At 31.0% G+C, this 61968-nt stretch overlaps 2 protein-coding genes, 1 long non-coding RNA gene and 3 pseudogenes across 3 annotated transcripts; 3 read left to right on the top strand and 3 right to left on the bottom strand.

The window, feature by feature from the left end:
* Positions 1–1489: 1489 nt before the first annotated feature.
* LOC132934245 (uncharacterized) lies at positions 1490–2544 on the bottom strand (annotated as a pseudogene).
* A 1294-nt stretch (positions 2545–3838) lies between these two features.
* On the top strand, positions 3839–12278 carry LOC132949938 (uncharacterized; annotated as a pseudogene).
* Positions 12279–19928: 7650 nt separating this feature from the next.
* LOC132949947 (E3 SUMO-protein ligase ZBED1-like) lies at positions 19929–21601 on the bottom strand. Its single transcript, XM_061021078.1, has 3 exons — positions 21448–21601; positions 21115–21280; positions 19929–20580 (listed from the first exon to the last, which is right to left on the bottom strand). The coding sequence occupies exons 1-3, from the start codon at positions 21599–21601 to the stop codon at positions 19929–19931; spliced, it is 972 nt and encodes a 323-aa protein (XP_060877061.1).
* Positions 21602–22040: 439 nt separating this feature from the next.
* LOC132949955 (zinc finger MYM-type protein 1-like) lies at positions 22041–23510 on the bottom strand. Its single transcript, XM_061021091.1, has one exon. The coding sequence runs from the start codon at positions 23508–23510 to the stop codon at positions 22041–22043; it is 1470 nt and encodes a 489-aa protein (XP_060877074.1).
* Positions 23511–33429: 9919 nt separating this feature from the next.
* Positions 33430–34309, top strand: LOC132937552 (uncharacterized; annotated as a pseudogene).
* A 14944-nt stretch (positions 34310–49253) lies between these two features.
* Positions 49254–50679, top strand: LOC132937506 (uncharacterized). The gene is made up of 3 exons (XR_009663685.1): positions 49254–49697; positions 49790–49928; positions 50048–50679. It is a non-coding gene; the product is annotated as an uncharacterized LOC132937506 (long non-coding RNA).
* The last annotated feature ends 11289 nt before the right edge of the window (positions 50680–61968 follow it).

Consider the following 61968-nt stretch of genomic DNA (forward strand, 5'->3'; position numbering starts at 1 on the left):
TCTTCATTATTGCACCAAAACGTTGACTGAAGACATGTGCAGCATGTGCCACTTTCATTTTCTTCATATTCTCTGGATATACATGCCCATCAGTAACTTTATGTACTAAACGATCTCCTTCTGTGCTATGTTCTTTATCAAACTCATAAAACTGAGTGATATGTTTCCAAGAAGCTTTTTTATGGCTTTTATCATAAAGTTTGTTTTTGAGTTTTTACAGATGTTTTTACAGAAAATATTGTGCGATCCACAAATAATATACCTATAATTCTATGATAAAAACAAAGTACAAACACATTTTAGTATTATAATTATATCATGTAAAATAAAAAAAAAATATATCTCTTTACCTGGTAAATTTAAAGTTGGCACAGCATTGCTATTCAGTCTCTGTAATCCAAAGCTATTATGACAAGAATCAAAATGTTTGTCACACATTACAAATGATTTATAAACAGCATCAACAGTTTTGTTCAATAATTTGTTGTTGCCAGACCTCTGTACCCAAATGTTAAACCGGAGTGGATCCTTTTGGAAACGATGTCGTCGTGTTACTTTATCAATATACGTGGAGTCACAATTTGTAACAACACAAGCGATAGAAGGCATTTTAATTGTAACAAATATTTATTATTAATTTATACAAACAAATAATCAATAAATACACAGAATACAAACACTATACACAAGATATTTCAATATGTTCAAATAACAAAAGAATTAAATGAGTTTATACTCATAAGAATGTAAAAAATGTCAGACTTTATGTTTATACCACAGACCAAAAAAGCAAAGTGAAAAATTTCGCACCGTTAAAAAAAATTTAAAAGCCTATGATATTTTAATTTGAGATTATGTTTACTATGATCAGTAATACCTACGTCTGGGAAATTTAGTATTTTGGTATGTTGGCAATGCGCTTGACTAATCGCCGTCACTAGCACTCGCAACGATTGTCCTACACACTACGTATCTGAGTATATCCGTTCCGTCCTATAGAGTTACTTACCCCTGGTTAGTTCACTAGTCAAATTATGGGAGTTCGAAACGCAACCTGTATATCTTAAATCGTGGTCAAGAATAATGGAATATGGACTATTACCTATAGCTTTTTTCAGTTCATTCAAATATACTGGAGCAATTACATTCATAATAAACATGGGACATTTTGTACGTTGTAGTTCTAAATTCTGGAACTGACTACCACTAATATTTTTTAATAATTCTCCAAGATGGTCTATGGAACAAATATTGCTGAATGATTAGCAATAAACATTGATAATATCAAATCACGTATTTTTTGTTCATCAGATTTAAACCTATAAATATTCAAAAACCAAGTGTTAATTGATTAATTAAATATAATATTATGTACCGAATGAAGCTAAAACGGGATGTCTTCGAACATTAAAAAGACTGGCTTTATTGTTGAGGCCGTACGTCACTGTGTTTAGTTCATATTCTACGAGCTGATCGTAAGGTGACGCGCGCCACAAAATGTGCTGGAGCGGACGATACTCGAGCAAATGTCGGTGGTGCACACGAACTTGTGCACCCGGAAGTTAACTGACTATTTTTCTGTGATATTCCAATCCTTGAACATTTAAGTTTAATTTAAAATAACTAATACATGTATTAATTATATTATATTATATTATATTATTTATTGTATTTATTATATTTATATCTATTAGAAACACTTTATAGTGCAATAGTATACATGTAACATTATTTTGTAATATAAAACTATAAAAATCTATAATTATCATTTATTAAATCAAAACAACTTTTGACTGTACAAAATATTTCTTTCACTTTTTAGGAGGTACAGGTACTTAATCAGTCCATAAGTTTGTTTCTTTGGATTAAGATACATAAGTATTTAAAGTGTTATTGCCAATAGGTATATTTATGGAATTTTACTTAGTTCTTCAATACCCATAACTATAATTTTTCCCTCTAGTCTTATTTTTTGTTGTCTTGGTACATCCAACATAATACGAGTTAAATATAAGCTGAATTGTTGATCTTCAGCAGTGGTGAGTTCAAGAGCCAAAAACACTGGTTCAGTTGGAGCAATGGGTCTACTTTGTTGTAGTTCGTCAATAAGAGAGCCCATGTAATTTTCAATCAAAGTTTCTGTGAAAGTCACAATTTTACAAATTATTACAAAGTTTTTTTTAATAAAAACACCTTACTTTCAGAGCGTTTAAGCGGGGGAGTTTAAACGGGGATCTGTTGTGCTATAAAAAAATAATATTTAAAATGTTAATATAAGCAGATTTTTTTTTTAATACAACATAAGATAATATATACTATTTTTAAACCAATAACACATCATCCAAAAATTGTAAACTTTTAAAATGTTCCCAACATTTTTTATTGCCACCTGCATAACCACTTGCACTTGAATTTTTTTTCCCTTGTGTACCTTTCTCTTATATACTTCCAGGTTCTCTTTAATTAAGTAAAGAATATTTACCTATTTTCTGATCTTTCAATAAGTGATATTCTATGGTCCCAAAGTGGTTTACAGGTTTTTATGATAGATTAGTTTGACAAAATCTTCTTTACTAACTCATTTTTATTTTTAGTGTCTTTTGAAGTTATAGGTTTATCTATAGTAATAAATAATATATGAATAATAAATAGGCAAATTACACTAAGTGAATTACTAATAAGTTCAAATTCAAATAATATTTTAAGAACAATAATCAATTATTTATATAACAACCAGACCGAATAGGTGTTTCTACTTCTTCATCTAAAATGTCAAATAAACTATTGCGGGGTGCAATTTTTCTTGGTATTTCTGTAACTATAGACTTATTTGTAAGAAAAATAAATTTATGAAATCAGTGAACTAAAGAATATTTAGATAATATGTGTTTCATACTTTCCACACAAATATGTTCTTTTCCATTATTCACCACAAACATTTTACAATAATTGCAAAATCGTCCCGTTTAATATAATAGAATGAAATAAAATAATTTATAATATTAATATAATATTATAGAATGTTCTGTTTGTAAATTTTTTGGTTAAAAGTAAAAGTTGTGAAATGGTTAAAGCTATAGCAATAGTAAATGTGTATTTTAAGATTGTAAACTGTTTGTACATTTTAAAATACCCATAACTCACTTTAAAATCAAAATATAATAAAAAGCCTGTCATTATCTATATAATAATTTTACCTTTAAATTTTATAAGAGGTCAATTCGCACTAATTATTTAACTAACGGAGATAAACGTGTTCCGCTGAGCGTAAAATTTGCCATGTTACGCACTTGTAAGACGGAGACAACAAATGTCACTGTAACTGTATTAAATATAATGTTTAAAAAGTAGGTATTATATTATACATTGTACACCGAATTCCATCGAAATAGATAAAACAATTTTGGTATGTTGCTGAAATAAAATTGAATTTTATAATAAAGCGCTGGGTTATGCTAAGTCTTTATTCTATATAGTCATTGGTAGGTCTTTACATAAAAAAGGTGTGCATGTACAAATACGGGCAGGTAAATTGAAACGTCTTTTGGAAACATCAAATTTGATAATTAAAATAATCGTGATTTTTGAAATTTGAATAAATAAATAATAATTTAATAATAAAAATAAATGAGGGGAGACGAAGTTGTAAGTCATATCTTATGAGTCGTGGGTAGGGCTATAAATGTTTAGAAAAATAATTTTTTTTAGCTTACTTACTGTAAAAGTGTAAAACATAATATCTTCTTTATCACAAGGTTTGAATTAAATGCTAATGAATTCAATTTTGAAACTTTTATTTTGCTATCTTTTGAATTTTTTTTTATTGAGTAGAGTATAGATGGATTTAGTAAGCTATATTTTCCTAACACTGTTAGCCCGGACCTCTCGCCTCTCTCATATCAGTCATATCAGTAATATAATATGTCTATACTCTATAGTGTTATATTACTATAGTTAATAAAACAAAATTGTTAAAATATTAATTTTTTTACAGGTGTTTGTATGTGTGTCACAAGTCGATTCTTTCAAGCACGATAAAAACAAAGATGTGGTATATTGTTCAGGATTGAGGACAAGTACGAAATGTCGTTGCAAACCATTTGCGCCCATCACACCTTTTTTATAAGGCACTTGCGCCCGAAATATTTTGAATGAAAATGTGTTAAACCTGTGCGATGTTGCCAAACTGTGTTCTGAAATATAAGAAATACTACTTATTACCTTATAAAGTTAAAACTATTCTACATATTATTTTTCCCGTTTTAACTATTTTTAATTTTTACGTTACACTCTTATCGATATTATCGAATATCAGTCCATTTTATCTTAATTGGACTTCATGACGACCCTCACTTCTCTCTGTGTATGCGTTGTGCAATCTTACACAATCTACAAATTTTTACCAGAGTATTATACGTGAGTATCGAGTGTTTAAAAATGGAATTTAAAATAAAAATTACTACTAAAAATCGTGAGTGTTTAATTTTTTGTAACTTTAAATTCCACTTTAGTAGAAATTTGGTTTCGGGAAGTATAAGTTGGCGTTGCGTTAAAAAAGATTGTACTGCGTATGTAAAAACGAATTGTTCAAAATCAACACTAATCGAGATTAAAGACTTCCATAACCATGAACCGAGTACTATTGAAGATTTAAACTTGCTGGAAGTTAGAGGTAAGTGCAAAAGAAAAGCATGTGAGGATTTAAATTTACGGCCAAATTATATAATACGCACGCAGCTATCTTCATGTAGTACATCTAAATTATCTGATATGAATAGTATTAGAAAATCTATATACCGTGAACGACAAAAAGTGCTGCCCCCTATTCCTAAATCACTTAATGAGGCAATCGCACAAATTTCCGATTTACAAGTTTTGATATTTAAAAACGAGCAATTTAAAATTGTTGATAGTGAAAACAATATTATATTGATAACGTGCAAATCGAATTTAAACTTTTTATGCAATTATAATACACACATATTTGAAGATGGTACATTTACATATAGACCTTCTTATTTTTATCAAATGTACCATACATGGTTACAAAAATGAATTTTATATACCTTTAATTATTGCATTTTTGCCCTCAAAATCATTTGATTGCTACTTAGCAATGTGGAATTTTATAAGTGAAATATGTATGAAGGAAATTCAACAACCGTTTAATCCAATATCAATGCATCTAGATTTTTAAATTGCTGCTCACCAAGCTTTCAGAACCGTATTTAACAATAGTACCATAAAGGCATGTAGATTTCACTTGGGTCAGTCTTGGTATCGGAAGATAAATTCTATTACAGATCTGAAAAAGTTTTATAATGATCAGTCTTCCGATATAGCCAAATGGTTAACAATGTTCTCCGGATTACCATTTTTACCGTCGAATGATGATCGAAGATGCTTATTTCGATGTTTAAAATTTAACGCCCGATTTTAATTTATCATGCTTATCAGAATTTTCGGACTATATATTGTATAATTATATTATTATTGGGTGTACATTTCCACCATAAATTTGGTGATCCTTCTTCTAAAGCACCACGAACAACAAATTGTACAGAGTCTTTCCACAAACATTTTAATGCACAATTTTATTCACCTCATCCTCCAATTACATTATGTTATCGAAAATTTAAAACTAATTCAAGTGGAAACTTATTTAAAAATAAAAGAAGTTAATAAAGGCACAGTGAAACCTAAACGAAATGAGGAAAAGGAACGTATAGAATTTGCATGTACAACTTGGACCGAATATTAAATAAAAAATATAACCAGAGTACAATATTTAAAAAAAATTTCTTATAAATTTAGAGGGATTGACTTATCATAAAAATATTTTTTATATACTTTTTTTTATTATATATGTGTGAAAAAAATCAACATTATTAATTTTTATTTAAATTTTTTTTCAACATTTTTTTAATATAAATATTGACTTATTATTATATTAACTTATCATGAAATATTTTTTATATACTTTTTTTTTACTATATATCACCTAATATATCAACCTAACCTATCACAACAGCAACGTTGCATACGAAATGGGCGCATATGGGCTATAAATCGGCAGGTAGTACCTTATCTTTCGGGCGCATTTGTCTATATCCCTCGGGGCGCAAATGTACTACTCTGGGGCGTAAATAGGCTGTAGCCCGAAATGGGATGATACCGTATCGGCTCCCGCTGGACGTTAATGAGTCCGTATCGGCTCCGGGTCGTTATTTCTTGCCGTCTGTTGAATAATAATAATAATAATAATAATAATAATAATAATTTATTTACGGAAATAAATTCCAATTACAAAAATATTGTAGTGACAGTTTGTGTTAAGTGCACATAATATGGGTTACAACTTAAAAGTAATGTGAATACAAATAACATAAAACAGAACAAAATAGAGAAAAGAACAAAGGAAAAAAGAAGAAAAAAAAAAAAGTATATGTATACAAATCTTAAATATTAAATAACGATTTAAACTTAAAGATATTATATAAAAACAGCATAGTATGAATAAATAATTATATTGAGAGTATAGTGGTTATAAATGTAGGTAAAAAAAAAATAAAAAGGGGGAAAATATGATATAGAAAGCAGAGAAATAGAAGAGGATAAGAGATGATTAGATCAAATATTAGACAAATTAAATAAGGTAGTGTTAAATAAATCTAAGTCTTTAGTTGAATTAGCTGCTGACATAAGTATATTTGCAGGGGTATATAGCATATAGTTTGAAGAGAAAGAGGAAAGATAAAAAGTGGAATTATTTCTGGAATTAGATTGGTTTACTCTAAAATTTAAACGTTCGATTATTTCGGGACAATCTATAATATTATGTAATAATTTATATAAAAATTTACAGTTTAAGATAATAAATCTTTTATTTAATGGCATTATATTAAAGAGATTACAAACGGTTTCATATCCAGAATGAGGAGTTCTTATATAATGATATTTATATGATAGGTATCTTAAAAAGTTATTCTGTACAGTAGATAGACTATGGTTTTGGATAATATTATTAGTACGCCAAATTATAGAGGCATAGTCAAAGTTAGAACGAACTAGCGTAAAGTACAAGATTTTTAGGGCTGATTCATCGTAAAAATCTTTACACATACGTTTTACTAAGCCAAGTTTCTTGTAGGATTTGTTTCTTATATAATTAACATGGAAATTGAATGAAAGTTTTGTATCGAAAAAAACACCTAAGTCTTTAATTACATAATTACGAGTTAAGATTGAATTATTTAATGTGTAATCAAAAAGTAAAGTATTCTTTTTTAAAGAAAATGAGACTATAGCACATTTATCAATATTCAAAGACATATCATTTTCAATACACCATTGATAAAGGCTGTTTAAGTCACATTGTAGTTCTAACGCATCATTAGTGCATTTAATATTCTTATATATTTTTGTGTCATCCGCAAGTAAAAGACAACTTGAATGTTTTAAAATTTTATTAATGTCGTTTATGAATATCAAGAATAGTAAGGGTGATAAGTGATCACCCTGAGGAACGCCGGATAAAATATTAATTCGATCTGAAATATAATTTTCATATTTTACGGCTTGAGTGCGATTGGTTAAGAAGGAATGAATCCATGAAAGAAGTGGGTCATAAAATCCATAAGCTTTAAGTTTTGTTATTAGAAGAGAATGATTAACTCTATCGAAGGCTTTTTCAAAGTCCGTATAAATAACGTCAAATTGAGATTTGTTATTGAAAGATTCCAGAATTAATTGCTTAAATATACTAAGATTAGTTATTGTTGAACGCCCTGGGCGAAAACCATGTTGTTCATTTGAAAGAATGTTTTCACATAATGGAAAAATTTTATTATTTACTAATTTAGAAAATATTTTTGGTAAGATTGAAATTTTAGAGATAGGTCGATAATTAGTAACTAATGATTTATTACCTTTTTTAAAAATTGGTGTAATAAATGAAAATTTCCACTTGTCAGGAAAGATACTAGTCGTTAGAGATTTGTTAAATAAGTAAGTTATAATAGGTGATAATATAAATGACGATTCCTTTAAAAATTTTGCAGAGATACCATCAGGACCAAGTGATTGATTTTGGTTAGTACACCAAAATTCATTAAAAACATCCATTATTGAAATATTTATAGAGTTAACACAGAATAAAGAGTTATCTAATTTACTGATATTGGAAATATTATAACTATTTAATGTGTTTGGCTTATATACGTTTGAAAAGTGTGATTTAAAAAAATTGACTATCTCGGACCCAGAGGAAGTTTCTTCATCCAGATATGACATTACTGCAGGTAACTGTAACGATGATTTTTGTGATTTATAAAATTTCCAAAAATGTTTTGGGTTAATTTTAACTGAGTTTTGAGTGTTATTAATATATACATTATAATCACGGTATCTGATATTTTTACATTGGGTTCGAAGATTAGAAAAAGTGATATATGACTCGGGTAAATTTAATGTTTTATAAGCAAGATGAGCAATTTGTTTTTGTTTGATTAAGATTTTTAATTCCTTACTAAACCATATAGGATAAATTAGTTTATGTCTACGTTGTTTTGGGATAACATGATTAATTGCAATATTAATATGTAAATATAAAAAGGAAATATCATCATTAATATTTGAATCAGAATTAAAATAATTGAACCAATTAATAGAACCTAGATAATTTATAATACCTAAGTAATTGCCTAAATTCCAGTTAAAAACATAATTATTGAATTTTAATTCACTAGAAAATAAATAATTATAAGTTATAGTTATTGGAGGATGGAGGGGGTCAACAGGAATAATAGGAAAATTATTTTTTTCAACGTTTATGGATATTGAATTAGATATAACATAATCAAGTATTACATTATTTAAGTTAAAAATCTGATAAGATAATTAAAATAAGATAATTTATCATTAAAGTGTAACTCAATGTTAGAATAATTGGCTGAGGGAAGATTATAATCACCCAATAATAAAATATCATGATTAGGATGTTTGTTATATACAAATTCTACATAATTGAAATAGTCATTAAAAATATTAATATTAGAACGAATTGGAATATAAACTGAGCTTATAATGAGAGAGCGATATGGTAATCGAATAATAACAAATAGTAATTCAATTTTATTTTCATGTAACAAGATAGGTTTTGAGACTAATGTATTACGGACAGCAATTAGAACGCCACCACCTCTTGATAGAGAACTGGTTTGTGAGTTTCTGTCATATCTGTAAACTTCATATCCATGAAAACCCAGTTCAGATGTAGAAATGTTATCAGTAAGCCAAGTTTCAGTGAAAATAAATATGTCATATATTGAATTTGGTATAAGTCGTTTTAAACTAGAGAGTTTGTTGTTTAGACTTCGTGCATTCTGATATTAAATATTAAGATCTGACTGGGATTTATTTAAAAAATTTTATTTTTGTTAATTATACTTGGAATGCCTTTATTGTATTTAATAATTAGATCGTTCTCGCCATTATCTCTTCGTTTCTGTAATTGTTCACGTAAATTTCTCATATGATCACGTTGCATTGTTGTGCGATCGGAAGCCAGGCGAATATTAGACCAATTTGGAGAATTACGTAATTTTGCTTGCGAACGAAGTAATGTGAACACTTCAATGGTATTGGATAATACAACTTTTAAAGGACGTGACTTATTTTCAGTATTTGAATTTGGTTTTCCGAGACGATGACAGGTAAATTTTGTTGGATTTGTTTCCATTGTGTTAAATATGGTTACGAGTTGATCATAATCAGTTATTTTAGTTTGGGAATCTTCCTTAGATTCAGGTAAATTAAAAATAATTAAATTACATGAGCGTGATTGTCTCTCCATTACTTCAGATAATAAGTTTTCATTAGTAGAAATTTGAGAGGTAGAGATTTTTTTTTCTAAAAGATCATATTTATTTTCCAGAACAGACATTTTTTCTTTGAGCATCTTATTTTCCTCGGATAAAATAGATATAGTTTTAATTATATCGTCAAACTTTTTATTCAAGGCTTTAATGTTATTATTTGAAATATTAACTGATGAGATTATCTTACCTTGAGAGGCTTTAAGTTCATCTAATGAAGATTTGATATCATCTAATGCGGTTGAATCCATAGTGTGCGTAATAATTGTTAGTAATATATAGTAGATAAGAAGTAGACACAACCGGTGAGCACGACTGTCTAGATTGTAATGCCGTATTGCGTCCGGTTTCGATAACGAATTTTTTGATAGCTAGTTAATCGCATATATAATATAGTTATATGACATTACAAAATATTATTTAATGTTAGTTCTCGTTTTATTGCGAAGTGTACTGCGTCTAAGCATATTATTGTCAATTATATAAAATTATAAAAATTTGTCAGGAGATATTGAGCGGTGGAAGTGTACGAAACGTGGGTGTACCGCTTTTATAAAATTCTTGAATGAAGTGATAGTGGATAGTGATCTTGATCATAGCCATGAAGCAGATACTACTTTAGCACGCCAAAAAATAAGTAATTCGTTGAAACGAAAAGCAAGTGATGCTCTATGTGAACGCAGGAAAATGTTGACAAACGGGAGCCGATGCGGATACTTCCCCGAAATGTGCAGAAAAACCGACGTGCAGCTGGTCGTTACAACGGCAGACGTGCATGAACACGATGTGGAGGCTGGAACTGTTGGTGGTGAACATCCGCGCGCACTGTCCACAGTTTACCATCGTCGACAGTTTCGTCTACAAAATACACCTGCCCTCCACGTATAAAGTGAAGGTATCGAACAACATGATCGGTTTCGTGAAGTATCTCGGCAAGAGCAACATCACGTGCTTGCCGAGGGGCGTGACGTCCAACGATACGGTGAGCGAGTCGATAAGTAACGACAATCTGGAGTTTGACAAGCAGAGGCTGATGATCTACCATTACAGCATTCACATTCGACGGCGTGCCACTGCGGATCGACGATGGCGTCAACAACTACTTCACCGTGTACAATAGCTATTATTGCGACATCTCCAACAAGACCAAAGACTGCGTCGCATGTTCCTGGGACTCAGAATTCAACACGTTCTACTACAAACGGTGTTCGACCGCTAACATGTGCACGGGCCTGTTCGAGTACTACGACCGCCATCGCGGACACTACAGCAAATGATCGGTACAACGAGGACACCGCTGCACTGCTCCCCAGATCCGAAGCGCCCTCAGAAGCTAGTCCGGACATGATTGGAACCTCTGACGGCGCCGTGGTCGGGTGGCGTAACGCTGGTGATAACTATCAAGAACCACGACGTGCTGTCCGAATCGCGGAAGGTGGCCGAACGCGATTGCGTCTACCGTGAGACCATCACATGCACGGTCGGACCATCGAAGCCCGACTTGGCCACGGGCTCGGTACACGTCGCGTACGGCCCGCTGCGGCTGACATCGACCCAGACGTTCAAATTTGTCTACCCCAACCCGACCGCTCTGGGGCCGACGTGCGGTCCCGTCTCCGCGGGCCCTGCTAACGTGCCGTGTGAGCTGGTCGCTAGGTACGAGGACTGCGGTGCAGTTCGTGTAAGCGGATGACCCAGTTCTGGACGCGAAACAGCCGTTCTCGGGCATCTACATCGTGTGCGCGGCCGCCATCTGGCTTGCGTGAGCGACGCCATGCTGTACCTACGTGGACGACCCGGACGGCGTAAGACACTACGCCGGTTGCGCAAAACGCAACACGTTTATGGAGTGCCGGTCGCCCGCGCTCGACCCGTCCCGATCGTTGACCCCCGGCGCTCTTGCCCCATTATTGCACTTCGGTTTCCGCGTGCGCTTTGCAGACCACACGATGGACTTGTCCCCGCAGCCCGACTTTCCCGGTTGTACGCCGACCCGGCTTTCACGGATTTTGAGACCGACGGCCACAACGTGACAATCAACGACCGCCACCTGGATCGGGGCTACCGGCCGTCCGTCGGCCTAGCCATCTGACTGCGTAACGCCAAGGGCACTCCTTGCATCATCATCAACACGCAGCGACGACGTTTGTGTACTTGCGACCACCATCGTCTCCCGCTGACGGAGACGTGCGTGAAATTTATGTCGTCATCGACCGCGAATTAGGCCGCACCGTCAAGAATAAGAGCAACACCGACAAGCGTTTCGTGGACGGACCGTTGGGCGTGTTCGAAGTGTTCCTGCTGATCGTCGGTATCCTCACCGGCGTTTGCTTCATGTCGTTGCTAGCCACCGACGTTTACGTGGTGTGGAACAACAAATGTGACATCCGCCGATATCTGTAATCTGCCTCAGCGAATCGAAGCATAAAAGTATATAACGATCGGTGGAGCAATTCGGCGCGACAATTCAAAAACTTACTTTAAAATTTTTTTATTTTACACTGAATAGATTGATAATATAACTATTTAATAATATAACTTAACTATTTTAATAAAGTCAGTAAACCGATCACTTTGATCCATTCAGGTTATGGATTGTGACGTAATTCAACGATAATTTATAATACTTTGACGTTTTCAGTTTTCACATTAGATTTAAGCACTTTATATCAGTTATGGCAGTTCCTTCGTTCTGTATAGACGTGCGTGTATATTGTAATATGTGCGTCGCTTATCTTAATTAATAATTGCGTAATTCAATTATTTACTGTATAATGTTGTGCAATGTATGTATATTCACGAGGAAGATGAGCTGAAGTGTTCTATATGCAATGCATTTTTTCATTTTGGATGTGCGGTGTTAAGAGAAACGGCTTTTTGGAAAATGTCAAAAACAGCTAGACAAAAATGGGGCGGGCTGTGCTAAGTGCAAATTCTCTATTGATGCTAAAACAAATTCACCTACTTTGAACGTTAAGAAAGGAAATGAAGATAGTGTGTAAAGATAGTAGTGGATCCTATTGTTTAAGTATTGAACAAAGTATTTTTCCTGATACCTTAAAAGTAGCTGATGTAAACCTTTGTTTAAAAGTGGTTATAAATCGATTATGAGCAACTATAGGCCAATATGCATGTTGAGCAATTTCTCTAAAATATTTGAAAAATTATCAAAGCTAGACTGATTGAGTTCTTAAAAAAAAATAACTTATTATCATAAAATCAGTATGGCTTTGGACCGGGGTTAAGTACTGAGAATGCACTTCATAAAGTCACTCAATTTCTATACAGTTATCTAGATAATAGCAATAAATCATTGGCAATATTTTTAGACATAGCCAAGGCTTTTGATACAGTGAATCATGAAATCTTATTAAACATACTACTTAGCATTGGAATTAATAATTTGAGCCTAAACTGGTTTAAAAGCTATTTGCATAATAGAAAACAGTCAGTTAAAATTAATGAAGTAAATGGTAGCACATATGGAATTAAAAATGGTGTACCTCAATGGTGTTCTTGGACCCATTCTATTTTTAATATATATTAACAAAATTTGTAATAGGTATTAATTTTGATGGGTCAATAGTTACTTATGCTAATGACACTTATCTTCTATTCTCACATAAATCATGGGATGGGGTATATGAGACAGCCTGCAGAGGTTTCAATCAGATAATACAAATTTTAAACAATAGAAATCTATCTCTAAATGTTGATAAAATTGTGTTTATGCCATTTTCAATTGATAAAACAGATTGTAACTTCAATACTATAGCAGTACATGGCTGCGTCAATAACAAAATATGTAATCAGGAAAACTGCAAAATAATTAAAAATTCGATATTTGGGTGTTATTTTTGATAACAACTTAAAATGGAATTTTCATATTAATAATTTATTAGGAAAACTACGTTTTATTACATTTAAATTGATCAAACTCAAAAACATGGTACCTAAACAAACAATGAAAATAGTATATTTTGCACTATATCAATCGAATTTCCAATATGGTCTATTGGTATGGGGTAGCCTTCGGGATAACATATTAAATTCACTAGTAGTTAATCAAAATAATATAGTCAGAATTTGCCTAAATAAATTCACAATAGAAGGATCTACGAATGCTAACTATAAAGAACTTGGTGTATTACCAATAAGGTTTTTGTATAAAAAATTGCTATAATGTACTTGGTTAAGAAATTTAACTTAGATAATTATCATAAAGAGTTAAGCAATAAAAGAGAATTGAGGAAATATGATTTGACTGTTAATTATACAAATAAATTTTTTGGTCAATGTTTTGTAGATTATCTTGGACCAACGCTTTTCAATTCTATGCCTTTTGAATTTAAAAAAAAAAATACTTGGGGATGAAAGGATTAATATTAAAGGCTTGGTATATAAATACTTATTTCTGGAGTTGAATAATGAGTTGCTGTAATTTTATTTTATATTCTAAGCTTTGTAAGTATTAATCTATGAGGTTTTATTCGTGTATCTTAGACTAATATGTTTATTTTATATTTCTTTCTTTAACATGTACAATTTCTTAATAATATTTCTAAACTATATTTGTTTGTTTAGCTTTGAATGTACTTAGAACCTATACTCTGTATTTTGTAAATTTTATAATTATAATAATTGTATCATATATATAATACCTAACTCTCTTTCTCCAACACATGGTTTGCTTCAAGGAGAAAGATAATCGAAAATGTTACTTTCAATAATAATGTATGTATAATAATATGTGTCTTTTTCGATTTAAAATATTTAAAAAAAATATATTATACTGATTACAATAATTTTCAAAATATATCTGGTTTTGAACACAAACTTTTGATATTATAATATTTTAATTTTAGTTTGTTTAACTATTCATTATAAATTGAATTTCAATTCACCACACCTATATAATTAAACATATCAACTAAACTAACGTATACTTTCTTATTTTATGTAGGTACCAATATACAATTTATAGTACCTAGATATTAAGTGTGAGATTCGTAACATACCGTCTGTGTTTTGTACTAAAATATACTTTTCTTACTATAACTGTACTTGAATCAACACCAAAAAAACAATGTTAACAATATTTTCTTTTTCAATAATATTTATATATATTAATTATGAATGTTAAGTTAGGTTTATTCGTTTTGTAAAGAATAAACAAATGTGAAAACTGAAACGGGTAAACATTTACAATTGAAACTTTTGACAAAATAAGCCACAATTGAACATTTATTACATATTTTGGATTAGTGTTATAAGTTGTAATATTATTTCATGTGAATGAAATGAAATGGAAAAATACGATAATTTTTTAATAAGATGATTTTTTAATAGTGGGTTGTTGTTAATATTATGAAATATTTTATAGAAAAGTTGGTACTTATCGGTTATCGCGACTCCCGTAAAAATTATAAAAAAAACTATTATAAAAACTTTATAATAACTTACTTTATTTTTAACTTACTTATATAATATTTAAATAAGTATCTTTGTTTAGCGTGTAAAGCTGGTTGTTGAGTCCCTTTGATTTTATGTGTTGATTAGGTGAAAATTTAAAATAAGTCCTAGGTATACTTAGCTAAGTATCTAGAAGGAAGGTGATTTCGTAAAGAGTGACATTCGGAAAGCATTGAAGAATTTTTAGTGTGGTAGGATTTGTCATTTGACTTAGTTGACTTTGAATCTCCAATATTGTTCTTCCGTATTGTACATGTGGTTTTGGAAGCTAAAAGAGGAAAATATAGCTTTGTCATCTTCAAATTCAGCTACTAACGTGCAGCTAGGTTGAGTAGGTTGATCTGAGTCAAATATTTAAATATGTTGAACAAAATGTAACCTTATTTGATAATAATATTAAATATACACCATAATACTATTGATTATAAAAACTATTGGGAAAACAAATTAACACTGGGCTCGCTGTCGACGCCTACCATACTGATGGTTAGGCGGTTACCCTACCAGTCCGGAGTAGGATAAACATTATCAGCTTGTATGTAATTCCCCGATATTCAGTATATGTTTTGCTTCAAGTGAAGTGTATTTGAATGTATTTGATGATAATATCAGTAGAAGAAATTGTACTTACCAACGTATACAGTTAGCTATATCAGAGTATAACGTTTTGAGAACAATATTAATTTACTAGAAAAAGTAAAATAACCGATATAAAACTATATCTATATATCCCGAATAAGAAGGTACAATTTACTTCCACCAGAGCGCGTTTTGTTATTTTGTTTCCCCAATGAACGGCTTACTGGGCTGTTTTTCGAGGGCATGGTATTTGTCGGGTGACGCTATAAGGCTGTAGTCGAGTGGTTAGTGTTGGCGGGTGACGTTATAATCGCTAGTAGTCACGTCTGGCCGGTGTTGGCCATAACGATTTCTGGAGAGTCACTTCATTCCATTATTGACTACCCATGTATACTGAATATTAATTTTACACTATCTCTATCATTATGGCAATACAGTATAATATCCGGCACGCAGAGCGTACGGTATATATTTTCTATGCGTACAATCCGAGAAACGATGCGTGTTCGCGGATTTACTGGATACGGGATAATCAAAATCGACTGTATCCTGTATATAATTTAACGTGATTAGGTACTTTAATAAATGTTCATTTTGAACACTTATAAAAAACAAAAATATTAAAATATTCACTGCTTATGTCTTAAACAATAAACAAATATAATAAATTAATTATTGTAATGAATACTAATTATGACAATTATTAATAATCTTAATAAATTAAACTAGCAGTAGCTAGGTTTAAAAAAAACCATAAAACACGACTTGAATAAATAGTTGATAAAATTTTATAAAATTATACACTAAAATGATTAAAATAAGTTACTTATTTTTTGGAAAAACACGTAATTTTTCTACGTTCTGTATTTATAATCAATGCTAGTATGCAAATAAGTTTGAATAGACAAAAGGAAATGACATGACTTACTGAGCAATGAGCATGTTACATTGTACAAGAAATACAAATACGCATGTATATAATCATTTACTATGTTAAATATTATGATATGATTTATTATTAATTTATTTAATAAACATGGTATATTTATTATATAAATTATAAATTAGCTGTATACTCTTCAGCACGCATCACATTAAAATATTAAATATTTTATTAATACAATATAAATAGGTACCAACTTTATATTGATCAATAAAGGGAATATGGATATACCTCGTAATTTTACTGCTAAATTTTGTGTATAGTTTCCTCATGCCACTCTCGACCACCAAAATCATTATCATTATCATTTTTGAACGAATTAGAATATTTTGTATAGTATTTAAGTAATCAAAATACAAACTAGTGTTTGTTTTGGTACAAAATTAATGACTAATACAGTCAACACTCGACAGACATCGGCTACTGGTAAAATTTGTGTCTGCTTAAATCGAATATTGTCTTATGTTTTTTTATTTTATTGATTTAAAATAAATTGTTTTTGATTACTCGATATATATTTGATTACCTCTTAGTATCTTAATAAATATGTCAGGAGATAAATGTGAATATTTTGACTGTAATTTGACTAGAATGTCATCGAAAGATGTTTTTCACCCATTTCCAACCAATATTAGGAACAAATGTAGTTAACCAACTCCCTCACGATTTTCAAACGACATATAAATTACAGGTTAGGTCACTTTTTGTACATAACGAACATTTTCAAACTGTTTGAGCTTTTTAAAGACATTTGTCTTTTTCGATATTTTTTTTCTTTAAATGTCGAAAAAAAGACTGGTTACAAAAAAAAAACTAAAAATTAAAATATAATATGATTTTGTTTCCATATGCATAGCGAATTATACCTAAAAGGAGTTAATCAACATTTTTTCCCGGGCAACGCCGGGTTATTCAGATTGTAACCAATTATATAATAATATCAAATAAAAACCTCTTAAATAGAAAACAATAAACGTTTATTTGTGTAAATCATAAATGGATTTGCAGTAGGCATAACAATATTATATTCTAGGTATAACTTTTGTTTCAACAAGAGTTCGAACATTATCATAATGGTTATTACAGAACATACCAAATTCAAGCGCAACACAATAAGCGTCGGAAGAAATGCTTTGTCCGCTTCCACGTCGAGCGGTGCTTGAGTTTGGCCTCCGCAGTAATCTACCGGTTCTGTTCTATCACGCCGTTGGACTTCGGTTCGGTTCTGCAATAAATCTGTCAGCACGTGAACTATCATTCGGGCAAAGTCAGACGTTTTGATAGGATCTCGCGATGTTCGGCATCGAATTACAACGCCGTCTCTGCGGATCCGTGAGATCGCTACTTGACTAGAGATGTTAAGTTCGTGAACGAATAGTTCATTTGATCTATTCACTTTGATGAACTATTCTGAACTGTTTCAGTACCTGTAACTTAACAGTTCACAGTTAAAAAAAAAATTGGTATCATTGTTTTAATGATATAGTTTGTGATTTGTAAACGTCTTTTGAACTTTAGCTGTGATCGGATCGGAATGGTCATGAACTAGATAGTAAGGTACCTTGTCCAGTAAAAGTAAATAGGTTTTATCACTGGTATCTGTTCGTAACACGGTCTAGATTAGAACGAAAATTCGAAATCCTGAAAACAGCTGTTCATAATCAGATACAATAATATATTAGAAATAAAATATAATATAGATATTAGATATTACTGATATTAGATTTCTGATTGGAATTGAACATTGAAGTATTGAACCACGGATTTATAAAATATTATAATTATATATTATTTTTATTATTATAATATATTATATAATATTATTATAATTGTTATTATATATATATCGGTGGAATGTGGATTGAACTTAATTAATAGTTACTAGTTAGTCCACACTCCACACCCCGTTACTACTCTAAAAACTAACACACTAAGAAAAATTAAATTGTGGATACTGGATAGTGGATACCGATCAAGTACATTTTGTAAATACCTATTACTTTCATAATAATAATAATAATGATTTTCTGTTGATTTATTTCTAATGATTTATTCCTTTTTTCTACCAAGAAAAGATTTTTAACTTATTATTATTACCTATTTAATTAATAAAACATCTCATATTAAATACTAATAGAATGCTAAAGACAAATTTAGTTATCTATAAAAGTAGATTATAAAGTTTATAATTTTAAGTTTAAGATTATATATAAGTGTCTTATAAATTATTATGCAGGAAAATAAGTTGTGATGCTTTTTTTGTATCCAAGCGGTTTCTCTTCAAAGTTATAATCTGCCCAGCTTCTGAAAATATCCTTTCACAAGGAACACTAGTTGCAGTCACACAGAGTCGCTTAATGACAAATTTGTGTAGATGAGGATATATATGTTTTCGTTCATGCCACCATTTCAAAGGATCCTCATGCCGATCTAATAATGGCTCTTGCATATATCTATCCAATTCTATTATTCTGGATGCTGTTGATGTCTGAGTGGCTTTGAATTGTTCTACTTTTTCTTCATAGACTTTCCACAACAGAGATACTGGAGGAGATGGAGATGGAGTTGATGTAGATGTGGAAGGTGTTTGTTCAGCATTGTCTATTTGATTTGATGGTAAGCGAATATTTCCTAAACGTGATCTCAAAAGAGAAAAAGCATTTTTAAATTTGTTATCACTCATAAAGCCATATTTTTTAAACCTCGGATCTAAAATCGAGGCTTGTGCCATTATTTCATTTTCCTCACTGTCATTAGTGTTAGTAAACCTTTTCTATAATTGATTTTTTAGAGAAATGGCCATTTGGTTTACTTCATACGGCAAAGAAATGTCATGTACATAAGTTTCTATAGTCTGGAACATAGAACTAACTAAAAAAATTACCTTTGACACAGGCACTGTTTTTTCTGAACTGACTTCGATGGTGACTTCATTAAAAATTTACAGTACATCAATGGCCTTTTCAACTATATCCCATTCAGCTGGAGTTAAAACTGCAATTTCGGTTTGTAACACAGCTAAGTTGAAATTACAGCATCTTTGATGGAAACAATTCTCTTCAACATATCATATGTCGAATTCCATCTGGGGTCACACAGTCTTGCTTTAATTTTAATGTAGGTAGACCCATTTGAGTTTGTATTGAATTAAGTTTTACTAATGCATTACTACTACGTTTAAAAAACTCAACAATTTTTTTTACTTTAGATACTATTACCGAAATATTCTCTAGAGAGTGTTGAACAACAAGATTAATGGAATGGGCGAAACATCCTATATGTCGATAATGTAATTGACCTACAGCTTTAGAAATATTTGAAGCATTGTCGGTAACAATGGCTACAACTTTATTATTCACTTTCCATTCAATTGCTATTTTTTTTAAAAAGGCAGCTAAATTATCTGACGTGTGACATTGGTCAAAATATTCACAACCAAGACAAACGGAACACATTTTACCGTCACCATCAATAAAATGAGCTGTGACTGCAATATAGCTCCTATTATTTATACAAGTCCATCCATCTGTTGTTAATGAAACTGCAAGTGCAGTTTCAACTTTTTTTTTTAAATCTTCTAATGTGGAATTGTATAATCTTGGAACTAGATTTTTAGATACTGTCTGGCGACAAGGAAGCTCGTATCCAGGGTTCAACATTTTTACAAATTTTCTAAATTCCTTATCGTCCACTATAGAAAACGCATAGTATCTAGATCATAAAACAAAAAAAAAATTGAAATAGTGGAATTAAAATGTAGGTATTAAGCTAATATAATCTTATTTATACTATAGTCGGGCTCACGAAAAGTGAACGCTGAATACAGCGATCTCCAACGGCCGTTTTACATCAGTGATAACCAAAACAATTTGGCGCGTTTTTTTAAATATTTGATATACGTATTTTATTATATCATCATTCTACATACAATACTAGAAAATCTGAGAACCCCTGGCCCATTTATAATTTGAGCACCACCCATCGGCCGCCAGCGCTCACTTTTCGTGAGCCCGACTATAGTAAAAAACTTTCAGAAAATGCGTACGTGTATAAATATATAGATTTTAAATGTATTTAAGAGTATTTACAATTGTTAAAGCCAGTAAACATCTAATTGAATTATTTTAGTTATATGTAATTCAAAATATAATATTAAACTAAAATATAATTATTAATTTTCTTTTTGTTTCTAGACAAATTGTATTAATAATTTTAATATAACTAAAAATAAAAATATGTAGTTACCCTTTAACAATCATTTTTGTAACCTGCTCATCAATTTGTTTTGATTTACTAACTGCCATAGGTTTCTTATTTTGCATAAAATGCATAATGCTACTTTGTGTTTGAGTAGGTTGGCTTGATTTAACACTGCTAGTACCAGGAACAATCATTGTTTCTACTGGTGGACCTGCTGAGTTATTCATTTAAAATGACATAAAGGGTTTTAATAATAGTAAATTTAAAATTAATAAAAAAAAAAAAATTGTACAAAACGATTTATTAAAAAATACCATGATCTGCAGGATCATCTACATGACTTTCATCACTAGTCACTACTGCTTTTGATATTATTACAGCGGGATGTAGGTACAGTTTTTAAGTGGCGTCTCAAATTGCCAAAAGATCCACTAGCAACACTGTACTTGTTACTGCAATACCCACATTTGGCTTTACTATCTTCCAATTCAGTAAAGTGATTCCATATATCACTCCTTTTACGTGGGGCCATTATTAACAATTTATAAAATGTACTTTTAAATGAGATGTTTTTAATTAAACTATTTAAATCTGTAAAATTCACTACGCTCAGTAAAAAAAACACTGTTCACTGTTAAATGCAAATGCAGATACTGTAATAATTATTAGTATATTAATGCATACAGTCATAAAAAATACTATAGTTATACAGGCAGGGCCGTAGCAACCGAATATTGCGCCCGGGGCGAAACTTCAAAATGCGCCCTTAAGTATTTTAATTTATAAAAAAACTAAACACTGTCTATTATTTATAAATGCAATATAAATAATGATTTTGCCTTATAATTATGTAAGCGTATGTTAACTTTATTTAAATCAATAACTTATTAAAATATAAATATACATAATTATTATAAGAACATTGATGTAACATAATAAATAATAATATTATTTTTACTTATAAGTAACATTTAAATTGCAATTTTTCTAGCTTTTTTCCCAGCAAAGTCTTCAATAAGTTTGTTTATATCTAAAGTATTTACCACTGTATGTTCAATAGATAAAATAGCCATATCAGATATTCGATCTTGTCCCATAGTCGACCTCAAATAGTTTTTTATGAGCTTTAACTTACTGAATGATCTTTCACACTTCGCCACAGTTATTGGCAAAGTCAAAAATATGCGTAAAGCTATTTCGACATTTGGATATTCAGCACGCAAAGAATATGTTGTAATTAATTGTAGTAGGGCTAAAGGTGTTGCGGCTCTTAAGTCAGGTAAAAGAGAAAATGCTTGAGACTTAAAATCTTTTATTTCAGAGATAAAATCGGAAGAATTTAGATCGGTTTCATACTTCAGAGATAAGTCAGCTGCACATTTTTGTATATAGTCCATAGAGTGGTCCGTCAAGCTACTACCATACAAAAATCCAAAATTTTCATTAATTTCTGACATATTTTCGAATCGATTGCTTAACTCTGTAAGAATTCGATCATAAACTTCAAAAATATCTTTTTTAAATTCATTCTGTTGAGATAAAACTTGCACATTATCTTGAATTATCTCGAAATCTAATTTTTTCACTTTCCTCTTTCGCTTATCAGAAAAATTTGCTTTAATACCGAGATAATTTGCAATCACTTTACCGAATTCAATTGTTTTTTCAATTCCTTCATTTCGCATTGTTTGTACTGATAAGATTAAACCTTTAACCATTTTGGTTGCGCTATCAATCGTTAAACTTTTCTTTTGTAAAGCTAAATTAACGCGATTAATGGTTGTTAATATTTCATTCCATAAATCCAGTAGGCAAAAAAAATTAAAATCAAGATGTTTCAAAAGATTTGTTGCTCCAAGAATTACCTCTTTAGGTAACTTTGGGTTTTCTGACATTTCTTTTAGAACATTATATACATTTTTTAAATTACGTTTAAGTGCTGATACAGAATCTTGTTTTGCAGACCACCGCGTGGCACTAGTACATTTTAATGAAATATTAATACATTTCATTAAAGTTGTCCATCTGCTTGTTGAGGATGAAAAAAAGTTAAAAATTTGTTGGACTGTGTCAAAGAACGTTATCATACGTACACATACTTTAGCGGCATCATTGCCAACTAAATTCAAGCTATGAGCATTACATGGTACATATACAGCTAAATTATTAATTTGCATAATACGTGTTTTTACACCTTTATACTTTCCAGACATGTTGGCAGCATTGTCATAACTCTGTCCTCTACAATTGCTTAGTTTTAAATCATCTTTATTTAATTTTTCTATGATTTCTAAAGATAATCCTTCGCCAGTTTTTTCGTGACTTTCCATAAAGTCTATAAAAGTTTCTTCAACTGAAACAGTGCCGTTAGAAATGTACACGTATCTTAAAACCTGGGACATTTGCTCTTTGTGAGACACATCAGGTGTACAATCAAACATAATTGAATAATATTTTGATTCTTTAACACGATTTAACAGTTTTTCCCTAGTTGATTTTCCAAGAAGTGAAATTATTTCGTTTTGAATTTGAGGAGAAAAATAGCTGATAACATTATTCTTAGCGTTTACTTCTTCAATATGCTTTGCCAAAATTGGATTATAAAATTGTGTGTCTATTATAATTAAGTACTTATATCCGGTATCCACTATCTTATATATTATTATGTTCAAAAAGAATAATTATGAACTTAAAATAAATGGTGCTAAATGCCATGTATTATAATTTTGAAATACTTTATTATTTGGTAATTACTAGTTAAACAGTTGTTAATAAAATCATAAATTATTTTAAATATTTTACTAGGTAAGAAATTATTAATCTAAGATGTGTAGGTATTCAATTTTCAAATTTGGTTTTAATTGATTTACAAGTGTACTGGATTCCTATAGAATATAGACTATACAGGTCTCAGAAGTCAGTATATTATTAGTAATAATAAATTTCATAGACAAAGACGTTAATTAATTAATAATTAATGTTGAATTCCCACCACGGACTACTACCTAGATAGTAGATAGCCAATTTACGATTGAAACTTGAAAGTGATGAGATGTAACGGGGACGCTGTGTATAATTTATGTTATTTTACATGTTTCCCGTTACAGATCCACCCCCCGACGTTCTGATAAGCTTTCAATCGCCATATAGTTGATTTTAAACTTTAATTTACTCATTTTACTATTTTAGTACCTATTACGTAATACATATGATAACAGAGATAATTGTAATACATATTTTTGATAATGATACTGATATTTGTGTAATCTGCACAATATAATCGTGGTAATCTGGTAATCGTATCATATTTATTATGGTTGTGAAGTGTGAACAGCTGTTTTCAGGATTTTACTAGGAGACGAATAGTTCATTACTTCATAGTTCATTGCCAAACCTGAAACCATATCAGTTTCAGTATGATCCATAGTCCATACAACTAGTGAACTATGTGAACTGAAGAATAGTTCATTTGAACTATTCACATTAATGAACTGTGAACTAATGAACTATTCACAAAAATGAACTAAACTTTCCATCTCTATACTCGACTGCTGAGCGTCCGCTTCGGCAGGTCGAACATGCCGCGGCGACGAGATGAACGGTGATGAGCTAGGCGGCGAAGAGACAGACGTCGTGTGTTGGACGGCAAAGAGACGGACTGCGTCTTCATCATGAGCTCGGCGGAAACTGACGTCATTCTTGCCATATTGACCTGAGAAATTTTAGATTTGCACAGTTGTTAATTTCGGTTGGATCACTTGACCGCTCGACCTGATCCTAACCTAACCTAACCCATTTGCGTCTATCGATACCGGCTTCTACGTCTTGATGGCATACGAAAGTCTTACATCGAACGCATCGTCCGCAAGAGCAGTCTGCACCGCGATGTTCGGCATTGAGCTATTCCTGAACGCCGGGCCATGACCGCGACCTGCCAAAAGTGATCTCGAAAGTTGACCCTTTCCTTAGCTCACTAAAAACTCTGTGCATTAACTCGGTATGATGGTGATCGGTTCTCAACTTCGGACGACATATCGATGGCTTAAAGTCCAAATATGATATGTCACAAATACCAAAATGTTCAGGAGCGTCATTCAAAGTTTTATTACTTTTTAAATAGCTATAGATTTTCTTAAATTTAAGTCTTAACTTATGTGTGAACTTGATATGGCGTTTAATTTACTGTATAACATTAATTAGCTAGTTTAATTATACTAAAACTCTATTTATATTTTTTAGTAATTTTTTTGTGGAACTAGAATGGATTTATTACAAATGTCAATTGTTATTATATCTTGTTACGGACATTATCTGAATTAATTACAACTGCAGCATAATATGGACTCCCTTCTGTAGTAACATTTACTACTGATCCTTTATCAAAAATTTGATCATCAAAATTATCTATCTTTGAGCTTTCCCCTTTGGTCTGCTTTGCTTCTTGTTCAACAACGGGTATATCATAATCTATCTTTGAGCTGCTCTCCCCCCGTTTGGATGTTGATGACGAGTGTTCTGCTTCCTGTTCAACATGAGGAATAATTTTGCGAATTCTTTTTTTTTTTTAACAACAGGTTTGACATTATCTATCATTGAGCTCTCCCCTTGGGTTGATGACAACTGCTCGGCTTTTTGTTCAACAACGGGTATGTCATAATCTATCTTTGAGCTCTCCCCATGGGTTGATGACAACTGCTCTGCTTCTGGTTCAACGGGTATGACATTATCTATCATTGAGCTCTCCCTTTGGGTTGATGACAACTGCTCTGCTTCTTATTCAACAACGGGTATGTCATAATCTATCTTTGAGCTCTCCCCATGGGTTGATGACAACTGCTCTGCTTCTGGTTCAACGGGTATGACATTATCTATCTTTGAGCTGCTCTCCCCCCGTTTGGATGTTGATGACGAGTGTTCTGCTTCCTGTTCAACATGAGGGACATTATCTATCATTGAGCTCTCCCCTTGGGTTGATGACAACTGCTCTGCTTCTGGTTTAACGGGTATATTGTTTATATGTGCCATTTCATATGTTCAATTACTACTACTATTACTAATTATAACTGTTTTTCTTTAATTTTTGTATTTGATTGTTTGATTTTATTTTTAAAATGTTTTAATTTTGTTGTAAACATTGACTTTTAGTTACTTAGGTACTACTATTTACAAGTATTATACAAGTATTCTATTATACAATAGAATTATGTAGTATTTAATTATATATATTAATACGTTTATAATTTAAATAAAGTATATTATAATAAACAATGCAATGAACGTTACCTTAATGTGATTAATATCCGTTCCTCTGGACTCACACATTCTCTCAGGTGAGTGTTCTGATAAATGGCAGGAGAAATAATTATTACAAGTTCTTTATAGGACTCTCTAGAGACGTCTAGACATCCTATAAAATGCCAAAAATTTTGCATCGGTTTCTTGTAGTTCCCTGGCCGCTACAAAAGTTCGGCAGTTGATATTTTTCTCAATATAAGGATGAACCCAATATTTCCTTTTCTTTTTTGTTTGCATCCTTTTGTACCAATAGTACATAACAATATCTTCTTCATCACTCAAACTAGACATTTTTTTTTTTGAAAATTGAAAAAAAATTGAAAACAGATCAAAACAAGTCACGCGATTGACACTGTATGATCGACTGAATATCGTTTCGTGTTGGTAGACCTCAAATCGCACAAATCGCATAAATCGCACTTATCGTTGGTCAATCGTAGTATGCGAAAGGCCTTATTCTCGTGTTGTACAGCGTTAGATAAAGGTTTAACACTTTTATCAGATAAAAATAAGTGTGCTTTCTCAAGAAACGGACAAATAGTCTGTACATGTGAGCGACAAGGAAAACAATTTAAATAAGAGTTCAAAGTCACTACGCTCGATAAAGAAGAACCACAGGCAAACATTATTATCAAGGACACATTACAATAATTATGGCATGAAAGGTTGAGTCACCAAAATATAAAGTATGCTAATAATATATTAGAAAAACATAACATAAAAGTGTCAGATAACAAAAATCATTTTTTATGCACGCATAATTGGTAAACAACAAAATCAAACGTTTAAATCTAGTACTACGTACACAACAACTGTAGGGGAAATAATACACGCACACTTATGTGGACCTATGCAAACAAACTCTATTGGGGGTTCAAAATAGTTTTTGTTAATTAAATACGATTATACAAACTACAGAGTCGTACATTTTATAAAACATAAAAGTGAAGTGAAAGATTTAATTGAAAATGTGATACATAAAATAATAACTGATACTGGTCACAGAAATATGGGATAAGTCATCAAACAACAGTTGCATACACACTGGAACAAAACGGGAAGATTGAACGAGATAACCGGACGATAGTAGAAACCGCAAGGACTATATTACATACGAAAAATTTAAATAAAACACTCAGGGCTGAAAGTGTTAATACGACTGTCTATACAATTAACCAAACAGGTACAAGTTCAATTAAAGACAAAACCCCGTTTGAAATTTATTTTAGAAAATAACCGGAAATAAAACATTTAAGGGTTTTTGGTACAAATGTCTTTACACATATACCAAAACAAAAACGACAAAAATGGGACCCTAAAAGCGTAAAGGGAATATTTGTCAGGTATGTAGAAAATGTAAAAGGATACAGAATATGGTACCTACCCGGAAACAAGATAAGTAGAGAAGTTATTTTTAAAAATGAAATAATTGATAACGAGGTTTCAATAAATGAAAATGAACTTGAAGAAATACAACTTGGTATAAGTGAAATTACTAATGAAACCAGTGACGTAATTTGGGCAAAACATCAGGGGTTGCAAAAATTACTTAGGATGCACTAACCCGTGGGGGCTTTGCCCCCACACCCCCAACATTATAGAATAATCAATGTTTTTACATAAGTAGCTATATAATTATATTTATTAGTAGGCTAAGTTAGCTTCAAACGACGTGGTACTGTAGATGAGTCAAATTGTTTTATGACTTCATCATTATTAATAGTTGACGATCTTCCACGTTCTATTTGCAAAATTCCTAGGTGATTTAATCTGGATTGTATTAGTACTTCTCAAGTAGTTTTTTAAACGACGAAGGCAAGAGAAGCTTCTTTCACATGATGCTGAATTTGATGTTGGAAACCCAACTGCATTATCACCTGATCTCATATATTTAATTTTAGATTGAATAATATTTTCTGTATTCAAGCTTTTATACATCCTGTTGAATATTTTCGTTTCAGACTTAGAGTTTACTTTTATTAAAAACATACATTTTACTAACATCTTCAAATGAAGTGAAGTTTATTGATTCATTTACATATTATATTTATATATTAAACAGTTTAAAATATGTATGTCATTTTCTTTAAATCTTTCTTTCATATCATTTATTATAGTATCAAGAACTTGAAAGTTTATATTTATTTTATAATGATCTTTAACATTAATATTTTCATTTTGTTTTATCACTCCACCAAGTTTTATTGGAACTTTTTTTTTTCTAGCTAGTATTGTGGAACCTATGTCATTATTTTTTCTCAGCATATTAGCTTTTATTCATATAATTTCAAATTTATCTTCACTTCGCATATTAGAGAGTTCTTGAATAGTTGCTTTAGTCATACGTTGAACACTAGAATAATCAATACTAGTGCTCTGTAGGTATTTAGACAAAATATTGGTGATAGCCATAATGTCTGAAAAAATATACGCAGAATATAAATTCCAAAGTTTTCATTGATTTTAATAGTGCATTTGCATCTGGTCCATGTATAGAATCTGTTTCTGAAATATTTTCTAATGAGTCAATCACAATTTGGTAATTATATTTAACAGACTCTAAAGCATCTATACGGAAACTCCAACGTGTATCACTAAGACTTTTTATAGTAGATGGCCCTATCACCCATTTTCATATTTAACTTTAAACGCATATTATCAAATACAGCTTGTCTTTTAGATGAAGCATTAATAAAATTGTTTAAAGTACCTACTTAAAGTACTAAACCCATTTTTTACGTGAGATACTTGTTTAGATAGATCAACAAGAAAACTTAATAAATTAAGTATGTGTGCATTGCAGTGAACATATAAAGTCAAAGGATTTTCCTCCTTAACTCTTTATTGGACTCCCTTATAAGCTCCTCGCATGGATTCTGCTAAATCATAGCATTGTCCTCTTAAACTCTTAAGTTTTAGTCCATTAGAAACAAGAACATCTTTTATTAATAAAGAAAGTGTCAGTACTCTCTACTTTATAAAAGCCTAAAAAAGCTTCAATTGCACAAAAATCATCATTAACATATCTTAAAATAATTGCTACTTGTTCGTGCCTAGATAAATCTTGTGTTTCATCCACAATTATACTAAACATATAAGCAATTACCACATTATTAACAATATTGGCCAAAGATTATATCCAAGACAATTATTTAAATATTCACCACTCACATATCCAAAGTTCTTTTTTTTTTCAGTACAATAACGTTTTATAATATTATTATCTCTAGACCGAAGATTTAATAATTCTTGAAAATTTTCTTTATTTAAAGACTTCATTTTTTCCATGTCCTCTTATGGCAATACCTTGACGAGCGCAAAAAAGCAAGGTTTCTAAAACATACTTTAAATATTCCTTATTATCGGCAACTTCTTGATTATACTGTGTATTAACTTTACTGATGATACTACCAGATTGTTTAGCTTCGTTAGGTTAGGTTAGTTATAAGCTATTATTTATTCGCTCTTAAATATAAATTTAAATTTATAAATTAATAGTTTTAATTAACATTTTTTTTCTCAATGCAAGATGCAGTTTCCAAATTATTATTAATATATTGATTTTATATATTATTATTATTTAGTTATTAATATTGTATCAGTTTGAAATATTTTATGTTATGGTATTTATTTTATATTTTATAATTAAATACTTAAATTAAATATTTGTTCTTTTATATTTTTTATTCCTAGATACATTTTACAGATAGTTCACTAAAAAAGTAGTTGGGTAGGTTAGTAAATATGGGTTATATGTATATGGTTGGCACTTGGTACTACTAATTTAGACTTAAGTATTATACTATTATTATTATTCGATTATTTTATTATAAATTATTTAGAATAATAATATACCTACCACTAAATCAGTAGCACTAACTTATTGAACTATTAGTAACTATAATCATTCGAATAATAAAATAATCTTATAGACTTTCTGTCCAAATTAAGGAATTTATAATTTATTTTTATAGGTAAATATACTTCAACTGAGTATTACCTAATTGTATTATTATTTATTGATAGGTATTAGCCATTAGGTACACTAAATACTATACCAATGAGTAATGACTATTGACAATATTTATAAAACCAATTACTATAAAGTAGTCAGTAGTATACGGGTAGTGACTAGTGAGATAAAAAAGCATTCGATTATTGTATCATTCGAGTGAAAAATTCATTCGAATGATTCATTCGATTATAAAATTTATCGATTACTAATCATTTGATTATTCCCATAACTAATACAAAGGTACATAAATATAAACTCATATATTTGTAGTAAGTCGTTGGTAATGATAAAAACCAGTTATCCCCGTATTGCGCTCCAACATAGTTACGCTGGCTGGAATAAAATACGAATTTATTAGCATTGTTGGTTATTATCGCCATCTACCGAGAGTTTTATTGTATGCCGCCGAAAAACCGCCTAGTGAGCTTAAGTACAGAGTGCGGCATAATAGACTCCCACATTTCCGAGGTGAATTAAAATTATGAATAGGTATTTAGTTCCCCTAGTATAACATTTACAACAAGTAGGTACACAGGTCAGTACAGAAGATAACATATTATGTATTAGAGATTAAACTCCACAACTAATTTGTATGAAGTGAAAACAAATAACAAGTACTGAAAATAATAAGCTTATTCTATGAATAATAATATTATATAGATAATAATTTATTATATAATAAATTAAAGAACAACAGACTGGTTTTAACAAATAATTCCTTTATTGTTTAAAATTTTAAATCATACATTCAAAGAATTATAACTACATAAATATTTATTGTGACAATCAATGACAAAATGAATTACATTTCAAATATTTTAAACAAGAATTCAAATTTTGGTGGGATTTCGGCATGCATTTGACCTACTCACAATGGTGGATAATAACTTCAGATTATATCACTAGTTAGAAATCTAGTTAATTATCTTTATCTGTGGTTCAATATAAAATTTATTTTGCGATACGACTCATCCAATGATAAGTCAAACTTGTTTGCGCCGACTATCCTTTGTGGATTAGGGCAAATATTCAATAATTACAATAAAAAGATTCAAATATAAGTTCATTATTATGTGACATGAACAAATACAATTTTTAGTACACATGGTACGGTGGGGGGAGGGGGCGTTGATCACTGATTGGCCGCATAACTGCTGCTACGAAGAAGTCTTGAGCTGAAGAACCTGAAAGTTAGGTTATGAAGGTAGGCTGCCAAGACATTTACTGACTTTGTATTTAAAACAATTCATGAAAAGGAGCTTCGTGATATTGAAATAGAAGAAAAATTTTCGAAGAAACGCAAACGCACTGTTGTGCGTATGGACAGTGAATTAACTCGAGATGAAGAAGTTCACACGGAAGAAATTGATCAATTTCGTATAAAAATATTTAATTATACAATGGACACTATTATAAATAGTTTAGATGTACGATTTTTATCTAATCAGATTTTATATAAGGATTTAGAATGTTTCGATCCTCAAAAGTTTGATGATATAAGAATAAATGATTTATCATCTAATATTCTAATGCGTTGGTTGAAATATGTGAACTTTTAGTTGTGTTTAACATCTTCAGGCGGTACTTTGTAAATAAAACAAATATGGGTAGACACCAATTTTTTAATTTGAAGTGGATAAGTTGAACCTAAAAGTATAGTTGGCGCCCTATAAATATGTTTTTCCCGCGCCCCTTAGAGGTAACCAGTACATTTTAGCTGAACATATATGGATACAAATTTACCTTGCTGTATTGCTTTTAGAAGAGCTAAAGTTACAGATGAAGGAAACCATTTTATTGCAATAGATGGAAGATGTTCAATATGCTATTCTTATTTTAAAGGAGTTATATTTGAAAGACCATCAGAAAATTCTAGGTACCTATGTATTTTAATGAATTAATTAAAGACTAATAAATCTATAGTTATAATATAAATTTAATAACTATTATAAAACTTGAAATATTATTAGTACCTATATAATAGTTTAATATAGATTTATAATTTAATTATTTAGGTATCTTGAGATTTTTATTTTTAATTTATTTTTGGATAAATCCTTAAACTTTTATTCATAATGATGGAAATACAACAAAATAATAATAACTGCAATTGACTGTAACTTAATTTGTTATAAAAGAGTTCTTATGGAATGCACGTACACTGGACAGTTTGATGATCCACATAATATAATTAAAAAAAGACGATTAACTGGAAAAGCTAAAATCAATGTGGTGTTGGCTATTGTAAATTGTGAAAAATCTAGTGAAACATATAGAGAATTTGAAGCAGTACGGGTCATGAAATCAGGTACCTACCTTAGAATTATTTAATGGGTTCATAATAAATTAATATTTAATTTAATAGAAAGGTTACTTAATTTTCCTCTAATTATGATTCCCTAAATAGTTTGAAAAATGTAATAAGTACAATTTTAGTTCTGTGGTACACCCGTACTGGCGTATAATATAGTTGTCTGCTACAACAACATATAATACTTTTAAAAAATAATATTTTTAGTGCATGGAAAAAAACAAAGTAGGACTGACCTAGGTACATGATTTTTATAAAAATGAATTCATTATAATTAATTTAATATTTAAAATTTTTAACTACCGTAAAATGGGGTTACTTTGACTTTACGGGGCTACTTTGATAATTGGCGTTTTATTATCAAAATATTGATAATAATGGTTGATTATGTATACCAAATGTAGTTTTTAGTATTAAGTACAACTGGCCAAGAACCCAAAAATGATTATTGATAAGATGTTCTAATCATTATACGTTTGTTATTCGAAATTATTTCAAACAGTTACGAAGTACTTAACTAAATCTTCATAAGTTAAGTTCTGCGCAAAGTAAGTACACTTTTATATACAATCATTTTAATAATGTAAGTAACATGGTGATATAACGGTATCTGAAATACATTGTTCAAAATAAAATTCCGTTTTGAATGTAATGTGATACATGTGTTATTTTAGCATGGGGCTACTTTGATATTACATATTTTCGATCATAATATAATAAATATTTCTTTTAGTGGCTCGCAAATATAAAAAAAAGATTGGTAGTCGGACCTACAAAAATTATACCGACGAAATATTGAATGAGGCATTGAATACAATTGCTAATGGCGAAATTTCTATTCTGGCTGCAAGTAAAAAATTCAAAATTTCATATGGTACATTACATAACCGTTTTACTGGTAAACATGCCAAGAAGTCTGGACATCCAACAGTGTTTAGTGAAAAGGATGAAATGCACTTCCTTACAGCTGCCATGAAATGTGGACAATGGGGTTTCCCTCTCACATTAATGGACCTTAGGTTAATATTTACATTTTATATGTTTATGAGATTTAGTTAACTAATAACACATATTTATAGGGTCATTGCCAAATCTTTTTTAGACAGAAAAGGCATTATTGTGGAGCAGTTTTAAAAAAACTTACCAGGCAGTGATTGGGCACGTAGTATGCTAAAAAGACATAACAACATTGTTTGTCAACGTATTGCTTCTAATATTGCAAAATGTCGTGCAGAAGTCTCTCCACAATGTGTTTCAGAGTATTTTGCAAACCTAAAAGAAGTACTTGAAGGTGTACCACCTCAAAATATTTACAATTACGATGAAACCAACTTGCAAGATAACCCAGGAAAAAAAACTTATTTTTCAACGTGGAACAAAATATCCTGAGCGCGTGCAAAATCATTCAAAATCAGCTACTTCTATTATGGTTTGTGGTTCTGCATCTGGGGTTCTCTTGCCACCATACATAATATATAAGGCTGGTGAAATGTGGAAACCATGGACTGAAGGAGGTCCAAAAGGAAAACCCTGTTGTACTGAACCCTGTTGCTCTAAAGGATCTAGGTACAATCGTACTACTCACGGATGGATTGATAGCATAACATTCAAAGATTGGTTTGAAACAAGTTTTTTACCTCATGCTAAACGTCAACCAGGAAGAAAGGTTCTAATAGGAGATAACCTATCATCTCATATTCAACCTGAAATAATTTTTGAATGTGAACTAAATGATATTGACTTTGTTTGCCTTCCAAAAAATTCTACTCACCTAACCCAGCCCTTAGATGTTGGATTTTTCAGACCACTGAAACAAGCATGGCGAAAAGAACTGAATGAGTGGAAAAATCAAAATACTCGGTTGAAAGCAATTCCCAAATCTTCATTTCCTACACTTGTAAGTAAACTACTTGATGCTATGGATAATTATAACGGCGGTGGTTCAATTGCCAAAGATTTGCAAGCTTCCTTTAAAGCAACGGGTATCTTTCCTTTCAATAGTCTAAAGGTGATAGACAAATTGCCAAATGCAGATAATTCCAACCTAATTAATGATACTGTAACAGATTATTTAAAAAGTCAAAGATACCCTAACATTGATGATAATGCAAGAAAAAAAAGAAAAAAAATCACTGTAACTGCAGGAGCGAGCATTACATCAACTACACTTGGTTACAATAATGATATTTCTGATGAAGAGGTAGAAGTGAACAATCTACCAATTATCACTAATGACTCTGAGTCTGATCATGAAATGGTAGAAAATTCTATTCCAGAGTATCAACCACCAAGTGAAAATAATGTTAAAATTGGCACATTTATATTAGTAAATGTAAAATTTGGAAAGCGTGGAAAGTCAATATTTGTTTATCTTGCTGTTATAAAAAATATAAAAGATAGTATAATCACAGTAAATGGATTAAAGTCAATGGACACAAGTAAACATACTTTTTCATTAATACAAAATGATGTGTTTGAAGTAAATTTAAACCAAATTCAAGCAGTCTTGAAATATCCAAAAGTTGAAGGAGCGGGTAAATGTATAAAGTACATATTTCCTCACTCATTAGATGTAAGAGAAGCTTGAAATATTTTTTTTAATTATGTTGTACCTAAGTCTGCTAAAAAAAAAAACTGTATGCCTGACTCAAGTCTTTGTTGTTTGTTGAATTTTTAACTTGTGATAAACTAATGTATCTAAGTCTGATAAAAAGATAGAACTGTAATACCTAACGTAGGTCTTTACTGAAATTTGTTATACTTTTTAATATTTTTTTTAATTATGTTTTACCTAAAAGTCTGCTAGAAAAAAAGACTGTATATTTGACTTAAGTCTTTGTTGAAATTTGTTATACTTTTTAATATTTTTTAAATTATGTTATACCTAAGTCTGCTAGAAAAAAAGACTGTATATCTGACTTAAGTCTGTTGAAATTTGTATTTTTTAACCTGTGATAAACTTATGTAATTAAGCCTGTTAAAAAAAATAGAACTGTAATACCTACTTAGGTCTTTGTTGAAGTTTGTTATACTTTTTAATATTTTGGTTAAATCTAAAATTATATGTTGATTTTATGATGTTGAAATAAATGTGTGCATTTTAATGAGTAAATTTATTAAAAAAAACCATGTATCAATGTAACCCCAATTCAGTTATATTCATATATTTTGTTAAGAACCCCTGGCTATATTAGTTAGTATATATATATAATAGTGTATAATATAATATTGTACGACGGCGACTGTCTGGAATTGCTGCGACAGCAATTCCAGGCAAGCGCTGGCTACAGGCACGGCTCGTATAGCAAGCCGTGCCAGTGGCATTTCAGAGCAGTAGACGGAACATTGTGATTCGCACCAGAACATTATATTTGTCAGACCATTTTTTATAAAACATTAAATAATTCATTAAGTGCATTGTAAGTTTTTCTTTTCAAGTTAAATATAGAGAGTAGTAATTAGTTCGAAAGTGTTCGTTGTTTTTATTTGTGCACGGACCTCCAGGGAGATCCGTAACATTTTTGGTGGCAGCGGTGGGATCACGACAAATATCAGTATCCCGTTACCACGAGCAATAGCCGAACTAGACTTTCAACAATATATTAGAAGAAAAGGAAACGAACAAAAGCGTATCCATCCGAAACAGAACATTGTACACAAGTTGCGTAAGGTAACACTAATAGTATAAGATATTATTATTTTATAATATTTTATATATTTTATATACATCTATATAGTGTGTATATATACATGCAAACGGTTGCGTGTGAACGTGTCTCTATAAACGCGCGATCAGCAAATTCCCGGCGTGGTGTAATACATACATACGCCGTCGAGAAAAAAAAAAATTGACGACAGACAGCCGCTGTGTGTGTGTGGGCCTTGCGTACGTGTTGCCGCCGCCGTCGTGGTTGTGACAACATCCGTGTCGCCGCCGCCGACGTTTGAAAACTGACGACAACACAGCTGTTACGATAATACGATATCAGAGCCGCCGCGCGCCGCCCTCGTTGTTTATAAACACGATAGCGCCGCCGTAACGAATTTATATCTAAATATAACGATATATTTACGTTATTTAATCATCAAAGCGAAACCCAATAATTAATAATTGGTCCCCGCGCCAGCAGTTTCGGGGCGTAGAACATCGTTCCGAAGTGGTTAAGGTGTCGAAGAGGAAATTCGACGTGTTATTGTTCCGAGATCAATTCGACGTCATATACCAGAGCATTCAGCATCAATCACAACGACCAGATTCAGACGAACACTGAACATTTCAATCCATTATAGTCGAACAATTGTGGTGGTCATGAGTATTTAGCATTAAGTTTTCAGCTCTGTTTATAGTTAAATATTTTTTTTTACAAACATAGGATAATAAATTATTATACATCGTATATTAACATAAACCTATGGTAGAAAAAAGGTATTTCTTTGTAAACACATGTTCTCAGTGTTTCTTATTCCGAATTCTTTTTTTTTATATCTCTTTACGATTAGAGAATAAACATTTTAGGAAACTCTTAGGCAAACTTTAATGAACGCAAATTCGGGGGAGGATTCAACCACCAAAGGGGCTAACACGTCCGTTATTGATACCCCTACCCCTACACCAAGAGTAAGTTTACCTGTAAGGTGCTCCAATCCCGACAATCCAAATTCCGAGCGTCAAATACACGAACTTTCCGTCGACCATTTACTTATTAAGGAGGCGGATTTGTCTGTAGCAACAAATAGTCTTTTAACCGAAGTTAACGAAGAACTTAGGGAAATAGACAAAAGTTTAATTCACGTCGCCTTCTAAACCACTTCAACAGAAAATTCAGAAAATTCCCAAAACACAAAAAATTCTACAGACCAATCAAGAAAAACTATTAGACTGGTCTTCAAGCGACACAGTTGAATCGACAAACCAAGGAATTAAGCTTTTTGTAAATCAAAAACCATTGGAAATAATGGGAGATAAAAATCAACCAACAGAGAGTGGTGCACTAGGACCACAGTTGAACACAGACATTTCAAATAATCCAGATTTAAGCCAATTAATTGATCTAAAGATTCAGGAAATCATGAAGACAAGATCAATGGACAAGTACCAGTTCGAGACATGGAGAATCGATATCAAATAATCAAATAGGACTTCAAGATGCGATTAGGCTACTACCAAAGTCATTTGATGGAAAAGACACCGAAAATTTAGAGATTTTCCTTGAAAAATGCGAATTTGTTGTGTCATGTGTAGTGGAACCGGCAATTCCTCGACTGCTTCAGGCAATCCAAACCAGGTTAACCGGGAAAGCGAGGCAGGTAACAAAGTTTAAAACATTCGACACATGGGAAGAATTACGAGAAACACTTAAAACAAGTCTAGAACCCCAGCGAACCACACAACATCTATTTTTAGAATTGTACGCCATCAAACAAAAAAATGGTGAAGATATTCTGACCTACTCAATGAGAGTAGAAGCTTTACAAAATCTTATCATTGAACAGGAAACTGCAGACTTTTCACCAGAAATTGCTCAAGCGATGGAAATTTCTATTAAGAGACAGGTAATTCAAGTCTTTATGGAAGGCTTGGGGAACCTAAAGGACTACATTAAGGCAAGAAACCCGCTTACTTTAGATAAGGCAATACAAGCCGCCCGAGAGGAAGAACGGATTAGGATGTCATCCGAAGAATCCAAGAAACTGTACAAAGGAAACTCGGTGGCAACGAAAAAGCCAAATGGTTCTTGCAACATTTGCAATAAACCAGGACATTGGGCCCGCGATTGTAGATCCAACCGAGGTAACAACACAAATCAATCAAAAAATTCCAGTACGCCACACGGAACCTCTAAAGCTACAGTGAACACTATCACGTGCCAGTACTGCAAAAAACCGGGGCACACAAAAGATGTATGCCGGAAATTAAAATATGTTACCGGGAAAAGGAATGAAGGAGCTCAAGCAGAGACTTCGGAAAACCAAAATCAACCGGGCGCTTCCGGCGGACGTCCGGTAGGGAGCATAAAAAGCGCCGCCATATCATTTCCAGAATCTTCACATTAAAGTCAAATTTAACAGATAATACTTTTACATGCAGAACCTCTCAGACAATTAACCCCAATGCTAAATTTTTACTGGTTTCAGGAAGTGATCTCAATCTAATTAAAATTTGTTCACTTTTGGATCAGGTAATGGTATACGAAGATACCATTTACTATTTAAAGGGCATCAACGAACAGTTAGTCCCAACATTAGGACGGAAAACTATAAGTATTCAAATTGGCGAGCGTATGATGCAAGTAGAATTTCAATTAGTACATTCCAACTTTCCCATTACACAAGATGGAATTTTAGGGAAACCCTTTATAATAGGAAACCATACGATTATTAATTATCAAACTAACGAATTAATAGTACCAGATACCGATAACATGAAAATCCAAGCTCGAACAGAAACTTTAATCGCAATACCTATCACAGAATATCAAGAGGGTGAAACACTTTTAATCCCAGCTCAAAAGGTTTCAGAGAATATCCTATGTAGCAATACGGTTAACCAAGTGCACCAGAATCAGATACTCATAGCGGTGATTAATCCCACGGAATCTTCAGTGGAACTTACCCAAGCACAAACGAAATCAATTACTATCTATAAGTTTGATGAAGCTAATGTTTATGCAACTCAGAACATACCAGAAAAGATCAGCGGACAAGGCCGTTTAGAAACCCTAAGGGAAAAATTAAATTTGGATCATCTAAACCAAGAAGAAAGAGAATCTCTTATGCCAATATGTGAGGAATACTCAAATATCTTCCATCTAGAAGGAGATAAACTATCTTGCACTGACCAGATTTATCATGAGATCAAAACAAGTGAGGCCGCACAACCGATTAATGTACGTCCATATCGGTTGCCTTTTAAGCATAAACAAGAAATTGACAGACAAATTCAGAAGCTTGAGGAGGACAACATTATCGCCCCGAGCAAAAGCCCTTGGAATGCGCCATTACTCGTAGTTCCCAAGAAGCCTGATGAAAACGGAGTCGTGAAGTATCGCGTGTGCGTGGACTTCAGAAAGTTAAACCAGATATCAACAGGAGACGCGTATCCTCTACCGAACATTACAGAAATTCTGGACCAATTGGGAAAATCCAAGTACTACACTACGTTGGATTTGGCCCAAGGGTACCATCAAGTCAAAATGCACCCAGATCATTGCAATAAAACCGCCTTTTCTACGGACAAAGGTCATTTCGAATTTTTAAGAGTTCCATTCGGGTTGAAGGGAGCTCCAGCCACTTTCCAACGTCTGAAGAATTCCGTATTAACGGGATTGAATGGGATCAAAGCATTTGTGTATTTGGACGACATCATTATTTATGCCCTAGACCTTGAAGATCATTCAAGGAAATTAAAAGAAGTATTCGCCAGATTACGAGAAGCAAACCTCTCCAACCGTCAAAATGTTCATTCATGCGAAAAGAAGTGAACTATTTAGGACATGTTATAACCGACAAAGGAGTAAGGCCTAACCCACAAAAGATTGATTGCGTAGTAAAATTTCCAACGCCAACAAGTGCTAAGGAAATCAAATCATTCTTGGGTCTGTCAGGCTATTACCGACGTTTCGTTCCGAATTATGGACAAATTGCAAAACCGCTCACGTCGTTATTAAAGAAGGATGTTCCATTTTATTGGTCGGATCTTTGCCAAGAATCGTTTGACAAATTAAAAGCTATTCTCACCAAAGAACCTCTCCTACAATACCCTGATTTTGAACAACCATTCAATCTCACATGTGACGCCAGCAATTTTGCAATTGGCTGCATATTATCTCAAGAACCAATTGGGAAAGATCTACCAATTGCATATGCATCGCGCACTCTAAACAAAGCAGAGCAAAATTATAATACAACGGAGAAGGAACTTTGTGCAATAGTATGGGGAGTCAAACAATACCGACCGTATCTATATGGTCAGAAATTCAAAATTATTACAGATCATCGAGCGTTAAGCTGGCTTTTCAACGTAAAGGACCCGGGGTCCCGATTAATCCGATGGAGGTTGAAACTAGAAGAATATGAGTATGAAATCCACTATAAGCCAGGTGTTGCTAACATCAACGCTGATGCATTAAGTCGAATTAGAACTGTCACGACTAGATCCAAAATCAAGTCAGAACCTTCAAGACTAGAAGATAGGGTAACGTCTACAAATGGTTCCGACAGAATAAACATTGTAGATTTACCGGAAGTCTCGAACACTTCAGAACCTCTATACAATACAGAGCCTTCTGATGAATACCAATTTTTTTTAAATACCGAAGCTAAACCTACTACCAATGTAATTGAGTTACCAGGTAATATTTTCGACTCAGAACCTACTACATCAATAGCACATTGCGTTTCCGCTGATTTTAATATGTCTCGAGGTATCGCCCTTCAAATGAGACGGAAATTCGGGCAGGTGGACCAATTGCGAAAAGAACAAAAATCAGTTACTGATGTAGCCGTTATTCAGTCAGAACAACGAACAATATTTTATTTATTAACAAAAGAGCATCACTGGCAAAAGTCGACGTATCAAGCAATCTATAGTTGTTTACAGAAACTTAAAGAATTGTGTTTGCAATTAAAAATAACCAGTCTAGCTTGTCCAAGGATTGGAAGTGAAACAGATGGACTACAATGAGAAATCATCCGAAACATGTTTCGAAACACCTTTGGAAATTCGAACATCAAAGTCTGTATCTACACCAGAGATGAATTAACAGATCAGAAAATACAGAAAATAAAAGAATTGCATGAAAACCTGCTAGGAGGACATCATGGATTAACTAGAACGTTCAATAAGATGTATGAAGAACATAACTGGAAGGGCATGAGAAAACAAATCAAACAATTCATAAAAAAATGTCCAGATTGTCAAAAGAATAAAACAGCGACAAGAACACCAAAATAGCCTATGGTGATTACCAGCACAGCTACCAGAGCCTTCGAAAAGATATTCCTAGATGTCGTAGGACCACTACCTCGTTCACATAGTGGAAATTCTTTCATCTTAACTTTACAAGATGACCTCACTAAATTCGCATGGGCTTCCCCCATGGAGAATCATAAAGCGAATACGGTAGCACAACATTTTGTGACCAAATTCGTGTGCTTACACGGAATATCACAAAGTCTGGTGACAGACTGTGGTACGGAATTTTAAGCAACGTTTTTAAAGAGGTGTGTAAACTCCTTAAAATTCGACAGACGTCGACCACACCTTATCACCCTCAAAGCAATGGCAGTCTCGAAAGAAGTCACCGTTCTTTAGCAGAATATTTACGAAATTTTATCGGAAAAGATGAACTAAACTGGGATACTAAAATTCCATATGCGATGTTTTGCCATAACTCCACTGTTCATTCAGCCACGAAATTCCAGCCATATCATTTGGTTTATGGAAATTCTGTAAAAATCCCCACATCTTTCACTAACAAACCAGAACCTCTACAATTATAATGACTACCAATTCGAAGTCAAAAGACAAATGCAAGAAGCTCAGACTTTTGCAAGAAGCAATTTGCTGGAAGCAAAGAGTAAGTCAAAGGAACAGTACGACAAAACAGCAAAACATCAAATTTTTGAAGTTGGTCAGAAGGTTTTACTACAAGAAAAAGCCGCGAAAAACAAACTGGCCCCGAAGTGGTTGGGTCCGTATGAAATTTTAGATGTAAATCAGACAAATAAAAATATAACCTTAAAAAAAAGTAACAAGAAGAATCAGACCATACACCAAAATTTACTAAAGTTATTTCACGAAAAATGAAACAAGAAAAATTAATTTGTTCCAGGAAACTCATCATGGCATTCTTTGGAATTTCCAAGAAAAATCCGTCATTCCCGAAAATGGTAATCCTGATAATGTGGATATTGGAAAGTACAGCAGAAGCTCAAGAGAATTATAACATTACTACCTTCCCGGATCACAAAGGATTCTATTATGAATCTCACGGAGTGATCAAAACTTCTCACACTAAATGGAACTTGGTAACGTATGTGGATATTGGAATCTTGACCACAAAATATGAAAAGTTGATGACCCAGTATAGCGAAATGGAGACAATTTGTAAGCAAATGATAGCAAACTTTGGTAATGCAGAAATAGAAAACATTTGTAATCAATTCGTAAACCAATTTTCTACTACAACCCGTCCATATTTATATGAAATTCAGTTAAATCGTCGTAACGCGATGTTATCGATAGAGCATAACTCAAATAATGAAATTCGAAATCGCCGAGGATTGGGAGGTACCTTCAAGTGCCTGATCAACGTTTTGTATGGTGCATACTCGAAAATCGACACCGAATTCATATTTAAACAGATCGTAGAATTAACCAAAAACAAAATTCAGAATATTAATTTAGTCAAAGAAAAAACAAGATTTGTACAAGCAGAAATATTGGATGCAAATCATACTTCACAGGAAGTCACAGAACATCATCAGAAACTCGAAAAAAACTTGCAGTATTTACAAAGACTGACCAAAGAAAGTATCGTTAAAATCAACAAATTAGAATTTAAAAATAAACTGTTAGAGCAAGCCTTTTTATTCGAGGTAACTCTCAATCAGTATGCTTACGAAACACAAAACCTTGTTGCCATTATAAATGCAGCACTGGATGGTCAGATCCACACCAGCGTAATCACCCCCAGAAAATTATTACGGGAGTTAAAAGAAATTAAAATCAACTTACCCATGGGAAACGACCTCCCTATAGAAGTAATACCCGAGTCCATGCCAAACCTTTTCAAAATCTCTGAAATAACGATTTTCGTGCAAAACGAGTACTTAATATTTTCTATTGAAATACCCTTGATTTCAAGTAAAGTATTAAATGTGTATCGAGTTGTTTCATTACCAATGATATATTCTACCAATACATTAATTTTAATTGAACCCGAAGTCGAATATTTGGTTATTAACAATGATAATGAGGAATTTTTCACTATGACAGGGAAACAGTGGGAATCATGTGTAAATTTAGGAACTTACAAATTATGTAAAGGTGGTCAAACATTTCACCGCCGCTCGAGATCGAACGTTTGCGAAGTAGTACTTCTAACATATCAACCTATCCCAGAAACTTGCAAAATAAAACTGGTAACATTAACAACATCCATTTGGGATAAGTTATTGGATTCCAATGCATGGTTATTTTACACACAACCAACTTTAGTGACCATCAAATGTGCGGAACCTCCACAAATAGTAACATTTCAGATCTCAGGCGTAGGAAGGTTGACCACCTCCCAAGATTGTGAAATCCATACAGAAAATTCCATTATATTTCCGACAAGTAGATCTAATAGAGGTATCTCTACCGATTTAATTCCAGAAAGCAAAAAACATGAATCAGTATTATCAGAGAGTCTTAAAAATATAATTCCCCAGAACCTAAAAGACATAAGTATCGTACACGATTTTAATTCTTTATCCAAAAGGCTAATGGAAATAAATAAGTTACCAAAGGTAACAACAGATTCTCTAATAATATTTCAAATGGAATTTCATATGGTACTTGTGTATATCTTAATGTTAACTGTAATATCCGTAGTTAGTGGATTAGCTATTAAGTTTAGAAATAGTATAATTAGAATGTACTCTCCGGATTTACCGGATATTTTATCACTAAATAATCGATAAGTAAACATTATAATCATAAATTTAGTTGTGAAAACATATTGTACGGAACATTAGGGAACCATTAGGTCCCTAAGTTCCATTTAAGTTGGGGGGTGTTAAGAACCCCTGGCTATATTAGTTAGTATATATATATAATAGTGTATAATATAATATTGTACGACGGCGACTGTCTGGAATTGCTGCGACAGCAATTCCAGGCAAGCGCTGGCTACAGGCACGGCTCGTATAGCAAGCCGTGCCAGTGGCATTTCAGAGCAGTAGACGGAACATTGTGATTCGCACCAGAACATTATATTTGTCAGACCATTTTTTATAAAACATTAAATAATTCATTAAGTGCATTGTACGTTTTTCTTTTCAAGTTAAATATAGAGAGTAGTAATTAGTTCGAAAGTGTTCGTTGTTTTTATTTGTGCACGGACCTCCAGGGAGATCCGTAACAATTTCAAAAAATAATAATCAGAAAAAATTTTTTTTGGCAACATTGATACTTTAGCTGGCATACCATTTGATTTAATGAATAAAAATAGTGGGTATCAAAGTAACCCCATATGCAGTCTAACATTGATAGCTACATTTAACTTAAAAAATATATGTGTTAAAACTAAAAAAACACAATATTTTTCATTGATTATTTTAGAAAAATATATATTTGAGGTAAGGGGATCAAAATAATAAATATTTTTCTACCATAACACAAGTTAAATTTAAATCAAACTAAAAAAATAAAAATAAATTATCAAAGTAACCCCATTTTACGGTAATTGATAATATTATAATTGTAGTTATCTATTTAGTCAATAAATTTATTTATTTTTGAAATATACAGTTGATTATTCTTACTTTTTATCCTCACATCGAAAAATAAATAAATAAATAAAAGCAATAATGACATAGTTTTTCATTGCACAATTTTATATTAACTAAATGTGAAATTAGAATTATATTAATACAATAGATCATTAGTATCAATAACATTTGACTTAAATAGAAATAAATACTTTAACATCACAGCACTCATGTCTAAACTTTTAAATGACACACACAACAAATAACTCAGTCACCCAAAACTGTATCATGATCCTTTCATGGATCGCAAACGGACTAAAAAACCATAAAGATGAATTCCTCATTACACTCCAAGAAAAAAGAATTGATATCGCTTTAATATCCGAGACTCATTTCACTAATAGTTACTCTCTCAATATACCAGGCTTTCGTCTGCATCATACCAACTATCTGGACGAAACTGCTCATGCAGGTTCCGCTATCTATGTTAGGTCTTCTCTCACATCTCATCCACTCCAAAAATTCCAAACCGACTATACAGTGTGTTCAACGACAAAGGTAACACGGAATATTTTGAACGCATGACCTTGTATGCAATTCGGGTTTTTTGTAATGCGTAAAGGACATAAAATTACATTTATTTTTGATAAATCTTAATTTTTTTTTAAAAAATTCTGCGCATGCGCAACAAAATAATTTTTTTTTAATGGCACCTCCCATTTTTGAGTTCAGATTTGAATTATGTGCATTTTTTCAAGCAACTTTGACTTTTAAAGTTTTGCTCTATCTTCAAAATTGACTGATTGAGAATGAGTCGATTTATAACATTTGTGTTTATCGTATTTTTCAATAGTTTATTTAGAGTTTTAAAATTTATAAGTGATTTCGTATAAATTTTTCTTAAAAATTCAGTGTACTGTCATAAGTGCAAGTAATTTACATTACTTCTACAGAAATTTTAACTGAAATTTCTTGTAAATGGTATAATTTTGGTTAATTAATTAAACAAACTAACACATATCCTATTATTTTAATTCAGTTTTAAAACAAATCCTTATCACTATTGCGTTTTTGCTATCGCTCACCCGAACAAGCATGGTATTAAAAACAAATAATACTGGTTTCATATTTCTACAAAATAAATCTTTTCTCGTTCTATCTTTTATCGACTTTTATTGCATGCTTTAGATTATTTTATCTTAATGTCCTAGGCAATCTAACAAACGATAATTTTGGTTAGGTACAATTTCTAAATTTGTTGTTAAATGTGGTTTGTCAATTCGTTTGGGTCACATTAATTTTGTAGTACTAAATAGTGAAACAGATGAAATTATGTTGAGCTGGGCTTGAAACAGCTTGTGAGTGCCATAAAAAAGGCTGATAGAAGCACATCATCAAGATTTAAGAATTTATTCATTTAAAGCATTTGGATATAAATAACTCAAAAAATATATTATCATTACTAGGGAGCGGATGTTTATGCTCCAAAAAATTTAAAAATATGCTAAGAATTTATTTATATATGCTTCAATAAAATTTTAATTTAGAACTATTTTTAGATTCTGAGTGAAACGATGAATGTATTGATTTTACAATGATGTGTGTTTTTTTTTTTTTTTTTATTTTTTTTTTTTATTTTTTTATTTTTGTGTCTGTGTACACGATAAGTTGTCGAAATAATGCTTCGATTTTCGACTTCAGTATCTTGTTCGATGGGAAAGTGAATATCGTTGGTGCATTGGGGAGGTCAAAATTTTAATTTCCCAGTAGTTTTCAAAAGCGATGTGAAAAACAAAAGAAAAATTAAGGAAAAACGGGAATTTTTACGCAAAATCGATTTTTAACAATGTAATTTTATTGATTTATTTTTATTGAATATTATTGATTTTTAACAAAATCGATTTTGGTTATTGGTGTAACTCTAAAACAAATGACCGTAGATGCATGAAATTTTCACTGGTTGTTTATATTTGCATTTTCTATACACAATACAATTTTGAAAATAATTTGACTTTTTTTGAACTGTTTACGGACATTGTCAGTTTTCAGTTTTTTTAAATTTTTTTTCTATAAATATCAATAAAATTTTATTTGTTGGGTAAAAAAGCTTGAAAATTTAATAGAAGGCTCCTAGGTTATTGTTTCAAAGGCAGATGAAAAAAATTAAAAATCCTTAGTCACAGTTTTTTTTTATACACGTTTAAAGTTCAAATCTTGAAAAAATACGGAAAAATCACGAAAATTTGCAAATTATTTTGAGTTAGAAATTCATAAAAAATTTTCTTTTTAAATCTAAGATTTTAAAATCTAATACAAGATTCCTCATAAGTTTGTCTAACTTTATCAAAAAAAAAATTTCTACAAGAAAGTCAAATTAAATTTTTATGAGCGTTTTAAATTCATATTTTTACAACATTAGATATTCACTCGATTTCTCATGTACCGATTTCCTTATTTTCTTGTAATTCAAAAACGAATAACTGTAGATACATGAAAATTTCACTGAATGTTTATATTAGCATTTCCTATACACCATACAATTTTGAAAATATTTTGACACTTTTTGAGCTGTTTACGGGCATTTTCAGTTTTCAATTTTTTTAGTTTTTTTTTCTATAAATATCAATAAAGTTTTATCTGTTGGGCCAAAAAGTGTAAAAATTTAATACAAGACTCCTGATATATTTTTACAATAGCAGTTGAAAAATATTGAAAATACATAGGCACAGTTTTTTTTTATAAGCATTTAAAGATCAAATTTGGACAGAATTTATCAAAATCTCGAAAATTATCAACCATTGTAATTAATAAATTATAAAATGTTCAGTTTTTATAGCTAAGGATTGAAAATTTAAAACAAGATTCCATGTAAATAGATAATTCGGTTACCAAAAAATCTAAAAAATACACAAGCACAGTTTATTTGTATAGTCATTTTAAGTTCAAATTTGGACGAAATTACATAAAAACCTAGAATAACTATTTTAGTTATTTTGTTGTGATTGTATAATATTATTCGTGGGCACTTGAAACTTCTAATTTGTAATATTTTCATCGATATATTATGATGATAGTATCACGGTTTGTTGTTGATGTATAACGCGTTATATGTACCTAATGGATATTGTGATATGATTAATTTGGAATTAATTATAGGTAGGTACCTATGTATATAATAATATGTCTTAAACCTACACTGAATTTGTTCATGTTCATTCCCGTTTGATAAGCACAAATGGCCTATCCATTCTTTAATATCTATGGTAACCACTAACCACAGATATATAAACATAGTAGGTAGGTACTGTAACGTGCCAACTACAACGATACTCGTATAGATGGAAGTAAATTGAATAACACCTCGATGACGATACCAATTTGTATTTATTATGTGCAAAATGGTTATAATGAAAATATTCTAAGTCCAAATAATTATGTTTAAACTGTGGATTAGCGAGATGTGACTATGTACAATATTGGTGTGTGCTCGAGTTGTGGCTGGGTGCTCGTCTGATGAACGCTTGTCCATCAGCTCTCCTCGATGGATCTCTGTCCCTGTCTCTTCCATTAGTTCACAAGACCATACATGGTGATCCTGCGATTAGGCCTAACGTGATTCACACGCCGGATGTCTATATATCTCTGTTGTCATTGTACAAATCTAACTTATATTATTTTTAGAATTATTCATATACGTAGTCATATATCTATTGCCGCAAGCCGCTCATGGTCACGCGCTCGATAATCGATATTACTATTATCGATATTATTATTATTAATGTGTACGCGAGCAAGCGCTCGAGTATTATATTTATATTTACGCGGCGCGTATATTATATGATTACGTACATATTATAATGTGATTTAGACAAGCGATGTGGTAAGATAGTCACAGCTCGCTACAGACGAGCGCTTCCCCGCAGTAAGAAACTATTAGAAAATTCTTAATTTTACATATATTTATATTATTGGTTTAATAATTCTATGATAACGTTATTATTTGATAAGCCAGCCAAATGCCTTACGCTATGCCTGTCGCTACAGTACCATTGATTATATAATTAATGATAGTACGGATGATGGAAGCGATATCTATTAACCGTGGTAAGCGACCAGTAAAGTTGATTGGGTTCTGATTTACCTGTTATCTGAAGTACGACCCGTTGAAAAACATGGAAACGAACCCGCGCACCAAATGGCAAATTCACTTAATATCACGCGGCACGCACGTCAGAAGTTATACGTTTGTTTACCCGGATGGCTGGATACTACTGTATTTTTATAGTACATTAGTATTTTTTACTACTTAATTTACATTTTCTTATTTGCTATAACTTATGTACCAGAACCAGGCTTAGTAGTTATTATTTTTTGCTCATTCTTTGCAAATTATTAGATATTGTTTTTAACCAATAATTACACGTAGTGGCAGATTTTGAATTTTATTAATATGGTGAATTTGTTCAATTTTTCAACAACAATGTATCATTCAAAACAGCAATGAATCGAGTTTGTTCACGTTTCTTAAAGGTATGTAATGTGTAATGTATGGTAACATATATGTATATTTTTTAACTGGATTGGATTAAAAAACGTTTCTGATTTAAATGAATTACATTTAGGTCATAGTCGTGTCGTCCAACGAAACAGATTTGGATACCAGTGAATTGAAAATGCAAACATGTGGCTAGGGAATCTGCTGTGTCTAGATATTTCAATGTAATTGTACAATGCCTATTAAAAACATGGTTGTACCGTCTGGTAAGTGTTTTATTTGCATACCTTGTGAGACACAATTTTTGACATGTGTCGCAACTTTTTCAACACTGTCAACAATATTATTTAGTTACAAATTAAAAATAATTGACTTACATTTTCAGGTTCTACAAACAGTAAAAGAAATAATAGCAACAAGTCTATGTACCACAAGACCAGATTCGTATTATAGGTAGTAGGTACTACAATTTTTGTAAGTTTTACGAAATGGTTTTATTTTTTAACCAACGTACCTATGATATGAGTAGGTATAAAAATAAAAATGATTAACTTTTAATGTAAATTATTTTTTATTTGTTTTTTATTATGTAGGCTGTAGTATGGGTGTAGGGTCAATCTCCAAATCATTGAAAATACTTGACATATTTTGTGCTTCCTAAAACATAATTTAATAGTAAAATTGTATTAATTAAAATTTGAAGGGCAAAAGAAATTACAACTTAATATGCAATGCTTCTGAATATGGTAAGTACCTACATCCCAATATTATCTATTATTAGTTACATATTTAAATTTTATTTAATACAATGTGTAATAGCCCCATGTATACAAATTACAACCGTTATTATAATATAAGATATATAAATATACCTATGAGTGCCGCCCTATTCCCTCAAACTAAGGATCTACCTTTATTATAGGTATAAGTTTCTTATATTAGATGGAGTTCTTTATTATAAGCTTATGTCGTTCATATTATATTATAGAATATCAGAGCAGGTAGCAAATGTGATGACTGATGAGAATTGAATTAGAGTGTAAGCCCCCCCAAAAAAGTATTTTATCATGATTTTAGGAAGTATTTTATACAAATAGTTATTAAACTTAGAAGGCAGTCGGCCTTCTGTTAAAAAAAATGTTAATGCGGATGTTTAATTGTTAACTTTTTTTGTGTTATTTTTATACAAATAGTATTTATAAATATATATTTATACATAGTTATGTACTAAAAACTTACTTTTACTGCACGGCGCCTTTCTAGCTCCACCCTTAAATCTGGTTCTTGCGGTTGCTAAGTTAAAAAATTTAGTATTATGTACCTACTTTATATATTGTTATTTATTATATAATATTTACTATTTGGCGTGGCTGCCACAAACAAGGACTCTTGTGTCTATTTAGGCAGACACTGCATCCTATAATAACAATACACATTTTAAATAGGTAGTCTATAAGGGCCAGTTGTACCGTCTATGATTATGGTTAATCAGAGTTTAATCGGCCGAATTTGCCCGTTTAAATATCTGTTATCAGCTGATTAAGCTTAATCATAGTTTAATCGTAGACGATACAACTGGCCCTAAATTAAATAAAAATTAAATAAGTTAAATAAGTTTTGTCAAATATACTAACTTTTTATTACTGGATTTTGCGAGGGAGCATACCTACAACGGCCATTATGCATTTTTTTGCATATTCGGCATCCTTAAAAAAATTAAATAATTTTTGTTTGTGAAATTATTTATTTTAAATGCTTAATATACATACTTTGCATTTCTGGTGTTTGACGGGTTTGTAGAAGTTTGCAATAGCCAGCATGGCGTTTTTTGCATTTTCGGCATTCTTAAAAAAATCAAATACAGTTTGTGAATTTAATTACCTACATTAAACAATTAATATACATACTTATTTTAACTATTTTGTCAGTTGTCTGTTTTTTCACTAATGCGTCTAAAATAAAATGAATGAAGCGTCATAAAGAGTCAAAAAATTAAATTGTGAGCATGCTTCTTACCACTAGATTTTGGTTGTGATGACGTGGATGCTTGGCCTTCTAATCCATAAAAATAATTATGATTAATTGTTGTCATCTATATAACACATAAATAACAGGGTAAATAATATTTTTCAATTTAAAATGACAGAATTACAAATGTAAATATTTATATAATGGTAGGCATTCACAGCCAATTGCCCAACACTATAATATATTTTATTTCAAATGACACTGACACACTGTTGTAGTATTGTTTTTAACACAAATAGAATTCAGAAAAAAAATGTAGTATAGTAGCATAAGCTTAAAGTTAATTAAATTGTTGTACAAGAGGTGTCTTGCACTCATGATATCAATGACTATATTATGTAACACACATATTTCCATTTAATATGTTATAATTAATAATTTGTAATTAAAATTAGAATAATTAATGGAGGTTTTAAATTACTCTAAAATTAAGTAATATTATTAATATTATATTTTTTGTGGTAGGTTTCAAGCAAATTAAGCTTTAGAAATGATCAAAAACACATATTATACTTGCCATTTTTATTTAGACATTGAAATTAAAATAATTTACTATTATTATTGGAACAGGCTTTACCATGAATTTGTTTTCCTGTAAATTTTAAATTTCTTTTATTATTTTAATACTGAACTTTTTCATAAAACGTCACTATGATCTAAATTCGTCCACAAAATAACTCTCGTTCCTGTGCAACACTTAGTTGAGCAGGTACGTTTTGTAAAATTCTTGCGTTTAAAGAATTATGTTGTATGTTAATTTTATCCATGTTATTATTTTAATACTGTTCTATTTCAAAATATGTTACTATGATAATATAAACTCTATTATAAAATAACTTTTGTATGGAACACCAATAAAAAGTTTAGTAAAAATCGTAAAATATATGAGTTTAAAGAAATTCAAATTGTATTAATTGTGTGTTAATATGAATACGTATCCAGTTAACATTAAAAAAAAAAATTAAGCTATGTGAATATTTTACTTACTTTGATAGTTATTCCCAGTTCCTTCTTGTTTGAAGTTCGAATATAAAATCAACGGAAAACTACCGCACCTATAATATAACGTGTATACTAAAACCAATTAGTGGTATGTATCCTTATTTAATCTATATTAGTAATACCTATAACAAATACCCTTGTTATTATTTTTTCTTATTTTTACATTATCATAATTTATTGTCTTCACGCTACATATAATAGTAGCAGTTATATACCTATTCTGTTTGACGTGTGTCTAAATATTAGATATATACTTGATTGATAACTTTTTGGACTTTTGAAATTGCAATCTTTATCTCGAGTAATTGCCGATACTCGCTATGAAATAATATAAAATATCAAAATACCGTGTTTTTTTTATATACCTGCCTATCTATAGATTAGTTATTTACACTAACTCGTCGAGTACATATTTTTTTTTTCAATTTAGGATGACATTGTGTCTAGTTCTCGGCGTGAAAGGTTGACATCCATTTTGGTATACCTATCGCCTCGTTCAAAAACATCGTGTTCCTAGTGTAGTGGTGTGTTACACTTAATTTTTATACATCAAATTCAACGTGTCTCTAAATCCCCGGTGAGTAAAGCTTACATTTATAACTTTTATTGTACCTAAGTATTTAACGTTTGTAACGATATTACATACAAATCAAAGCTTAAAATATTTAACTATTTTTACTTACTTTTATATTTATATTATAATTTTCAATTATTAACAATAATATTTTGTTTCATATTGTGTATCTATAATTCCGTAAAAATTAAATCCCTGGGATCAAATCTATACTTTACCGGACACCCCTTTTTTTTCAATTTTTTTTTTCAAAATACGTGGTTTTTTAAGCTGAATTCAGAACTGTTTGAAAATATTCCCCTTACCGTTCAAAAGTTATGGAAGTTCAAAGTTGCAGTGATTTTGCGTGTATCGGCTCTCGTCGCTACGCTCCTCGGCGCCGTCGCTACGCTCCGCAAATCGAAAATATCCCCCTATTTGTTGTGTAAAACCACCTCAGGTGAACCTCGGTTTTCCTCAATAATGTTTCTAAGTACCTAACTACGTAGCGTGTATTCAGTATAAAAAACCACGCATTTTGAAATTTTCGATTTGCGGAGCGGAGCCGTGACGGCGCCGTGGAGCGTAGCGACATACACGCTAATCGAGTACACACGTAATCGCTGCAACTTTGAACTTCCATAACTTTTGAACGGTATGTTTGCGGGAATTTTTTCAAACAGTTCTGAATTCAGCATATAAAACACGTATTTTGAAAAAAAAAGGGTGTACGGTAAAGTAGATTTATACCATGAACGTAAGCAGTGGCGTTTTCTTTGGGTGTGCAAGTTGTGTGTTAACGCCCTATAATATTGATGTCATAACATATTGTGCATGTGTAATATTGTAATTTGGAAATTTGTAATGCATATTACATAGTAATATAATTTTATTTACAAAATCTTAAAATAATTGTTTTGTAGGTACTCTTCTCTATAAATAAAAATAATAATCAACAAATAAACTATTTTTAACTCGGGATTCGACCAGCGGTATGCACCGTCTGCAGCTACGACGCGCGGGCGCGATGGTGTGATTGCGGAATATTATGTATTGTGTCGTGTAGGACGTTAATGTTTTGAACAACGACTCGTGGTATCTAATATCCCACATTCGTAATTTGTCGTGATATTGTCGGCTAACTTCGGTGCAATGTTAATACTAGACCAAGTCGTTGAAAATGAAATTAACGACCAGCCGCTAATCGGCTATTCGGCTAATGGCAATTAGTAGTGGGGATCATCGCGGCTGCACGTTGTACACTCGCACTGCAACGCCGATCGACAAAAACTTATTGTTTATTTCTGTGCATCACTGCATCAGTATTGTACTATTGTTAATTAGCATGTACTACCTATTCTATCTTTTATGAATTTTATTGCAATTGATTGATAATTCAAGACAGTTACCAGGTATTCACTATTCTATTTATTTTTGTTTAAGATACTCTTGGTACTGATTATTTACAATACGTATTACGTGTCGTATAGTTATTAAACTTATTCCATATTAACAATAGGTATGTGTAACCGTAGCGAAGTTGTAAATCAATTAAAACAAAATTGCTTTTCAAGACTTTCATTTGCTGAAAAAAAAGTTTTAGTTCAAAATGGTAGACCGTGTCCAGATCTTGACATTTTAACAACAGTAAAAATTAAAGACGACAGATAATACGTCATGCACTCGGCATTTTCGTAAAGAGCTTTATAATATATCTGATTGGTTATGCGGTTGTGAAATTTCGAATAAATTTTTTTGTTGGTCTTGTTTACTATTTTCTACGAAAAAAACTGTTTGGAATAATCAAGGGTATGATGATTTAAATCATTTAAATACAGCTGTTAAAAAACATACTGAATCAGAAATTCATATAGCTGGATATTTTAAACTTAAGACATTTTTATCATCATCAACTGCTAGAATTGACACATCATTAGATAAACAAAGAAAAATAGATATTCAATTACATAATGAAAAAGCAGCAAAAAATAGAGAAATATTAAAAAGATTAATAAATGCAGTATGTTTTTTAGCTAAGCAGGAATTACCTTTTAGGGGACATAATGAAAACAAATATTCAGTAAATAGGGGAAACTATATGGAGTTATTGATTTCCAGCCAAGAATTTGATCCATTATTACAAGAACATTTAGATACATCTACTATTTTTCGAGGCACTTCTGTTTCCATACAAAATGATTTAATAAATTCTATTGCTGATGTTATTAAACATGAGATTTTTAATGAAATTCAAAATACACAATACGTGGCAATTATGCTTGACGAAACAACTGATATTAGTAATAAATCACAACTATCGACAGTACTGAGATATTTTTCAAAAAACGAAAGCAAAATTGTTGAACGTTTTCTTGGATTTGATGACATGAGTGCTGACAAAACAGCAGCCTCTCTATTTAATCACGTAAATCAAGTAGTTGAAAAATTTAAAATTGAAAAAAAAATAATGGCACAAACATATGACGGGGCAGCAGTAATGTCTGGCCATTTAAACGGGTTGCAAAGTAAGGTTTTAGAGAAATATCCTAAAGCTATATTTACTCATTGTTATGCGCATGTTATTAATTTAATACTTCAACAATCATTAGAGTGCAACAAGGAACTTAAAATATTTTTTCGAGGTCTTAACTCTTTACCTGTATTTTTTTCTCATTCTCCTAAAAGACTAAAAGCACTTTCAGAATTTATGACCAAAAAGTTACCCACATTGGCTACTACTCGTTGGAACTTTACTTCACGATTAGTTCATACAGTTCATAATCATCGAACATCATTGGTTGATTTTTTTATGTTTGTTTATGAAAGTGGTGATTTTGATAATGTTACTGGAATGACAGCAAAAGGGTTTGCAAATTTCCTTCAAGAAAATAAAAACATTTTTATTATACAAATATTATCTAATCTTCTTATTTTTACTGACGTATTGTTCAATATTTTACAGTCAAAACATTTTGATATTTTATTTTGTAGTCAAAAAATACTTGATTTTCAAAACCAATTATATCAAGAAAGGGAAAATTTTGATACTTTATGGGAATCATTTACTGAAAATGCTAACGAACTTTTTGTAAGCAATCGCAGGGTTAGTCAAACAGAAACCGACAGAAAAGATTATTATAGACGTCTTTATTTTGAAATTATCGACAATATACATACTCAAATTAATATCCGTTTTAAATCGTTTGAAAAATTGCAATATTTTAGTTTACTTAATCCTACAAAAACTAAATGTTTTGCGAAAAAAGATAATTTTCCATCTGATTTACTTAAAAATTTACAAGATATTTATGGCGATTTTTTCAACTATGGTAAACTACAAAATGAACTTCATGTATGGTACACCTTAAAGGAATCATCCGATAAAAGTCCTATTGAAATTATGAATTATCTTTCTGAAATGAGCTTAAATAGTGGATTTTCCGAAGTGTATAAGTTGGCTCAATTAATATCTACTATACCAACAACAACCGCTTCAGTGGAGAGATCATTTTCATCTTTAAAAAGAATCCATACATATTGTCGCTCAACTCAAACCCAAGAAAGAATGAACAACTTAAGTATAATATCAATAGAAAAAGAATTGGTTTTCAAATTAAGGGCAAACAGAAATAAATTTTATGAAGATGTTATAAACAAATTTACTGAGAAAGAAAGAAGAATAGAATTTGAATTCAAATAAAAATCAATATATAATAGATTATATTCATTAAAACATTGTCAGTTTGTGTAATAATTAAATTTTATAAATATTTTTATGTATTTTTAAAAATTTAAAAAGTATGTAAAATAAATAACTTTAATAATAATATGTTGAATTGGGAATTTATTTTTCATAAGGGGGGGGGGGGGTTCCTAATCAATCACACATTAACGCCTAACGTCGAAAGTCAGGAAACGCCACTGAACGTAAGTAGGTAGCTATTCTTTTAAAAGAAGCATTAACATAAAATTTTTAAAATAATGATATAAAACAAAATAATAGGTATTATTGTTAATATTTGAATATTATTTATTAGTATTCATTTTAGATTCTGAGTGAAACGATGAATGTATTGATTTTACAATGATGTGTGTTTTTTTTTTTTATTTTTTTTTTTTTATTTTTTTTTTGTATTTTTTTTATTTTTTTTTAATTTTTTATTTTTGTGTCTGTGTACACGATAAGTAGTCGAAATAATGCTTCGATTTTCGACTTCAGTATCTTGTTCGATGGGAAAGTGAATATCGTTGGTGCATTGGGGAGGTCAAAATTTCCCAGTAGTTTTCAAAAGCGATGTGAAAAACAAAAGAAAAATTAAGGAAAAACGGGAATTTTTACGCAAAATCGATTTTTAACAAAATCGATTTTGGTTATTGGTGTAACTCTAAAACAAATGACCGTAGATGCATGAAATTTTCACTGGTTGTTTATATTTGCATTTTCTATACACAATACAATTTTGAAAATAATTTGACTTTTGTTGAACTGTTTACGGACATTTTTTCAAGCAACTTTGACTTTTAAAGTTTTGCTCTATCTTCAAAATTGACTGATTGAGAATGAGTCGATTTATAACATTTGTGTTTATCGTATTTTTCAATAGTTTATTTAGAGTTTTAAAATTTATAAGTGATTTCGTATAAATTTTTCTTAAAAATTCAGTGTACTGTCATAAGTGCAAGTAATTTACATTACTTCTACAGAAATTTTAACTGAAATTTCTTGTAAATGGTATAATTTTGGTTAATTAATTAAACAAACTAACACATATCCTATTATTTTAATTCAGTTTTAAAACAAATCCTTATCACTATTGCGTTTTTGCTATCGCTCACCCGAACAAGCATGGTATTAAAAACAAATAATACTGGTTTCATATTTCTACAAAATAAATCTTTTCTCGTTCTATCTTTTATCGACTTTTATTGCATGCTTTAGATTATTTTATCTTAATGTCCTAGGCAATCTAACAAACGATAATTTTGGTTAGGTACAATTTCTAAATTTGTTGTTAAATGTGGTTTGTCAATTCGTTTGGGTCACATTAATTTTGTAGTACTAAATAGTGAAACAGATGAAATTATGTTGAGCTGGGCTTGAAACAGCTTGTGAGTGCCATAAAAAAGGCTGATAGAAGCACATCATCAAGATTTAAGAATTTATTCATTTAAAGCATTTGGATATAAATAACTCAAAAAATATATTATCATTACTAGGGAGCGGATGTTTATGCTCCAAAAAATTTAAAAATATGCTAAGAATTTATTTATATATGCTTCAATAAAATTTTAATTTAGAACTATTTTTAGATTCTGAGTGAAACGATGAATGTATTGATTTTACAATGATGTGTTTTTTTTTTTTTTTTTTTATTTTTTTTTTTATTTTTTTATTTTTGTGTCTGTGTACACGATAAGTTGTCGAAATAATGCTTCGATTTTCGACTTCAGTATCTTGTTCGATGGGAAAGTGAATATCGTTGGTGCATTGGGGAGGTCAAAATTTTAATTTCCCAGTAGTTTTCAAAAGCGATGTGAAAAACAAAAGAAAAATTAAGGAAAAACGGGAATTTTTACGCAAAATCGATTTTTAACAATGTAATTTTATTGATTTATTTTTATTGAATATTATTGATTTTTAACAAAATCGATTTTGGTTATTGGTGTAACTCTAAAACAAATGACCGTAGATGCATGAAATTTTCACTGGTTGTTTATATTTGCATTTTCTATACACAATACAATTTTGAAAATAATTTGACTTTTTTTGAACTGTTTACGGACATTGTCAGTTTTCAGTTTTTTTAAATTTTTTTTCTATAAATATCAATAAAATTTTATTTGTTGGGTAAAAAAGCTTGAAAATTTAATAGAAGGCTCCTAGGTTATTGTTTCAAAGGCAGATGAAAAAAATTAAAAATCCTTAGTCACAGTTTTTTTTTTATACACGTTTAAAGTTCAAATCTTGAAAAAATACGGAAAAATCACGAAAATTTGCAAATTATTTTGAGTTAGAAATTCATAAAAAATTTTCTTTTTAAATCTAAGATTTTAAAATCTAATACAAGATTCCTCATAAGTTTGTCTAACTTTATCAAAAAAAAAATTTCTACAAGAAAGTCAAATTAAATTTTTATGAGCGTTTTAAATTCATATTTTTACAACATTAGATATTCACTCGATTTCTCATGTACCGATTTCCTTATTTTCTTGTAATTCAAAAACGAATAACTGTAGATACATGAAAATTTCACTGAATGTTTATATTAGCATTTCCTATACACCATACAATTTTGAAAATATTTTGACACTTTTTGAGCTGTTTACGGGCATTTTCAGTTTTCAATTTTTTTAGTTTTTTTTTTCTATAAATATCAATAAAGTTTTATCTGTTGGGCCAAAAAGTGTAAAAATTTAATACAAGACTCCTGATATATTTTTACAATAGCAGTTGAAAAATATTGAAAATACATAGGCACAGTTTTTTTTTATAAGCATTTAAAGATCAAATTTGGACAGAATTTATCAAATTTATAATTTAATAATTATTTTGTAGTTAAAAATTTATAAAATGTTCAACTTTTATAGCTAAGGATTGAAAATTGAAAACAAGGCTCCACGTAAATAGGTTATTTATAAATTACTTTATTCACAATAATATCATCAAATATACTTGGTAATATCATAGGCTGACTGACCGTTTTCGCTCAGAATCGTTTTTCTTATACAATGATATTATATCATTGAATTCAAATTTAACACCATCCATTACAGTGACCCACTTGTAACCTACTGTACAGCAGAGCGACATCCACTTATCCACCTTTTTTTTTTAATGATAAGTACCTATATATTTGTATTTAAATATAAATAATATGTAAATTATAGCGACTAGCTTTTAAAAATATTTTTATTACCTATTCAATTTCATGTGTTTGTGAGTAATATTTTAGTCTGGAGATATTTTTCCTAGATTTTTCGTCGGGGATTTGTATTTCGCATTTCAATGTCCGTATATTTCTGTGCATAGTTAAATTTATACATAATAATCTTACTAAATATAGTATATACCGGCATAAATCGTTTCTTTAAAACAAATACAGGCATACACCTTATGATATTTACTATTTAACGTATTTATCATAGGCAATATAAAATAATAATTATAAACTTTAAATAAAAAAAAAATAATTTAATGCTCACTAGCCACTCTCCTATAGTTGCCCTTATGTTTACAACATTCAATAATTTGGCTTTAGCCATTTTCCCCCAATAATATAAAATACCTACCATTTTCCTTAAGACAAAATAAAAATAAATACATCTCGACTGATACTTTTTTTAATTATATTATATTAATCAACAAAAAAATCTACGTTAACTTAATTAGGCTTAAACAAAGTTACAGCGTTACGAAAGAAACTTGCAATGAAATTGAAAAAAATGATGAGACAGCTGATAATCAAATAGTAAAAGTTGTTGAAAACAATTCGATAAAATCAAACGTCAGCATAGTTAATAGAGATAATCTGGTAAAATCAACTAAGGTCAGGAATAATAATAACTTTGATGATATTGAATTCCTTCAAGTTGATAGTGGCACTGTCATGGTACTTGAAACTAAAACTAAATCAAATGAGGTCTTCAATAATGTTAACTTTGATGATATTGAATTCATTCATGTCGATAGTTGTACCATCATGGTTCCAGAAAATTGGAACAGAAGCCCAAATATATTATTAGAATCTAGTGATAATATAACTACATCGAGAGTTCAAAAAATAATACCAAAGATCGAAAATCCAGTAGGCAAAATATCGAGAAGTATTTGTGGCTTTACAAATATTGACAATGTCTCGTGTTATGCTAATTCTGTCATACAGGTACTTTTTCATTGTGAATCACTTGCAAACAAAATTCGCAATAATGAACTTGGACCAACACTTCAACAATGCCTGGACGATTATAGTAGCAACAGTATCTCATCTAGTACTCGAACAATCAGAGAATATTTGGACAACGAGACAATATTTTATACTCTGCAAGAACAACAAGATTGTGTACAATTTTTAGAAGCACTTATGAACCGTAACAGACATACATTTGATTCATTATTTGGATTTCAAGAAGTGTATAGCAGTCGTTGCAATTTGTGCAGTCATACAACAACCAGTGTTGCACCGACGACCAGTTTGATCCTACATTTGGATATTCCAGAAGACAGATCACAAACTCTGCAAACATTATTGTCAATTGATCAAAATGTATGGTCTAGCATATCAGACTATAGATGCAATAATTGTAATAACATTGGAGGTTATGAAAGTAAACATCAGATAATATTAGCCCATGAATATATAATAATTCAATTAAAATTATTTACTACGACCTTCATAAACGAACAATTTGTTTCCAATAAGATAACCAATTTAAAACTTAGCGGTGTACCGTCCAGTACTTTAGAAATTGCTGGAGCGCGTTACAAACCTCAAGCCGCCATATTACATATTGGACAAAACACGAGCTCTGGCCATTATATCACATATCTGAAACAAGCACATTCTAATTGGGTTTCGGCCAATGACACAACAATTGCTGAAAAAAGGTGGCCAAATAACAGCAAAGATGTATATGTTATCATTCTACAAAAAATAACGCAATTTGATAATGGTGGCGTTTATTTTCCTTTTTTTGTTTTACACGGATATAGAAGTAGTTAGATG

The sequence above is a fragment of the Metopolophium dirhodum genome, chromosome 1 (assembly GCF_019925205.1).
Source record: "Metopolophium dirhodum isolate CAU chromosome 1, ASM1992520v1, whole genome shotgun sequence".
NCBI lineage: Eukaryota > Metazoa > Arthropoda > Insecta > Hemiptera > Aphididae > Metopolophium > Metopolophium dirhodum.

Coding starts and splice junctions, on each gene's coding strand:
- LOC132949955 (XM_061021091.1), bottom strand. CDS start 23,510: ATGTTTGATTGTACACCTGATGTGTCTCACAAAGAGCAAATGTCCCAG.
- LOC132949947 (XM_061021078.1), bottom strand. CDS start 21,601: ATGGCCCCACGTAAAAGGAGTGATATATGGAATCACTTTACTGAATTG. Junction 21,281..21,447: donor AACTGTACCTACATCCCGCT/GTAATAATATCA, acceptor ATAACTCAGCAG/GTCCACCAGTAGAAACAATG. Junction 20,581..21,114: donor ACAAAAATGATTGTTAAAGG/GTAACTACATAT, acceptor TTTATGATCTAG/ATACTATGCGTTTTCTATAG.